Genomic DNA, 72,089 nt, shown 5'->3' with positions numbered 1-72,089 from the left:
GGCTCAGTGGGAATAGGTCAGCAGCCTGCACAAAGGGAGCAGATCACACTGGCCAGGAGAGCTGCTAGCTGGCAGGTTGATTAGAAACAAAGAAATTAATGACCTGTAGGTGTCCAAAGAGTAGCTATAGGAAAAACATAAACATTATTTCCTTAGTTTATGCACTGGCTCTCCTCCATGTTCAGCCAATTCAGTATGAAATAGGAGAATGAAATGGTTGTTAAGCACCCAAGGTTGCCACTTGGGAAGAAGAACTAAACAGGACATTCACATTTGTATGCCAGCTTCCTACTCCAGAAAGATTTACAGGGGTGAATTAGGATTACAGATGGCTAGGAAACTATCCACTACTTAAGATAGACAAGGACTGTATTAGTTTGGTATCTAATAAATCTTTTAATTTCTAACCTCTTGTTTTCAATCTCTATTTCTTAATTAGTAATCTCTAATTTACCCATAAAGGTAAAAATGACCTGTTCTGGATATGCCAAGAAAAGTGATAGGTACAGCTACCAGAGATACTGGGCAAAGGAAAACAGTTCTTGCCATAAAATGTTGTGGTCTGTGATGGGGACTTTACTACCTTGTGCTAAAGTTTGGGGCAGGCAGAAAGAGGTACCTGCCTTGCAAGGTGCAAATGGCAGCATCATCTAGAGCTCTGGACAAAGCCAAAAGACACTTATGAGTACTTTGATGTGTACTGACTGGGGCACATAGTCCCACACAGCCCAGGATGCAGAGACAGGAAGAAACTTGTGGTGCTTGGGGCAGTTTTACGCTTGGATTCTCCCTGCCAAACCTCAGAGAGCCCCGTGCTGCTTCCTGTCACAGCCTCCTTGCTGATTAATTAGTGTCCTGGTCAGGGGGCTGCCTGCTGTGACCGTGCCAGCGAGGACAGCAGCGGTGCCGAACAGCTGGAGCTTGCTTCCTGGGAGGACACCTACTCAAGTGGACAAACCCTCCTTCCCCCTTTGCTCTCTACCTTCACAAATACTGAAAGCATTTGATAATCACGTCAAAGCCTCTCAGATCCAACTGACCATATCTTCTCAAGCCATAGTTCCATGAATCGAGTCAATTAATATTTATCCTCTGAAGGGGACAAGAGAATGTTTAAGAACCCACCTCCGAAAACCAGAGGGGGCAATCAGCTCTGATTTTATATTTATTTTATCTTTTCTTTAAACAAAAGGTTGCTATTCTTTTCTCTCCCCACAACGAAGTTAATAGATTTATTCATCAAGTTTTCTAAATTTAGACATGAAACTGATGTTTTTCTCCCACTGCTAATTTTATTCTTAGCAGCACTTACATAAAGGCAAGTATTGCAATATGACAAAAATACAAACCTCCTCTGACCTGGAATGTACCAGCAGGTAAAGTACAGGGGAAAGTATAGGCAACTTCTTACCCAGGCTCTCCAAAACAGCAAGTCTTAAAATAGTACTGAGTTTTTTCTTAATGCTTAGTGTTTTATCTCAAGACCTACATCTGACCTATATGCCTTTGTAGTCTGGCCCTGGCCTATCAGGTTATGCCCTCACATTACCGCAGTGGTTTGGGATGATGCTGTCTTTTGCAGGAAGGCCAGAGTTCCTGGCCTCAGTTCAGCAAGTAGCATTTTGTGTCTGTATGGGGTATGTGCCTGTTCATGGGAGGCCATGTCCGTGCTTTCAGTTCTTTAGGTGTCACTCTCCTGATTTTCTTCCAACCTGTTTCTCTGCAAGCACAGTCACACTTGGATTGAGGCTGAACTCGCAAGTATGTGCCTGGAGTTTGCATTCTTGTATCTGGCCCAGTTTGGGTGATTTGGGCCCGGCCAAAGCAAAAGAGGCTCCAGCCTTGCACACTCTTCTGGCCTCTCCCAAGTACAGCTGGTGATCCACACTTGCAGGAGGTGGCCAGCAATGCATGGGAGGGAGAGCACCATGGAGCACCTATGACTCCAAGAGGTCTTCTTGCAGGGTGGGCAATCTGCAAGAAGCACTTACTACAGTGTCTCCCCCACCTTTCTCATTCCCCAAGCTGATGAAGTTCAATGTTGGTGAAAAGGATACTGCCTGCCTTAACCACTGGGCTGTCTGCTAAAGAGCCAAAAATGCCCCTGTGCACATGCCCCAGAAAAAGAGCCACAGGGCCAAATTCAGATCCTGAAGCATAGAGAGACATTGAGCAAGAGCCAAGACCAAACCAGTTTTAAACCCTGCTGAGCACACAAGACACTCTCACATGTAATTACCACTCAAAGAGGGCAATTTGGGGTGCTGTCATCAGCAGTGTGAACCCTCTCTGCACTGTTCATGTCTGTGACAGCACCTGTTCCTGTGCACTCCATCCCATGGCATCCTGTGTCTTTGCCTGGCATAACAAAACCCAGCCCCCAGCAAAGCTGCAGGTTTCCATCAGCTTTTGCAATGCCTGAGTCCCACACATTCCCATTGGCCCTGGTGTGCCTCATTAGTTTGGCTTAATCAAGTGACGAGCACCGCTCAAGGCCAGGGAACTGCTGTAGTCAATGGGGTCTATTCTCCGCTGGATAGACACATGTCACACCCATTAGCGTCAATGGGAGTCACAAATGCACAGCGGAGAAAGGCCCCAATGTGTCTAACGTGCATTAGGAAGGAACAGAGGGGCCAGTTCAGCCCTGGGGTAAGAGCCTGCAGCTCGGTCATGCCTTGCAGCAGAGCCAAAATTCGACTCAGCTTCAATCCAGCCCAATGGGATAATCACCAAAACAAAAAAAAAAAAACAAAACAAAAAAACCACAAAACAACCAACCAAAGAAGAAACCAGTATCACCTGGTAGGTGGCTGAGTCCTGTGTATAATGGCCAAGCGAGTGGGCTGAGGGCTGTGGCACGTGCAGCAAACAGGTGTCCAAACCACCAGCGGGCTCTCGCTGTGCCCCCGCGCTGAACAGCGCCGGGGCTCTGGCCTTCCACCATGCAGGAACCTTTCCCCTTTTTCCCCTTCTGCGGTACTTCTGTGGCAGATAAAAAGCTCCCAGTCTTTTAAGGCTGTGGAAATTATATTTGCCAACCAAACTAAAAAGAAAAAAAAAAAAAAGGTGGGGCAGAATGGAGACCCTGAGGACAGGCTGGGGGACAGCCAAAAGGAGCAGGCTGTGTGTCAACAGCGAGTGGGAGAGAGGGGTCACCGCGTCCTCTGTGCGCACGTTCGGGGCCCATCCTTAGTGGACAAAAGAGGGATTCTTCATTGAAATCAGCTTGCCCCTGCCAAGGATCTGGCCTTGTATGAGTAGCATCTGAGCCAGAATAGTCAACTGGATCTTTGAGTTTTCCAGTTTTGGGGAGGGTTTTTACTTTCCTATTTCTTCTTTCTTTTTACATTCAAGTTGCTATTAATTCTCCTTGAGATTTAAAATAAAATTTAAAATTTTGAAAAGCCTGGGATAAAATTTCTTCAAATATTATCTCAACCTGGGAGTTCTCATCTATGTCAAAGTGAGAGAAGAGTGAGCCTGGGGGGTATTTCAGTGGTGTGCATAGCAGAGATGTCAGGTAGTTACACCAAATGGTTTTTAAACATTTGCTTTTCAATTTGTACTTAAATTAATGCAACCCTATAAATATTATCATTGGACACTGGGGTCATATTTATCCCTCATGACACTGTTTCACATGTTGGTGTATTACCTAGACGTGGGGCACGGTCCCCCTTGCATCTGCACCTTTCCCATGGAAATTTCTCCTAAACGTCAGTGATGTTGGGCTTGACTTACCTTTTATGAAAGAAAAATCTAGTCCAAAATATGTAGCTCTATATCAGACTACAGGTACTTCACTGGTACTCCTAGAGTTAATAGCCATAATATATATCCTAACAAACTGTCTTTATCTTTCTCCATATGTTAATTCCCTCTAATCCTGTTATCAGTACAGGTAGTTGGACAAACAGTATGATAATAAAGCAATATTTATAATACATGTCCTTCAGTCCAAGATTAACCACAAGATTTCCCAAGCACCTAGGGATTCAATTTACCTACTGTGTGCAAATCACCAGTAAAAAAAAAAAGTATCCAGGAGAATATATTTGTTCCCACACTGTATTGTTTACCATCCACTTTCCCCTTGATCTGTATGTGTGTCTGATCTATGCAATTTATTTATTCAATCCCTCAATGATAGTTTAAAGGAGGGTCTAAAGACCTGGGACATTATCAACACACTGAAGGAGTTTTCTATGAGCATCAGACGTACTCCTCATTTCCCAAGTGCTGCCCCTTTCATCACAATCAAGAATTAAAAAAGCTAAAAGAAGGAAAAATGAAGAAGCTCTTTTCCTCATGACTGCTACAGGTGCTTACTTAGTTCTGGATAAATGCAGCCTCCTTCCCCCCCAACCCACCACCATTTTTTTTTAATTCCTCTCAACGTGTCGTAGCTTTATATGAGGCTAATGGAGCAAGGAAATGCTCAAACGTCAAATTAAACTGCACAGCTCTGTAATCACTCAGACTGACATGGCATAAAAGGATAATTAGTAGTTCATTACATGGAACATTGTTTGTTCAGCTAAATTGATTTCTCTCAGCTGCCCATGTTTTCTGTTTACTTAGTGAGTGCTCCACTGCACATTCTTATTTGTGAACTAGGAAATCCCTTCCCCTGAACTTTTTTTTCCCCTGTCTAATCAGCACCGAGGTTTTTAAATATAGTTTGCTGGAGGTAGATGAACCTCCAAAATTACAGACAGGTGCATGGCAACAATGGCCTGCGTGGAGCGATCTGAAGTGCAAAACAAGCTGTGGTGGCTACGGAGACATACCCAAGTATCCCAAAAAGGGCTGTGTGTGTCCATCTGCTTTGTACATAGAAATTCCTAGCCTGTTTTTCAACTTACAGTGAACTTGCCTTTCTCTCATAGTATAAGAAAAGAAAAAGGCCAGGGGGTTTATAATCTTTCAGTGCTGGGAGTGGAAATTCTGCAACAAAGTCTTTTTTAAAGCCTCCTTTTTGCTCACTGGGACCTAGAGAAAACAGGAGATTGTTGTTTTAAACATACTTTTCTCTCCTTTTGCAATTAAGGCTGAGGCACAACTACCCATTTTCAAATGTTTCTAAACTAGCTGCCTCATGAAACCTCTCCACTCAAATGAATTTCAAAATCCTGACAGTAGTTACAAGTAAAACTGTTGGAGTTATTGACTCCCACATTTCTAGTGTCAGTCTCAATACATTGTATTTTGCTTAAAGCCCTAACTTCTGTAGTCATTTTCATTACGTTTTAAAAAGAGTTCTTGTTTAGGTAGAAAATCTGATCCCTAATGAGTCAGAACACTGGAGAAAAACAGACAAATTACTTATTTTTTGAAGCCTATTTAAAAACTTTCACTTCAATGCTGCCTACAGCATCCCAGACACCACCAAAAGACAGCCACCACACCCCTTTCCTGTGGGCCTTGCAGCTACTACATTTTTGGTGCTGGTGTGTTTGAATTGGATTGTTTTAACCTGATTTCTGAAAGAAGTTTACACAGTTTCTCACAGTGCCCCTGCAAGAAAAATGGTGCTCACTTTCTCTCAATTTCAGTGACATTTATGGGCAGGCTCCTGCCTTCTATGGCAATATCAAACTAAGATATTCCCACGCCCTGCTGCTTGTTATGGCCTCCAGCCCCCCTTGGATGTGTTGCCACAACACTGCGAAGTTGATCACAGAGCTGATGCAGCTGAAAAAAAATAATTTCCATTTGTGCCAGGTTATTTTCCGGGAAGATCAGATGCCTCAGCCAGCTCACAACATGGACTCGCAGACAACTGTTTCACGAGTCGGGAAGGGGGCAGGGGGAGCAGCCAGGATGAGCCGATGGCTGGGAACTGTTTGGGCTCACGGTATCGTGAGAAAATGAACTTGGATCTGTGGGTGGATCAACCCCTTGCAAAGCTTCCACCCTGGCTTTACTCGTCACTCTGTGGAGCCTAAGGCAGTGCCACGATCCCCAGCACATCCTCGCCAGTCACGTGAAGAAGCAAAGCAATTTTCTCTCTCCAGATTTTTTTCTACTTTACCATCTTCTCTCAGTCACATGGCATGAATCCCTTTACCTATGTCCACAGCAACAAACCATTGTCTTTTTGCTTTGAACACTATCTTTTTCTACCTATTGATAGCTGCCACTAGCATCCTAAACACCACCTAAACACAGATCATCTTTAAACTTAAATTTTTCCTCACTGAGCAAACCATTTCCAACCATATTAGGAAGATATCAGGGTCTCCCCTTTGGGAATCCCTAAGCAGGTCTGGAGGCCGTTTTGGTGACAGCACAGCCTGTACTTCAGCAACAAACTCATGCTTGCATATCTTAACACCCCAGGGCAATAGGAACCCCACCATCTCTTTTGGATACATATATTCCCCTGAGCAACTAGTTCTTTGCTCACTTGGTTAGGACAGGTTTCCAATTAGTCTCCCAAGGAATCAGTCTGCACAGGGTCACACCACTGCCATGTACATGCTCGGGCCTGCCCAGCACCATGGAATGGGAGCACCACACTTGCTCCAGCCCCCCTGCATGTCCATGTGTGGAGAACCATGGGATGGAGACAGGTTTTCTCCTGGCTGCTGAACCAAAACCTGCTTAGAAATGACAAAACAAAACCAGTGTATGCCTCCTTTCTTGACAAAATGGAAAAAAAGTAAAAAAGGAAAAAGTCACTTGAGCTTTATATAGAGGGATATGATTGGTTTGGCTTCTTCTGTTCTGAATTGAAATAAAAACAAAATTCTGTTCAAGTAGTTGTAGGAAAAAAACAAAGTATGAAGGATAAGTCTTGAAATATCTTGTCATGGCCTCTTCCTTCAATTACCAGCTCAGTGACAGAGCTCACACCAAAAAGGCATCAGTGATTTCACTCCAATTCTTTTCTCTGCTGAAACTATTTGAAAAAATGACTTGAAAAATTTGATTTCCACCTGTGATTACCTTCAGTGTGATGGAAACCTCAATTTGTGAAAGAGGAAACTATTTATTAAACGAAAATAGGTCCAGAGTGCATCCTGACTGCAAATACAAGTGTCAGCAACAACGTTCCCTGTGAGTGACACTGACACTGCTCAGGGACCGCTCCCGGTGGCACCTCCTCAGCAGCGACCTAGTTCCTGTAATGGAAATGGAGTTTTTCTGCAGTCAGGTATCACACTTTCAAGGCATTGTATAATATTTGTACTATTATCTTCTCCAGTAGCACTGAGAGACATTTTACTATAGGCTGATTTCTCTGTTTTGGTTTCGAGTCCTGCTGTGCCCCTGCTCCACACTGCCCAGAGCAGACCCAGCAGCTGCTTGTCCACACAGTCACAGCTTGATCTAATTCCCCCTGCTCCCCACCATGGCTTGCTACTTTGTGCCACACTAATGAAGCTTCTGGCCTGGATCGGGCTGGCGCAGAGCATGGGTGAATCACTGCTGGGCTAAGCTGCAGGCTTCCCAAGGTGATTGTGCCACACCCGATCTATGGGTACAGCTCTGCAGATGAACCTTTTGATGGAAGCCCTGGCAAATCACCTCCTCCTCCACCTGTAGTGGTGTTTCCTTGATTCTCAGGTTCACTCGTGCCACTGAGGGGCTCCTCTCTGCTACTGCCTGCTTGTCAGAAATGTGAATTTGGAAAATGGGCAGGTTCTGCTTCTGCTGCAGGTCATCCTGAGCTCACACGGCTAAAATCCCCAATAAAGTGCTCAACCTTTAAACTGGTTTCAGTGTTTTTTTTTTTCCATTCCTGGAAAAGTCCTTATTACACTGTCTGTCCTGGACAATTTGTTCACGGCAATTAATTGCCTGCAAATCATTTGTTTGATCCAAGACACATCTTTAAAGGGAGTTTCCACAGACTATTCCTGGCATTTAATACAAAGTTACCAGTCATAATGAAACACAAACCAATCTCATCTGCTATCTCAGCTATCCAGACTTTTTTTTGCTCCAAAGGTCCAAATTTCCAAGTATTTGGACAACTGCACCATGCTCCATAACTGTCTCCATTCTAGGGCAATTAGGTCATTTGTGTTTGAACACCTCATTGCATGGATTTCTGAGTGCGTCTGGTTTGGTAACAGCTCTGCTGGAGCCAGTATCCACCATCCCCACGCATTTCCCAGATCCTGCTGCCCTTTCAGCAAGCAAACTTTCTCATATGGTTGTTTGATCACTCAAAATGGAAGAAGTAGTTCTGCAAGTTAACAAGCCAATGAAGCCTCGTTTCCTACACATTTACCTCTCATCATTGCCTTTAGTGTCTGAGGATGAAGTTCCTGTAGAAGTATTTGACATAATTGGCCATTTATATGGGCTTTTTTCCCTCTCCTATATTGATTTTCTACAGTGTAGGCCCCTACCTCAAGACTAATTGAAAATCTCTTGAAACCTGTAGGAACTTACTGACCTTTGATACCTTCATGCTTTTGGCAAGTTTAGATGAAATCAGCAAATAAGTTAGAAAGGCTTTATCAGAGGACACACAGATGGACATGGACATCATAGCTTTGTAACCCTTTGGTCCCACAGGGAAACAGAAGTTGAGACCACAGAGGTGAGCACTTCAACTCCCACTGTGCCACCTCACCCTGCCAGAAACCCTCCATCAGACTGGGAGAAGAATACTGACAGATACTGGTGGAAGTCCTCCCTGACCTCTAGCAGTCCTTAATGTGATATCTTTCAGAGTGCTGGTGTGTAAGTGAATTTAAGTAAAATACTCCCACTAGGTATTGCACTACTGCAAATTGTTTTCATTTGACTAAACTAACAAAAAAACTAACAAATTTTCCACCACTGTTTTAAAATACCTGAGAGCAGAGTCGAGTCCCCTGTCCCTTCTTGCACACTCAACACAGTTTCACTTGCTGAGTTCTAGGTTGTTATCTTCCACACTGGTTGATTCCCCTAAACTCTTGTACTGGAGATTGAATGATGCTGAGTAAGAAGCTGTTTGTTGGGTTTGCCTTTCTATTAAGCCACTGGCTAATTTTTGCACCTCAAAGATTGGCATTATTCTTCCCAAATAATTCCTGACCATTAACAGATATATACTAAAAAAAAAAAAAACCAAACAAACCAGCACATGTTTAAAACACATTAGTATGTACCAAGTAGACCAGAGAAAGTTTTAAACATAATTCAGTGCTCTCACAAAAACATTGACTATTCCACAATATTTTCCTTGCAGACATAGGACAAGAACAAAGTGCAAGTTCAAATGTTGGTGAGAAGTTGCCTTTACATCAGCTGAGCCAAGGACCAGAAGATTCACAAGGTGGAGAAAACTCACTATAAGCTATTCTGGCAATAAACAGTTGATTTTAACTAGTGACTTTGAAGAACTTTAGCCATAGCTGAAAAGATCTATAAACCATACATAAAGCTCACTAGCGAGCAGATATTAAACACCACCAACCGCAAAAAGTCCCTTCTCTATATGGTATCCAGCTCCCTCCCTTCTTCTGCACAGAACAGCAATGCTGCAATGAGTAATTTTTCCTCATGGTGATGAATACATAATTAGATAATAAATGCATTTCAATCTTTGAGAGTAGAGTTGCTATCCACTCTGTATAATGAAAGCTGGAAAGAAGCTAATTCACCTGTAAGTGACTACATTCTCAATTACTTAAGTCTGTCATATTAAAATAAAAGAGCAGCCAGAAATCCAACAATCTCTTCAGACAATGTCTGTGCCACTTGCTTCTGCGAGAGGACTGCCTGTCCTGAGCCTCAGAAGCAAGTCCCTGTTTCCCACCCCTCATCTAACTTACTGCTTACTGACGTGAGACAATATAACTTCTGTCATCGCACCAGTAACTAATGAAGTGTTAAAGCTGTGAGCGCTTGTGCGTCTGCTGTGGAGGCTGTACAGGGAGGGAAACCCAGCCCTGTGGCAGAGCCAAAACCACAACCACCGACAGCCTTCCAGAACTGGGTGGCAGAAACTTGAGTCAGGCACTGGGGCTTGTTGGTTCTCCTGGTTTTAGACCCTGATCATACAAAAACTCTCACGCGCCTGAAGTCATGAATACCAATGGTGTCCCTGAAGCCACGGGAGCTTTTCACGTGAATAGATTTTAAAAGAAAATGCAAGGATTTACAGGATTAGGGCCTGAAATTCTTGGCTTTATGTCTTTCAATAGAGTCGTACAGTGCCAGTTACACTCCAGAAATGCTATCACTTTAAGAGACCGAGTGTCGTCAAATGCTGAGAACTTTGCTGGAGATGAGGTTTAGGGTCTTCTTACTTGGCCGACCTGATGAAAGAGGATTAAACTCCAAATGAGCCAAATTGCAAATTGGGGCTATAAAGGTCAGTGATCATTATTTTCTGGTTGCTGAAAATAGGTGCTTGCTCCTCTGACTTTGGTAATTTTTAACCCTTATTGATGTGTTGATCCGAAGCCAATATATAAAAAATGCCTGTTCCTATATTCAGTTTATAGTACAAGACTTTAGATTTTAGAAATAGCTTTTAAGGAGAACAGCAGTGGCTAATTGTTTTTGAGCATACTGTGCTTAGCCATATACTAATTCAAGGCTATATCTCTGGAGACTTGGATAAGATGATTTCAAAAATGCCCCACTAGACACAAAAATCAATAATGGGTTGAACAAATACATCTTGTTTCTCCCCACCAACAGGTCTACTTAGGCAATATCCAAAGGAATAAGGCTTTAAGCCCTCACCCTGATTTCACAATGTCACCTCTCAGTCTTCTCCTCATCAATTACCAACATGTTGCCTGTCAAAGGATTTTGCGTCCAGACCAGGTACATGATTAAGCAAACTGCCGTGGGGTCATCTCCAAACCCCTCTATTTTTTTGCTATGTGAAATAGATTGCAACCATGTCAACAGTAATTAATCTGTTCATCCAGGTTTCTATTAATAAAATTAAAAACCAGTAAAATTTGACTAGAAAAGCCAGCATAAAACAATGTACACTTGCAGAATTGCTTATTTTGGTCAGGAATAGAAAGATTAATGACCTCTCCATTTCTTACACTGTAATAGAAGTGGTTTTTTGGGCCTCCAACTTCTGGCAAGCAGATCCAAGGCGGGGGGAAGAGAGGGGCATATGAGAGTGTAGAAGGCACACAGGGTGCAGACTCCAGGAGTTAGGAAATGGGAGTTAGGGAGCAAGATGGCCTATTTTTTGTACTCTTTAATGTGAGGCCTGTTTTTTTTAAACCTCTCAGCAGGAATAGCAAAGTTTTCCAAGTCATCACCTAGCAACAAAACCCAGAAAAACATTTGCAAAGCAGTTTTGCATCACTGCCATCCCTGGAAGAACTAACTTGTTGAAGGCTGAATTTGCTATGGAGAGGGATTGAATGCTCTGTTCTTATTCAGAGTGCTGAGACGTGCAGTCCTCTTTCACTGAGAACAGAAATTCATTAATGCACACACACACACATTAAGTGTTGCTTTGGAGGTGCTCTCAGAGTTTTTGAACTACAGGGGTGTGGTTTCAACTGAAAACTGTGTAAAAACAAATTGAAATAATTTCTTCTTTTACAGTATATCATTGTGTTACAGATTGCATTTACACACTTTCTGCAGAGTAGATAATAGGATCAATATTTAATATCAAAATCTATTCTTATAACATTTAATTTCAAACTAAAATAATTTTAGTAGCACCTCTGTAGCAGAGGTATCTTTGCTAGAGCTGTTTGAAGTCACAGTGAACAGCCTGGGTTAATACACACTCTCTATATTTTATGAAACTAAATAATTTCCAGCAGCACATTTAAAAAAAAATTGTATTTGCTGAAAGATCATCTTTTTCTTGTAAAATTCTTCCTCAACCCTTCCCACTGAACACAAGGACTTTTCATGATGGTGAGGTCTATAATTGTCATGACCCTACAGAAGCTGCTACAAAGGCTCTGCCCACACAGTGCAAACCTGAGCTTTCTTAGACATCCTCCAGTGTGTTCAGAACACCTTTACAGCCATTTCCTCTCAGTCAGCAGAGACCAGAGTTCAGAGCCCAGAAACAATATGAACATGTCAGTGCAGTGCTGGGTTGTGTGCCTAGGCCCACTCCCTTTGTGAGGCTCACCACTCCAGTGGCACTGCTGTGCTGACTGGTGCTTCTGGTTTTCATTAGTACCACCTCTAAAGTTTCTGTACCCTGTTGCGCAGTGTAAGCAAATAATGAATTCATTTTTCCATATTTAATGGGCAGAAATGGTATAGATATTATTGGGCCAGGAAAAAAAAATTCCAATACTGAAATTACTTAGGGACAATATTGCTTATGTTTACACAGTGATCTTCCCTTACTGCTTAATGGTTGGAATACTGCTAATGGACCAGCTCTATGGCTACTATGGACATGGAGCACAGAGCTGGGCAGAATAGTTACATTAAATTGAGTATGGCATTTAACCTCAAAATCTTCCCATTTCAGATTGTCGATACACTTTTGAGAGGCATTAGATGTTCTCCTTAATCACCTTAGACCAGGGTTTGCAGAAAGAAGAAGAATTTAGTGGATGATATGGATTTCATCCCCCAGTGGTTATACATAATCACTATGCAGCTTTGTATATAGTCTTATTGCAGGATTGCTTACATCCCTTATTGCTGTGGGAGTTTTACACAGCTTCCAAATATTTCCTGGGATATTTTTGGCTATCAACACTTGGCTGCTTTTCCTAGCTTTCACCAGCTAGTGAAAAACATTTGGAATTCCATGGGACTTTCAGTGAACAACAACTCACTCATCAGCATTCCCATTTTATAGGGAAATGTTTGCAAAGAGAGAGCCTGTTCTTTCTTTTCTTTGCAGTTAAATAAAGGGTTAAATGCTGAGCTCTTAAAATCTTCCCAAAGTGTTCCCAGGCCTTGGGGAACAAGGATGTAATCACAGGTTTGTGACCCACCCAGTGGGGGTTAAGTGCTGCTGCACAGTTCACTCAGAGGACTCGCTGCTCCTTTGCTCCCAGCTTTATGCACTGCAGTCACTGGGGGTGTCACACACACAAACCTGGTGCAAGAGTGGGAAGAATCAGCCCCTTGAGCCCTATGTCTGTCATTCTGCTTTGTCAACTGTGGCTCCTTGCACAGCCAATGCCTGAACTTGCAAGCATAAGAGGGAGGACTGACCCTTCGAGTATTCATTTCTCTCATTTGATCTCAGCAAACCTTTCATCCTGTCACCGCTTCCTCTTGTGTTGTGTCTCATCTTTTTAACATCTCTGTGTAACCTTGACTTAGTCACCATTCACAAGGCTAGAGAGGGCAAATGCAATCTATGGAGGGGTTGCTTTCCCCTCCCGAATCATCTTCAGCTTTACCCCTTTCTGTTCCTCTTGCTCTGATTTTTTACCTTCATTTTTTCTTCCAAACTGTCACCAGGTGGACAGTGGTTGTTAGGCTGAGATGGGAAGATGGACCTCTCTCAAAAATCGGCATTTCTGTGGGACACAAACTGCTGTCATGGGCTGCAAATTTGCATCTGAATGAGTTACCCTCCAGGTTGTGGAGAAAACAACAACACATGAAAAATATCACACATACACCTGCACTTTCTGTGCTTTCTACCTGATACCAACTTAAGATCACAAGCCAGCATTCTAATAATGCAGTACATATTATAAGTACAGAACACGTGGCCTTCAGGCATGCATGTGTCTGCAGCAGGATGCTACACTCAGAGAAGCTCATTTTGGAGAGGCCAAAGCTGTCCAGGAATTACAATAAGGGCCTGGGCTTCACATCTTGGCTACTATTGCTTATCTTTAATCTCTTCTTGCAAAATACGGGTAATGTTTTCCTGTGATATTCTTTAGACTATTGTAGAGTAGAATTCTATTCAGAAAGATCATCATAAAGCAGAATTTGATGAGTAGGGGCCATGGTGAAGAGAACTGTACATTCCAGACAAAATTCCTACCTTCAATCTTCATCCAAATCAAAATGAAAAACTCTTACCCTTGTTTCATCAAGTGCATGTGAGCTGTTGCTCTGGGCAAGCTGTTGCCCAGGTCAAATGCAACTCTGGGCCTGTCTGCCTGCTTTAGTCTCTATGCATTGCTCCATATTAATACATTCTCATTTTCTTGTCTATTAATATATTCAGAGTTACAATTGACATAGCTGCCAGCTGCTTCATACTGAGGCAGAACCACAAACAGCAGCATTTTAGTGCCATATTAATGGTTTATTATAATAAAGATGCTATCTTGGAGCCCTCATTAATGTCAGCATTGCAGCTGTACATACTGCAAGTAGATGAGTGATATAAAGTGTGTGTACAGCAGATAGAAACAAGATAAGGTAAAATCAAAGCCGTAAGCTTAAATATCTGATCGACTGCTCAGTGAAGCCAACAGAATTCCTGAAACATCTGTGGTGAAAAGACCTGAATATACACATTTTAAGAAAAGCTTATTAAGAACACACAAACTATAGGTCACACATATGATCATTACTAGTCAGAGACAGAGAAGTGCTAAATAGATATGTAGAAAAAGGCAGGAACTGTCTGCAGTTACATCTGTTCTGTGGAGAACAGGAGGAAGATGCCACTTTCTTAATAGGATGCTGGCGTTGGACTAGAAATAAGGATGGGACACAGTACCTACCAAAACCAGACATTTTGCAGTAAGAGTGTAGTACACTTCAATGTGTATGTAACACACTGCGGTCAGTGTGGATGGAAATAGTTGAGAAGTGCTACTTAGTCCAGCATTAGAAAACAGTGGAGACAAAGAGACAAGCAACACGCTGAGATATTATTCCACTAGTGCCATGACACTTACAGAGCCAGCTTTCCAAAGGTCTTCTCTTAGATGAGGTCCCTGGGATCCAGTAGGCTTCGCTGAACAATGGATATTATGTTGGGCCGCCTTCTTCCACTCTTTTTGTTGGAACTTGTTTCCAAAGCTCACTGCTAAGAAGCATCTCTGGAACATTAGTCTCGCCAGGAAATTTAATTCAATTCAAATTGGCTCATAGCTTCAATTATTGCTGGAAAGAAATGAGTGATGTCCAGGTCTGACTAAATAAAATTTCTTTAGAAAACCAGATTGTACAAAGGTTGGTTCAAGAGAGAACCCAGAAAATAATGCAACACTTTGTTTAGGATATTAATAACAGATAATTAATGCCAAGGACATAACTCATACCAGTGTATGTATTAGTCTATTTTTTGACACAGGTAAAGAATTAGAAAACCTGTCTGGGAGATATTTTTGGGGGTTAGAGGGGAGGGTAGAAAGATTATAGGCAGGCTCATGAAGACAGTTTGTTAATATAGTTATTCTTGAACTTTTTGACTCTAAGTGAAATTTTGAGTTAAAACTTCTGTTAAAAGGAATCACACAGTATATGTTTTCTACATCTTGAAAACATCTTTGTGATAGTGCAATTTTTAAGGCAGAAATACCAATTAGCAGGATATCTGTAGCAAGAGATATCGAAAAAGAAGTGAAAGCATTCCCCTATGGTCTGGAATGGCAGATATTTTTTTTTTAAAGTAGTGATTTAAACATTTTTTACCACGAACCTGGGTGATGATATATAATTCTTGCTGATAAAGTTTCAGCAGACACCACTAAGATTGGTTACTATTACAGAGTGAGCCGAATCCCCTGGTCAAATGATTGTGATTCAGTGTGGCTGCATTTAATACAGCCAAATGCAAGGTGATACATCTGGGAACCCAGAGGGCAGATTACAGCTATAAGATGGAAGATTCTGTCTTGGAAAAAAGTGACCCTGAGCAAGACTGAAAAAGTCAGTGGAGATAACAGCTTCAACATGAGCTCTCAATGCAAAGCTGCAGCTCAAAGGGCAAGTGTGTCTTCTTAGCGTGTGAAAAGGGAGGTGTCAAGTTAGAGGTTGGGAAACGATCCTGCCTCAGTAGGGAGCTACACTGAGATCACGACAGCAAAACTGCGTCGAGTTTGGTGGTCCAGTTGTGTATCTGGAAACAGTGGAAAGACTTCAGATGGGAGTCACACAAATGATGCAGGATCTGGAGAACTAGATCTATGGGGATCTAAGATCTAAGGAGCTTAGTACATTCAGGTATTTGAGGAGGAGCTTGGGAGGAGACTTGGTCATTACAAATGCTGAAGGAAGAGGTTCTCAGAGGAAACAGGCAATTTCTGCTCTCAGAATTCATTTTAGCAATAACTGTTCCCACACGAGCATAGCAGAGCCTTCTGGTTTCCAGGGAAGACAGTGCTACCAGTACCTCCTGGGAACACATTATACCTGATAAAATACACACTGGCACATACTGTCTGTTTTACCTGGGCTCTGTGTAACAGCAGAATTATTTTATTTCGCTACAGAGAAAGACTGTCAAAAGAGAGAGACACTGCCATAGACTACACTGCCATACCCAAACTTTTATCATCTGGCCTTCTATTGACTGCTAAGGAGGCCAGGTATAAAGTGCTATCAGCTGTAAGGAATTAATGATTTTTAGCATTATTATTAATTTTATATTTCATCCAATGCTCTGGTCAGTCTTTAGTTATATATATATATATATATATACATATATATATATATATGTATATAAAACTGTATGTAAATACAGTAACGTATGTCAGCTGAAGAAAATTGTGTCTGGGAAATTATTTTAGTGGTGCAAATCTCTTTGTAACAGTCCTAGACCTATATATATGGATGGTGTGGGGGGATATTCCATTGAATTCCAACATGAAAACAGGCTATGAAGACCATGCTCCTCTCAGATTCCTTCCCCTCTCAGCTATCTCAATGAACAGAAATCCTAAGCTTTGAATTTAGAAATTACCCCTTTTTATAAGAAGATACTGAGTTAACTTGATTTTCTAACTGTTTATGTGAGGATCTACTTTCATTTCTAGAGAAGCCAGCGTGGCTCAGGGGATGTTTGGGGTAGTTCACATGATTACCTTAAAGAAAGTCACAGAAGCCTGTACTGCACATAGCAGTGACTATTTTGAATTTCTGCTAAATGATGCTCCCAGTTTTGCTGAGTGATGTGCAGCTAATCCCCAAATACTTGCACTGGTGTGGATAACCCCACCCACTAATTGCCTGGAAAAAGAGATAACCCATGTCAGGTGTTCCTCCTGCAGTAATACCTGGCAGCAAACATAAACCAGACATTGTTTCCTGACAAGCTATACATGATGCATCATGTTGCAATGTGAGGGAAGAGACATTTTTCCATGTTTACCACCCACTGTTAAACTTGCATAAAGAAATGCTGTCTCCATCTCTCTCGGCAGAGAGAAGCTCTTCAGACCTTTCAGTCCTTAGGCTGTCCAAACATTTTAGGAAGCTGGTGACTGCTCCCTTAGAAAAACAGGTCAGAGGCTTTTAAAATAACCCTCCCACACAAATATGTTTTCCCTCGAGTTCTAGGAGTTAAAGAGATTCCTTCCTGCCCCCTCATTAGGGATTGTTTTCATAGCCTACATGAGGTGCAGCACCGATGGCTCGGAGCAAATCCCCTAATGGCAAGTTTCCCCCGGCTCCCCAGCATACAGGTTTTACTAGTCTAGACATGAGGTCCAAGCCCACTCTCACTCTCAGCTGCCTGACAGAATCCAGCAGACCAGTCTCTACACTTCCATTTCAGAGATTGTGGCATTTTGGACACCTAAAAAATATTTCAATTGGAGGTGCCGAGCTGCATTCAACCCGGTCCCTGTTTGCCTTGCCAATGCCTTGGGAAATTGTTGCAATTTTGCAGGGTAGCTCACTCAGCAAGTTACCCAGCTTTCCATGAAAACACAGCAAGGATGTCACAGAATATGTTCATAAATTGCTGTTCACTTCAGATTAAGGAAAATGAACGCTTGGGTTTGGAAACTTAATTGCTTTTCTCTGTTTTAACTCAGTGGTAAAGGAAGATTTCAGAAGACAGGTGAAATGCCAGAGTTTTGGTGGACATAACCTTAATTTTTGCTGAGCTGAAGTCAGGAACAAAGGCAGAGTAATGTTTGACTGCTCTGAGGAGAGTTGTTGATTGCACATTTCAAGTTCATTGTTGAAGAGTCCCGTTCTGTTATTATGGCATTAACAGAAGGCTCTTGGGATCCCTACACTTACACATATTTGCTTTCCTGGGAAGAGAAGCTGGGGGGCTCGGGGAGGCTTGCGGAAGTAAAGACCCAACAAGAGATTATACATCAGGAAAAGAGAATGTTATGAACGAAATACCTTCAATTTTTTCACTCTGTCTGTTGCCAAGGAGCCTTGGACCAAGCCTACACAGGAACCTTCCTTGGATCTATTTCTTGTAATAATCCTAATTGCAGCACAGTTGGTGTGTGCAAAAATCCTTCTCCCCATTTAGCAAAATGAAAGGTTCCATCAGAGCAAGCACATCTGCATGTGCTAAAAATGGAAATGCAAGAGCGATGCAAAATCTATTAAACAAATATTTTTTGGGGGAGAGGGGCAGGAATCTAAGAATGCCAGGGCTGATCCACATAAAAACTGAAGCAAGATGAAAGCCTGCATCAGAAGTTTTCCTTGCCGAAGAGGTGTGCACAATAGTTGGAAGTACATATTATACTGCATTGTTGTACTGTACTGTACTGTTGTACTGATCGGTCATTATAAAAAGTTTCCTTTAACTATTCGGTCTGAAAGAAGGCACACATGGTTCAGGTTTGCACTAATATGGAAATGTCAAAATACCCACACACATAGTCCAAATCCAATGAGAGACTGTAGGAAGAAAATGAAACAAAAATGAAAGTCATATTTCACTCAATCCCTTTCCTGTCAGTCATCCTGGAAGCTGTCAATCAGTTCCTCCAGCTGCTTATGATTGAAGTGTGCAAGGGGCAGGGCTTTCAGAGCAGTAATTGTGAAAGACCCCCCCCGACCATCCAGCCTTCCAAACATTAAGTAAATTCTGCAAGAGAAAGCCTGGGTACAAGTGAGGTGGCTTGAGCTACACCATGACACCAAGAGCCCTCCCCCCCCAAGCCTGCAGGTTGCTATTTCATGTTCACATGTTTCCAGATACAGGGGAAATCCTCTTGCTGCTGCAGTACTTACAGTTTGTTAGTGGTGCTACTCTCTCCGGGGTAAATAAGACTGATTTTTGCAGTTCTGAACTGATCAGCACCAGAAAATCACTTATCCTTAAAACACACAGAGAGTCCCATTTCTGCAGAGAGAGGAAACCCTTGGAGAAAAAGAGACTGAAAAGTTCAGAATCCAGTATGTGGATTCCTGATGAGTTAAAATATTTAGAAAGGAGAAATAAACACTCTCATCCTCTTAGTCACACGTCTAGCAACGCTCATAATAAAATTCTTATTATTTCTCCTATTGCTTCTTTTCAAGTGGAAACTGCCTGATCCTACTGAAGTCTTTAGGGATCAGCTTTTTTCTCCCACAGTCCTCACCTGCCTGGCCATGCCAAGCACTGTGTCCCATATCAGCAAGAATCAGATTTGTGACTGATACAAATAAGGCTCAAGGTACCATTTAGCCTGAAATGTTTGGAATTGAACTGCTGCAAGCATGTTACTTAGTAAGTGAGAGGCACATCATATAGGTTGCTCTGTCACATATTTTGGATACCTTCATTTACTCTGCAGTTCATTCAAAAATGTGGTTGCCTTAGAAACCACAAAGTGCAGCATAATTCTAAGATAAAACCAACTGATAGAATCACTCAGCAGTGGCTCAGAGGTACACAGACTTTCCATAAATTCAAAAAGAGATATTCCACTAAAAGCAGGGGGAAAAAATCATTTCCTCATTAAAAAATAGGGGTAGGGAGAAGTGGCCGATTACTCTGCAGAAGATGACAGATCACTGTATCGTGTTACATGTTCGGGCAGCCTTAGCCTGGGAAATGCCCATGGCCATCAGGTTAAGCCTGTGGGAAAGGAGGAGGCTGTAAAGGCTGGGGAGAGCTCAGAGTCAGAGCAGGAGTGGTCTTTCAGGCCACAATTTCCCTGCAGCTCTGGGAGGATGGAGAAAAGCAATGTGTGTCTCCATTTCCAGATGTTCCTTACAGAACAGGCTCCCTCTGCCTGCTTCTGCTGGAGGCATTTCCCCATCCATGTGAAGTGCTTCATTTAGGAAGTATAAATCTGCTCCCCTTTCCTTCCCCCCCTTTTCTCAACCCTGAAATGCTGAAACTTGTCTGCACCAAGGTGATGATTTCCTATCTGAAGAGCATAAAGTGAACTCCTGAATGGAATGTGATCTCTTCCAGCTTGTAAAAGTTTTATAACCAAGGACAAAAAAAACCTATAAAAATAAAATAAAATAAAATCAGGCACCTCAGCTGGTGTAAATCAGCACTGCCTAACTCCAGTGGAGCTTGCCTTAGGCAGGGATGGAAATTTTGAGGTATTTCCAGTACATGGATGGCAGGTTTATTGGAAGTCATTAAAACTGAAGTTTTACTCAAAAAAAAAAAAAAAAAAAAAAAAAAAAAAAAAAAAAAAAAAGAGAGAGAGAAAGAGAGAGAGAGAAAAGTAAATATTCCAGACTTCTCCTGGGACCATCCTCCATCAAGACCCCTTCAGTCAATCACTGGAAGCGCTTTGACAGGGACACTGCTAGGAATAAATTTGGGGTTTTTTGAGTACATTAACAAAATAATTTACACCCATTATGACTAATCTCTGGTTTAACATGAATAAATGTGAACTATCCTTCCTGATCCTCTTTCTGTATTGCTCCTTCCCATTTGTCCTACGTGCTTGCTTTCAGCTGCCAGAACTTACTGCTTTCAGGTATGACTGGTATATCATGCTTGGGGCAAGCAATTAAAAAGTATCCCTTGGAGGGGAGTGAAGGTCCTCAGTTTTTCTCAGCTTTATGGCATCATTCTGCTGTGGTGCTTCAAATGCAGCCACACCTTCTGAACAGCTGTCAGAGGCACTGCCATGGGCTGGATCACACCCGTGGCATCTCCAGTAGTTTCAGCAGGGAGCAAAACTCACTAACTTACTGACACACTCAGATGACTTGGAAAAAATTGGTTTTGTTCAGAGCAATGTCTGCCTTGGTCCCTGCATTGCAGCAGATTGATGAACCTGGTACTGAGAGACAGCAGGAGTGGGGGAATATTGGGAACAGGTCACTGTAGCTCCAAGACATGTAAAATCTGATTTATTTCTTTAAACAGTTTCTGCACTTTAGATCCTGCTTTAACCAGCCAGAGAAGAAATCCAGTACCATCTAGGATGGCAAAATGACAGCTCATCCCTGGCTTGAAGGCTGCATATCAAGAAGAGATGCCTGTCCTCAGGGATGTGCTAGCTGGGTTAGGTTTTTTGAGTGCAGCAGCCCCAGCATCCAGTTTTACTGGACACTAGAGCAGAGATCCCTATGATCCCCTCTGAGCTAAACAGCAAAAGAACCTCTGTAGATGCCCAGCTCTATTTGACTACTAATGACAGTAACTTGCTTGCCTATTGTGAACATTAAGCCTTGAATAACTACAGAAAAGTCAAAGCAATATATATAAATGAAGGAGCCACTTGTAAAAAAGGTTAAGAGATTTCAAACAGTGCTTTATTTAATATAAACAAAGGAGCTGATCCTTCTCTTTGATCTCATCCACCCTTCCCTCCCCTAGAAAACAGAGAAGCAGAATACAAAGACCCAAGCACGCCAAATAGAGGAGGGAGAAAAAAAGAAAGCCAGATCACCAAGGTAAATGATTGACTCTGAGCTATTCACTTCACAGGCCGCTAAGTTTTGTGTGGGGATCCTCCCCATTTGAGACAGCCTCTTCAAAGATCCCAAAGCCTCCTGTGCCCATTTCACATCCCCTGACCTGCTGCCAATGCTGAGGAAAGAGCCATGCAGCTTCACGCTTGGACTGAAGGAAAATGAAGTATGACCAGAAACAGAAAGGCTGAAATAACAATCATTAGGAAAGGGCTAGAGAGCAAGAAATATTCCCCATAAGGGAGATGGCTTGGCAGGATAAAAGATGTCATGGATCCACTTATATGTGAAGTCCTTCTGCCAATCAGATAGTGTCTAGAGGTGCAGCTTTCCCCCCTGGGGGAATCTAATTTCAGACACAAGATCACTGGATTTCCTTTTTCCTCAGAGCAGGCTGTATCTGGAGATCAAAGCCCCGCTGGGAGCTGGTATATAGAATATTCTCACTTGGATGGAACTGTAGCTCCTGTGAATGCAAACATGGCAAGAGGAGAATACATCCTTTATGTGACATTTCCCATGTTTTTCTGACCATTCACATTGCTGGCCAGGAGAAACAGATTTAAAGGGCAGATTTAGTCAAATTCTGCTCTTTGTGCTTTTTCTCTGCTATTATGCTGCTTTATTAAGGGTGATGAGGGATCTATTCCTTTGCTACCCCACCCACCCCAGCCGTCCTCCAGACCAGGTAATATATAACTCCATTCATTGTGATGCTAACGAGTTCTATTTAGCTGTATTTAACTGGATATCATGACTCCACACGATGACCTTTCACTCCTGGGAAGTAGTTTTAAATTTGATCCACAGCAAAGGAAAATCCCTCCAATTCATTGGCTGTGAAAGGTCACAAGTGAAATGTGTTTTGATGGTATCTGCCTGTGGTTTAGTTCTCAGTATACCTGAGCATCAAGCTGGTCTGAATCAGCTTTTGTGCTGGCAGTCTGAGTACCAAACACCCTGAAAAAGCACTGTGGAAAAGGCAGCCAAGCCTCTGGCAGTGCCAGTTGGTGTAGGCAGTGCTTGGAGAGGAGATGTCCCATTGAACCCAAGGCATGGGCTTCCCAGGATGAAACACAGAGACCCTACTCAGCTTGATTTGATATTTTGACATTCCAGTTATAGGAAAGATTTTTCTGAAGATGTTAAAAAATGCAATTAAAATTCAACATTAAGTAGAAACACACAAAGATCTCATATAAACATCAGACAGCAATGCCACAGAATACATTTGTAAATATGACTTCCAGGACAGAAAGGGATAGAGAGGAAAAGAAAGAAATAAAATTGTGTTAACACTGTGGTGTTAAAACTTCACTGGCACCTCTTCTCCCCTTGGCTAGCAAGTTCATACAAGCCATTTGATTTGGAATTGCAAGATAAAAGACTGCCAAAATAATTGGTCTTGTCTTTCCTCCCTTCTTTGTGGCCATTCCCATACAGAAGTGTAGGGGCTTGTTTAGGTCTTCTCATAAAAAAACCTCTTGGCACTCTGATATGGTGTACCACATACAGGGTGGAAAGGAGTACTGTTTTACTAATTTCTCATTACTTAATGTTGGCATTATAGCAAAACTATCAGTCAAAAAAAACCCAATCAAACAAACCACCCCATCAAAACAGCAAGAAGATTATCCTTCTAAAAGCTTTCAGTTAAATGGGGAAGGGGAAAGTACTGTCAGTCCACTTTCACAGCAAGATTAAGGGAGACACAGGTGGCTGAAGAGAATTCCTCTCTCACACCAGCTTGTGGCAAAACTCAGATCCCAACTTGGACACTCTCAGCCTGAGTCACTCTTCCAAATTATAACAGGTGTATCAAATGTAACAGAAACCAGAACTTAAAAACAATAAAAGAACAACAAAAATCAACCTTACAAGGGGAAAGCTTAGTTACAAAGTTGTGGCAGAAAAGCAACTGGTTTTGTGGTGGCTCTGGTGGCATTTGTACAGCTGTGAGCCTACTGCTAAAGTATTAAATGAGGTCTTGCTGTATTTAAACAGGAGTTAAAGGAGTACCCTAAAAGTCAGTCTGAAAAGACCTTTCCCTTCCATAAAATCTTAATGCATTTGCAGACCCCTGCTCAGACTAGGGTGTTTGAAGTCGCATTAGCCAACATGAGGAAAAAGAACAATCTTTTACACCTGCTTAGACATACCCTGGCTATACAGCCAAACTAAACCAGGCTCAAAAAGTGAGTATTGTCAGTCACTGAAACCCCCCGCTGATTTCTGACTGTGAAAATACAGAAAAAAACCTGCAAGCAAACGCCAAACCTGTCAGAGACACTGAGCAGCCTCAGGGGTCAGAATTGAAGGTGTTGCTGCCACCAGGGTGTTGTAGTTAAGGTCAGTCTCAGGACAGTGAGCAACCAACCTCCGTTGCCATCAGCAGGTGGAATCTCTCCTTACTAAGAGAGCAATGACAACTATGGGGAGAGGATGTGGAGCTCAAGGCTTTCCCAAAACACACTCAATTCCCAGTGAGCTCTCTGGGCTTGTCCAAGGAAAGAGCACAGCTGAGAGTTATCACAGAAGATAGTCCTACAACGAGATACACCAAAAAGTCCTGTATTTACCACACATAAGAGCTGTATCCAGAGCACTGTGCAGAGGGTGAATCCTTACTTTACTCCTGCTATTAACTGATAGCCAGAGGGTGTCTGGCATCCAGTGCAGGAGAAATGGGACAGGCAAAATAAGGATGCTACATGTGTTCGCAGATCAAAATGCTGGGTGACTCTAACGCATGGTTTGGTACAACACTGGGGAAGGAAGTACAGCCTATATTCCTACCTTGACACCTCCGCTGTGGAAGAAGAAGGAGCTGTGCACAGCAGAACAACTCTAGCTGAGAGCTCTCAATAATCTCAAGTTCAGCCAAGTTTCAGGTTTTAATGCTGTAAAAAAACCCAACCAACAAACAAACCCCCTCCCCCCAAAAAAAACCAACAAGAAAACCCCCCTAAACAAAACAAAAGCACAACAAGGGCTAGTCCAAAGGTGACCCTGCCTTTGTACTACAGTCAGAATAAAGCATAAGTAGACCAGGGACACCCAGCCCTTGAAGGTTCTGACCTAAAATGCAGAAGAAATACACAGGGAGGTGAGTTAATAAAACACACCTGCAATAACTTCTTTTGGAAACATGCCTCAGCTGAGGTACTTGGCTTTACTCCCAACACTTAGCAACAATCCCCAAATGTCACGGACTGCTGTTTAACAGACAGCACCATTTCCAGGGGGTCCTAAGAAAACCTGAACTGACAGATTTCATTTTTTGAAACACTGTAATAACTTATAAAGCTGTCAGAGTGGGGTTTTATTACTATTATTTAAAACATACTCCTATGTAAGTCCTTGTATGACAAATTTTAGCCAGCAGGTAATTTTTAAAGTCAAGTGATAAACTCCAGAAAGCTGAGAATACATAGAAGCTCTGACACAGCTTTAATTAGAGGGTTGTAACCAGGTACAGGTAAATTAGTAAAATGTGTTGTTTAGAGGCACTTCACTGTTGAAAAATCACTAACACCTCTGCTATGTTGTTCCTAAAATGCTTTTATGCAGATAAACAGATAGATCTTCCTAATACAGAGTTCAAAAGTAAAATCATTCTAAAGACTCCTTATCTGCCTTTCGTGCCTCCATTCCCCTTTGCCCTTAAATAGTACTGAAGGTTAATTAAGTGTGGTTAAACTGTAGTTCTTCCTTCCGAGGAGAAAATCAAAACACAAAATACAGTTGTGACTCTCCTCACAAAGCTACTTTTGACCAGTTTAGACATAAATGGCCAATGCCAGAAGGGTCTGCGGATCCAACTAAACCGCAAGTCGCCTTTGCCTTGGGGCCTTTCCCCTCTAAATAAATATAATTATGTACCAGCAATTAGAAGCTGCTGCTGAGGTTTCTATTTCAAATATTCTTGTCATTGCTCTTTTGTACAACTTTTTAATTCCTCACGGCTCCATCTCGGGTATTTCTAGAAATGTGCACAAACCATTCTGATTGATCTCACCTTTCCCTTGGAACATCTTTTCATTTAATTCTTTCCTAGTGAATTCCAAATCTTGTCTCACTTCTGATGTATAACCATCATAAAGAAAGGCTTAGTCTGGCTTGGGTTATAAATTAAGAAATAGTCAGATGTAGGTAAAACTAAAGATTAAAAAAAAAAAGGGCTTTACTAGTTGTTTATCTTTAGGGAAGCTTTCCTAATCCTTAAAGATGTCTTTTGTTTTCACTTCTGTCAAGTACTTTAATTTTTCCATTTAATTTAAAACCTCAAAGTCTAAATAGAATAATGAATGGAGAAAAGAAGTACTGAATTCTTAGGATGTATCTGACCTGTAATGTAGTGCAGAGATATCTGAGTCAGCCTGAATACCAGAAGTGATGTACACACCTGGCCACTGGTACCTGAGCTACCTCTAGGGTCACATACACATCTTTAAATTTTCATCTCCGTGCCTTCACCTTGTCCAAGAACAGCCCCTGGATCTTCAGGTCCAAACTGGGACTGTAGCCATCCTGAGCCTTGGCCTCATTCCTGCAAGGTGCTGAGCACCACAACACTGAGCAACTTCAAGAGGAACTGAAGGGGCTCAGCACCCTGCTGGGTTGAGCTCAGGCTGACAGATGTCGTGGGTGGATGCTTCCTGAAGCGCTGGTAAATTCACTAAGGCTTGGGTTTTCTGCCAAATAAACGCCAGCTGAGGAAGTTATGGCTGCCCGGGGGCTTTCTTCAGTGTACATGTTCTACTTAAAAAAAAAATTTCTACTGTAAGTTTTGCATTCATAAACTGATGTTCTCCTTTTTCTTCCTCTTCTGCCCTCTCTGACTTCTGCCCTCCCTACTCAGCTGCCAAGAAAGTGCCCCTTTGTGTACGGAAATGCCCAGCAGTTCACAGAAGTTAACTAGAAAAGACACATTCAGCCACTTTCTGTCCAAATGCCTTGACACTCTCTTTCTGTCCAAAAGACCCTTTTGCTTTGGAAAGGCGCCCATTGAACACCTCCCCCCTTTCACCTCCCTCTTGAACTTACCCTGCAACAACAATGCAAAATAAATAAGTAAAAGAGTCACCCTTCTCCCCTGCCCCCAGCCTTTGCTGCAGTACTTTTTTGTTGCAATCTTCGCTATAAATTTTATGCGGGACACTCACAGAGTCCAGACCAGTGCAAACTGCTGCCACTCGGAATTATATTCACAGACATTCTATTCCGCTTTCATGACTTTTTGCTTTTGCCTCGATGTTGGTTTTTTCCATGGCTTGTTTCTTTGGCTGTGGGAAGAGATCCTACCGTGCACGAGACCCTGTGTGTCTGTGTGTTAGAGGGAGGGACCGTGTCACACGCGGTACGAGCACAGTCAGGAGCGCTGCTCTCCGGCCACCCCTCGCCCAGAGCACCGAGAGCTCCCGGGGCACAGCCAGCACAGTCCAGAACAGAAACTCAAAGCTGCTCTTTTGGGTTGAAAACAAGCAAGTAGCAGATGAACTATCTCCAAATCGAAACACAGCACTGAAAGTTACAGACTGCATCATTTTGATCAAGGTTTCAAAGTCCTTTGGATGCTCATCTCTACTCAAAGATATTGAGCATCTGGTGTGACTCCTATTAATCTGTGGTACGTTAAGACAAGCACTAATGCTACTGTTTAATTAAACCTTGGTTTTCTTTGCGGTATAAAACTTTCTGAGACAGGCCCGAGAATAGGTCCTGCAATGGGTAAAACGAACATATTGACTCAGATCCAGTGTTAACAGGTGAATTTATTTCTGGATCCACTTTGGTCAGAAATTGAGGGGCTCTGCCCAATGTGTATCATCTGGCTAGAAATTACGGGAGGTTTTACATGAGGATGAGCTCTTTGGAATTTGTAGCTATGTATTTTTAATACTGTCAATAAACTACTTCCTTGAGACACAGAAGGGCAATAATGGGAGCTGTTAACAAAGTGTGAAAAGAAACGGGCAAGCAAAGGTTAATCACATGGCTGTCCACTAATGACCTCTCCAGCCCCGAATTTAAACCCTCCGCTACTTGTAAAGACCAATCACGTGAATAATTTCCTGTCTGAGGTAGTCTTTATGGTTAAGAATAAAAGCTGAGCTTATTGTGAAAAGAAAGTGCTCAGCGGGGGAGAAGGTTATTATTTTTAAGCTGATCTAAACACCTGGGTTTCTCAGTAGACCCTATTAAACTTCCTCCATTATGTCTAAAGATTTCAATCATTCCTACCACAGTAGTAAATTAGTGTATTACTGCTTAAAGCAGATAAGCTTTAGTGATGGGGACATCCTAAGCTGATGCTGCTCACCCACCCTGAAGAGAGACCTATGCAGCCGGTTTCTTCACCATAAATAAGGCAACAAGGACTGATGCCATCCCAGAATATTGTCTCCTTTCAGTGTGCTGAGGTGTGAGAGGAACATTGACTCCTGCTGCTAACAGGGCCACCGCAGACACCGTGGGGCATGGGAAGGTGCCTGTAAGCAAGTTGCTTTTGGAGCAAGGCTGTGCAAAGCTATATGGCACGGGAAAGCAGGTATCTTGCTGTCATCTCTTCTAGGTACCTTCAATAACAGTCAGGGAGAAAGCAGAATATACAGAAACATGAGATATCCTTGCTTGAAGGTTTAGCTTTTGTAGCAAAAGGAGTTCTGTGAGGGAGAAAAATAATGCTGTCCTAGCCAGTGGCTCTCTGCCTTCATTCTCTCTTCCTTCTCCTCTCACTGCCACATTATTCATGAGATTTGTTTTCTTTTTTCTCTTGGAGTTATGATCCTGGAAAATGCCTGGGCATCAGACTATGCACAGAGGGAGTAAGCAGCCTCCCTTCTTCCCAGCACAGGTTGCTGCTATTGAGATCCCCACAGCTCACCAGCACATCCCCACAATGCAGCATTGGCCAGGTGCTGTTCCTGTCCCCCCAGCCCTCCCAGGGCTCTTTCGTGAGGGTAACAGAGCCCAACCCCTGGCCAAGGAGCCCTCCTGAGGCTTCACACAACGTGTGTGCTGTCCTGACTGTGGTTTGTTTACGGGCTCATATATAAAGAATTCCAGATCCTCAGCCAAGTCCAATTTATCTCAGGGTAAACTGCACTTATGCCATTTATTTCAGTCCTGATTTACACACATCAAACAAAATACCTGCAGATCTTTTCCCTTCTCAACTTCCCCAAAACGACTCCTCTGGCACATTTAAACCAAGACAGTCTGCAAGAGTTGTAAAACGAGTGTGAAATTTTAACTCAGGTCAATTTAAAGTGCCCACCTTACAGTCTCTGGAGGGAATGATTTTATACCTTATTAACCTGTTTAAAATGCTGCCTAGAAACTGTTTGATATTGCCTGGGTGGTGGCACTGCTTTTTCTGCTTAATAAATGGAGTCCTTGAGTTTTCCAAGCGAGCGCGAGAGAGAAACTCTTCTGTTCTGTAAACAACTGTGTGTCCAGTTTCCATGCACGGATACCCAATTTGTGCATGCAACTGTAGTTATTGTGCATTCAAATGGGGCACACCACTAGTCACGGGCCTGGGCTTCTTGCCAGTTTAAAAGTCAGCCCTTCTGTATGTAGAAAGAGAAAGCAGTATCCAATAGAAACAGTGCTCTGCATACACTCACAGCTCTTATTCAAGGCTCTCAGAACAATGTCTAACTGTTAATCTTCCCAACACTGCCGTGAGGCAGGGAATATTTTATCTACATTTTACAGTCAGAGGAAACTGAGGTTAAGTGACTTGCCCAAGGTCAAAAGACAGATTTAATGACAGGCTCGGGATCTAGCCATGAGAATATGCTGCCCTGACACTGGCTGCTACACCTTGGGGTGGATGAGGAGTAAATGTGTCCTTCTCACAACATCGGAGCAGTGCCGTTTGCTAAAGGTCTAATCCAAGGAAGCGCAAACAAAAATCTGCAGTGGTGCCAAGATTAGGGAAATATCTCCTCTGTGGTTGGGCTCTTTTTGTGTTGTAAATGCAGAGGCTGAAATTTCCAGAGATGTGGATGCCCAATTTCCGCTAACATTAATAAGCTGATGTGTCCAAATCCTGTAGGCAGCTTTGAAAGCCTGTTTGTGCTTTCCCTCTTCCTACTATTCAAGCATAGAGTAAGGTCAGGGCTTTCCCATACCCTCTCCCTTCTCTGCCGGTGGAAAAATTCTGGCCATACCTTCACTTACTCTGCAGTGAATGGATAATGTCACTGGGGATTGATTGATCTAATACCCACAAAAGGCCAGAGGAGAGATTCCCTTGGTTGCCACAGATACTGGATCAGGACCTTATCTTTTTATGGCACTCATATCTCTCTCACTATTTTAATATCTGAACATCTTGTGGTTTATAATATATTCCGCTTCCTAACTCACCCATGAGATACAGAGGTAGCATTAATCACTTAATCCCATTTTACAGATGATGAACTGAGGCACATCAGACTCCACACTCATTTCAGTTCGAACTACTCTGAGACACTCTTGGCATAGGCAAGCGGACGAGATAAGCACCTGCAGCCAGAGATTTAGACACTGTCTTAGGAGGGGATAGTGCAGCAAGAACCAGCAGCCCTTTGGAAAGTGCCTTTTTTTACGTTTACTGTGAAGGGAGCCCGGATGACGAGGTAGTTAAAATCCCTCCCTTTGAGACAGCTACTGCTAGGTCAGGTGAATACTCTCCTAAATGACTTGCCCAATGCCATGGAGAAAGGCTGTGGCAAAGAAAGAAATCCAGTCCCAAACACAATCACAAGGCTATTTTCCTTGGACTGAGCTTTGATTTCGCGTAGAGGATTTTTTTTCGTTAAGGCAGGAAAAATAGGAGTAAGTTTAAAACTATCAGCTTTGCTTGGATTAGTCACTGGGAATCTCAGCAGCCGAGCTCTTGAGCTCTGGCCTCTTTGACTTTCGTATGTTTAGATGTTCAGGGCCTAATGAGTTGATCTCGTTGATCTTTAGGTACCTATTCATATGCAAATCCTGGCATTCTACTTTTGCTAAATAGTCTTTGTATTAACACATGAAATAAATTTTTAAAAAAGAAAGTCAGGCTGTGGTAAATCCTCATACTTAGGTTTGTTTGCATTTGGATAAATGATCATGGTCCCTCTTTATATGATCTTGCTGTACCCCTGTTAAGAAAAGGGGGGGGCGGTGTGGGTGGGTATTGAGAAATCCAACTTTTAATCTCTTCCACATCATTGTAAAATGTTTTGTCAAAGAAAAAAATTGTCCAAGAACCAAGAGACAAAGATGCACAAATATGTTAATACCTCAGCTTCCTCTTTGGCCAGATTTTTAAAATTAACACAGAAGTGTCCTCATCCCAATGTTCCTAGGTGGTTAGTGTACTAAAAAGACCAGATCTGTCTTCTAAGGCTCCAAAAATCATGGCTTGTCACAGGGAGGATGCCTCTTCACATGACATTTTGCAGGTTCACAGTGCATGTGCGTGTGTGTGAGACATGTACATCAGTGTGCCATGCCAGAGCACACTCGAGAGATTTTGAGCATGAATCCTGACCCCAGTAGTGAATAAAAAGCACTCAATGACTTCAAAGGGTCCTGGATTTCACCCATCGTTTTTCAGGCTCTGAAGCTTGTAATCATTAGTGGTTTGCTCTAAAAGTGTGGGTTGCAGTGCCGTAAAGTCATATGGGAACCTCATTCAACTCTGTCACAAACTTCTACTATCTCTGTTTAAACCCTGTGTATGATACAGTTATGTATATAGTGCCTACAATACTGTTATATATATTTAACTAGGTTAGTCACAGAGAATAATCTGAAATGCAGAAACATAAGAAAACTGTTGCAGGGCCTTGAAACCTACCCTGAGAACTACATATCCGCCTGTATGTATTTACAGATGTGTGTATGCACTTAAAACTTTCCAAAAAAATCTCAGCCTGAATTTGAACAACTTGCCTGGATTTGTAGCTGAGTTTCATTTGCTAAAGAAAAGCTGTTTAGGAGCAAATGCAGGTTGCAACAAAATGTTAGGAACAAACTGTCCAGGATCTTCTTTCACAACAATCCCACGCGCTTACAAATCTCCCTTTAAGAATAAAGTGGTAGTGCAAACACCTAATTAAAAAAACGGCTTGTATTCAGAGTTACTAATTAAAAATCCTCATGTTCCCCCGACTTTTTCCCCCCTCTGTGGAAATCTGCAAGTTATTTAATTTAATAAGTCCCATTTTGTCGGTGCAGATGCACGAAGTGTCTGAATCATCAAACAGATTTAGGGTGTTTTGATTGTTGTGTGTGCCTCATTGCTATTCCCAGAATGTCGAGCTGAGCTTATGCTGATCGGCAGGACTTAGAAGCATGAAACAGTAAAAGAGTCCTTTCTTCTCATCCCAGCCCCATCCCCCTTGCCCCCCTGGATTTACATTGAAACTTTGCCAATCTCAGATCGCACTCTGTCTGCTGCCTCTGCATTAAAATGGAGCCGCTTGCCTGTTCTTTGGCCCCACACTCCATCTTCAGATTCCCCTTGGCTGCCCTAAGACGCCCCTCATGTTGCTTCAGTGAAACTTCTTTAGGAAAACAATTTCATTTTATCTCCCTCTTTTTATTTTTTCCCCCTTTTTTTTCTTTTTTTAAATAAAAATCCTTCTCTATTTTTACGTTTGTGCACTGTGTGAAAAGAAAGGAGACAGAGGAGGAGAGAGAAGCCTGTTTTCGTCTAGAGGTGAAAACAGCCTGGTGAGCAGCAGGTGCAAAGCCCCAAAGCAGCTGCTTACTGCTCTCAAGTTGAAGCGCCTTGGTCCCCCACCCTCCACGCCAAGAGCACTTCATATAATCCTCTCATGCAATTCACACTGTAATTGCAGATATCCAGACTGCTAGGGCTCATTTTATTATTATTTTTACTGATAACAAGATCTGCAAACAGGGGACCAGTCGTAGTAATTAGTTGTGTGTCGCTAGGCAGCTTCTACTGAAGCAACTTGGATTCTTTTCCGTTCTTTTCCATTCTTTTTTGGGAGGGGAGGGCACGACTGCTTTGCCCCCTCCTACCTTCTTTTTACCCCCTTGATGGCCACTCAAAGTAGCACATGGGGAACTTTCCTGCTGGCTCTCTATGTCCTTTTATTATCTCGCCTGCCTCTTTCACTCCTTGAGACACAGGCTGCTGGATGGGTGCTACCAATGAAGATTATTGTCTTGAGGACCAGCTTGTTTTCTCAAGGCTCTGCTTGTTACATTGCTAATTATGGGTCTATGGGATCCTTTTCTGATATTTGACTAAGTGGCATGGATTACTGTGTAATCATTTCCCACTGGGGAGGGGGACTTTTTTTTATTATTATTATTATATACCTCTGGACAACTTTTCAGTTGCTTTTATTTAGGTAATTGCTCTTCCCTGTAATCCAGGAATTCTTATTTTTTTAATCATACTATGGATTTCACCAAACACTAGTTAACGTGTTAATTACTGGTAAATACACACTTCTTTTTCCCTTCTGTTCAGAGTGAATACAGATCCTATGAATGTGTTGTTTGTCATCTGTACCCCTTATGTGTTATCTCTGTCTAATAGGACACTGTTGTTTACAGAATGAAAAGACAGAACATGAACATTTGGCTCTAAACTTTTGTTTTAGATTAGGGCTTAATGAGTTTATGCTTTTTTTTTCTCAGCTTTATTTTTCAAGCCAAAATATAAAGGAATAAAAATCAGTTTGATGACATAATTATTTTTAATAACCTGAACAGATTTTGCAGTGCTGAGACACTATGAAAAAGCCTGGAAAATGGGATCCTTTATTTAGTTAAAGAAAGCTTGATCCATCTGCCATGAAGTCAAGGCAAATTTTCCACTGAGTCAGAGAAACTCACATCAGTGTGGAAAACCAGACGAGTTTCTTCCAGAGTGTCCTGGTAACACACCGGGGTCCAAACAGACAAGTATGGTTCAGGCAGAGGGGAGCAGAAGGAGGAGGAGATTCTGGTATGATTCAATTACTAGAAATGTTTTCAGTTTGCCCTAAAATAGATTATTTTCCTGACTTATGACAACTGTGATTTTTTGCAAAACTGTAAGTTACTGAGATCTTTCTGTTATGCTGCATTTCCAAGTTTTGTTAAACTATTGCTAAACTGATAATTGCAAAAAAAAAAAAAAAAAGGTTGAAAGACTCAAAATTTCCAATAACCTCACTGCAAGAGCGCTGCTAGGAAAATGGTGCTTGGCTATAGTGACTTTAAGAAACCTCAAGACAGGCTGACACAGAACTAGAAAGGTCAAAGAATACTCTATTCTGGGGACTGGATAAGTGAATTCTGAGCGAGGTGTAAATGAGAACCTTCTAAGGCTGATTTAATCTGTGCTGTGCTATCTAGGATGTCAAAAGCTCATTCTGGCAATGAGGAACACCCAAAGCATTGGTGCTCTCTGGGGACACCTGCTTCTCATGGGCCACGGCTCATATGTCAGGATGTTGAGTTTCACACTTTTTGTGGCTTTTTCAATCACTCCAAAATTGGTATGGCAAAAACTTTCAGCTGAAATATGCAGGCCAACTGGAGCATTAGAATGTTGTCAGCCCCCAGTGTCACCATGGACAATAATCCAGCCAAAACACAGCCCAAAGAGCTGCTGGACTTGGAGCAAAGTAAACACAGTCCATTACTGATTCTCAGCAGTCAGTCCTAAAGTGCTTTTCTCTGGGGGGGCCAACAGGGATGTCCACAAGGTTTCAAAATAAACATAATTCAAGGTGACACTGGCACACCAGGATTTGCATTAAGGATATGTCAGAAGAAGTAAATTGCAAACTGGCAGAGTGGGAGAGAGCAGGTCAAGTGATATGGTGAAAAATCCCTTTGTTGGTTCCTATAAAACTTTCAAGCAGTTCAATTGGTTCAGTGTAAATGCTGTTAGTTGCATGACTACTGTGAATTTAATCTATACTGTCAAAAGAGTTTGCATTCTTTCCCATTAGAAATGTTAATATCTTAGAGACCCTCCTGAAGATGAGATTTATTAGGCTAAAAAGTGACAACGCCTGAATATTTCCTTGTGAAACATATTATTCCATCTCAACTAAAATTAAAACAGGTCAAGTAAACAACTCTGAAAGCTGGAAAACTCAATTTCTTGCCCATCCAATTATGCCTAGCTAGACCAGCCTGTACAATTTTCCATTATGACTGTTATGAACTGTGTGTGGTCCCCTGACTGTACCATACGAGCTGGAGCACTGGAGCACAATAAGGCATGTTAGGGGCTGTCAGCGTGTTTTAGGATCTCCTAATTCTTGTTCACTGTAATCATACCGCTGTATACAATATAGCATTTGAGATGACCCTTTGAGCAAAAAATTCTGCTTTACATCCCCAGACTTCGGAAAAGTTCAGTCTGAGAGATAAAAAAATGTTAATTAATTTTTTTTTAATTAGAAAAAGTCAAAACCCTGAGTGCCAATATATGAGCTTTCTCCTTGGTCCTGGGCTGTGGCCATAACTGTGCTTTCAGGTTCCTCTTTTCATCCATGTTTATTTATATATGGATTTTTCATTTTTTTTATACTGGCCCGCTTTGTTTCGTGATCACCTATCCTGCATTCTGGTTGCTTTGCTGTAATTAATTTGTTTGCTGTTTCAGTGCTGCTTGGGTAGAACATCATAAAATCTTCTTACACACCAAAGAACCTCCAGCTCTTGTAGAAGAATCTCTTTTTTGTTTAAATCAAAGCAATAAAACCTAACCAACTTTTCTTGCTCTTCCTCCTCTCAATGCACACATACTTTCCAGCAGTTGCAGAACTCTATAGCCACCCTACAGAAAAGAGCAGATATTTTCACGTCATCACTTACCAGCTTTTTTAATAGTGCAGATGGGCTGCGAGAACAATCCTTCCACAGCAAATCGGGAAGTTACAGCTCTGGCTTGGGAAACCAATGACATGAAGCAGCAGCACAAGCAGGACTTTCAGAAGGTGAGAAATCCCTCGTCACCTGCAGGGGTATGGAAGGTATTTCAGAAAGGCCAGCAATGAAGGAGGAGTAAATGTCTAGTTTTGGCACAGTCTCAACTTGGTGCCGAGGGTCTGTGAGAGGCAGTGTGCTCAGGCTGGGAGCAGGGTGGGATATGCTAAGTACTGAGAGATGTCTGCAGTGGTGGGAAAGGTGTAGAAGCCCCTGGGTGGGCATGCCCTGTCTCATTTTGGGACACCACTGCATGGAAGGATAGGGCTTCATGTTGAGAGTTTGGACTCAGCCAAGGCAGCATGAATCCTGGAAGGCAGGAACAGCATCCACAATCACATTAATTGCAGTCATTGAAATATCATTTGGGAATAAGAAAGGCTGTATATTCCAGTGTGCACACCTCTGTGTTGCCATCAGCCCTTTCCCTGCAGGTTAGCAGCACTGCAGGTTGTGTGTCTAGTGGACTTTATGAAGGAGGACTTGCTCTCTTCTGGCCTTCTTTAATTGTGCCCTGGGGGAGTCAACGTCAGGTACCCAAAGAAGTTTACTCACATGCCAATTGTGACTGAAATGCCTCCTCCGTAACTGGTCCCTTCTCCCCATATCACTCTCTCATTAAGTATTGAATGGCCAACCCAGCTCTGGGTCAACTCTGGTCCTTGTGATGATTTCAAATAAAAATCCCTTTGGGCTATGCCTCTCACATGGGAGGATGCCATCTGCAAAAATTCTCCCACCAAACAACTCAAAAGGGTGGGCAATAACTTGTTTACTGGTGTGCTGCCCCCAGCCTCAGCCTGCTGCTTTCAGGAGAGCTCTGGTGTTCCCACACCTGCCTGCACCTCTCTGCTGTCTCCTGCATCACTACAGCATCAGAGAAAACTGGTGCTTGCACAAGTCCTGCTCTGTGCCTACAGCTGTTAGATTCTATAATATTGCTACAAGATGTAACATAAACCTAAAAAAGGGCAGTATGTGGGCAGGGAGACACTGCCCAGTGATTTGCATGTTCAAATACTTGTACCAAATTTAAAGGCTGCTTGTAAAACTAAGGCTGTAAGTATTGCTGAGGCTTGAAAGCACTAAAAACCAACATTAAAGCAGTCTATTAAAGCACAGTTACATACAACAATAACACACCTAACTGCTGTGGGCCCAATATAGCACAGCCATTCCCAAACTGGTCTGAAGGATTTCATATGGCAGACTTCAGATTTTGTGTAATTGTGCTGTGCCGGTTTTATCTCTGCTTGTATTAGAACAGCATTGGGAAAAAAACCCCAAACAGGTAAAACTAGGGCCCCATCCTGGTAGACAGCCAGACATGCCATAGGAAGAGATAGTTATCTTCATCAAAACAAATTTAAATAGACACATTGGGGCCAAAAAGTGGGAAAGGGAACAAAATTGGGTGAAGAGACTTGCCAGAAATTATAAATGAAGTCAATACCAAGGCTTTAGACTGCATCCACTTTAGACACATCCACTGCACAGCCCTGCCTCACGCTGACCCAAACACTGGGAGTTTAGTTTCCTCCCGTCTACACAATACTTACAACACTTACTAATTTTCTATTCTCACTAGCAATGAGGACAAAGGGCAGATGACTGGATTTTGTTCCTCTGTGTCTGCCAGCTTTTCACAGCCCTTCTACAAGCTTGAATAACACATGTAGCATCTGGAGTGCTGAGGGCCATATTTTAAAGTGCTCAGCACCCGTCAGTGCCTCTAGGAATGCTGGCTGGAATCAACCGCCAGCCAGATGTTCAAAATAGCACAGTACCAACTTGCTGAGATCTTGGGCCATTTATACTGGGGTCTGAGAGAGAACAGGTCAATTTTGAAAGTCTGCAAAATGTGGCCTGCTGGGTATTTTTAATATAAATGTGCTTCAAGGTCTAGAACTTGTAAGCCAAATATTTAAGGAGCGTTGGTATCTGAGCTTTGGGGTATCTGGTTATAAAGCTCACCTATCTACGGGAAAAGCAACTGTTTTTCTTTACTGAGTGCACAAATATGTGCATAAAAAAATGTGCCATAAGAAAAAGTCTTTCTAAGAATTTGCAAATAGTAATAATTTTTAGAGACAAGTAAAAGACCTATTATAAAGCATCATTCCCCCACATTTTTGCAAAGGTATCCCATTCCTTAGAGTCACAGAATTGTGTAGGTGGGAAAAGATCTGTAAAATCATAGAGTCCAACTGTTAACCCAGCACTGACAAGTCTACCTCTAAATCACATCCTTAAGCACCTCCTCTACAAGTCTTTTAAATACCTCCAGGGACAGTGACTCCACCGCTTCCGTGGGCAGCCTGTTTCAGTGCTTGACAACACATTTAGTAAAGAAATGTTTCCTAACATCTAAACTAAACCTACCCTGGTGCCACTTGAGGCCATTTTCTCTTGTTCCATCACTTGTTCCTTAGGAGAAGAGCCCGACCCCCATCTGGCTTCAACCTCCTTTCAGGTAGTTGTAGAGAGCAATAAGGTCCCCCTGAGCCTCCTTTTATCCAGGCTAAACACTCCCAGCTTCCTCAGCCATTCCTCATAAGATCTGTGCTCTGGACCCTTCCCCAGCTCTGTTGCCTTTCTCTGGACATGCTCCTGCACCTCACTGTCTTTCTTGAACTGGGGGGCCCAGAACTGGACACAGCACTCCAGGTCTGGCCTCACCAGTGCTGAGTACAGGGGGCCTTCCCTAATTCTGCTGGCCACGCTATTCCTGGTATAAGCCAGGATGCCATTGGCCACCTTGGCCACCTGGACACACTGCCAGCTGATTCTTAGCCATAAGCACTATGACAACCCTATCGTCACCATCATTAGCTCTAGACAGTTGAACCTCTCCCTAATAAACAGGGCGACCCAAGGCCTCTCCTTCCTCCCCTGTCCTTCTAGAGAGTTTATAGCCATTCATTGCAGCACTCCAGTTGTGTGAGTCATCCCACCATATTTCCCTGATGGCAACTATGTCATAGTTTTCCTGCTGCACCATGGCTTCCAGCTCCTCCTGTTTGTTGCCCATGGTTCCTGCACTGGTGTCCCTGCACTGGTGTGCTTCCTCCAGGCTTATCTCTAGTGAGTCTGGGGGCTTGCACCCATCTCTCGCCTGTATCAAACACAAGGGTGGCTCCCAATGTTAGCAGTGCTTACATTCACTTCCCCCCAGTCAGAGCCAAACTCTGTAGCTTATAAGTGCTCTTATTCATTTTTGTAAGCTGAGAGGGACTTGTTCAATGGAGTTCATCATGGTTCTGTTTCCCCACAACCCCCCCATTTAATTTTAAGAGTGGGCCAGCCCCAATATTTGAAACTCCTGCTCCATTTCTTTTCATTCTCTTTTTCTTCCTTCCTTCCTTCCCCCTCGCCCCCTCCCTCCATCTCCTACTCTGTCCCCTTCAGAAGCCCCCAGGATGACACCGCTCATTGATGCTTCTCCTTCATTAGCATTTCAGCAACTTGGCTCAGTAGTTTCAGAGACAATCCGTCATGAGAAAACTGAAGAATGTGCCCCATTTGCATGATTCTGTGCCAGAATGCAACTTTTTCTCAGCTGTTCATTGTGTAATTTCCCCTTGAGCCTTCAACTTTCCCATGAAGTCCCAGAAATCATATTATAGAATTCCAGACCAGCTGCACTGCTCCAAAGATTAGTTTTATGGACATTTTAACCAAACTCACAGCTCTACAAAGAGAATCACATACATAAGAAACACAGTTTTACTTTCTGTTGTTAGGAAAGGCAATGTGCCTGGTTGAATAAAGTCCTTTAAAACTACAAGAAGGAATTTATGCCCCATGATGAGAATGATCCAATAACTGTTGTGAATTCTTAGGCATATTTTTAACTTCTACTTGTCCTTCCTTAATTATTTTATTCCTCTTACAATTAAATGTTTGTAATCCATTTTGAGAGTCTTTCCGAAATGAATGGATATGCAAACAACTTGATTGAAATGCTCAGTGCATATGACTAAAAGTTACTGGCTCTCACACATCAGCAGAACAAATCAAGCTTTTGGTTAGTTGGTTTTAGAAATCAAAAAGTGGTTTATAAAAAAAGACAGGCAGATAAAACCTGCTTCTAATTACTTTCTAGAGGGCATCTGAGTTTGTGGAAATAAAAGAGTTTATTATATTAAAAGTAAGCAAGAAACTGAAAATTGGTGTGAAGCAATCAAACTACTTTGTCAATTAAAATGTATCCCATTAGGAAAATTAGGCACCTGTTCCACAAAAGTTAGACAATGGAGCATGGGAGGAGAACACTGCATTTTAACAATCTGGTTGCTAATTAAATTCTTTACTTTTTCCTATGTACACCAATAACTATCATTTTTCCCATGTCATTTTTAACCTACTGAAACAGAACTTGCTGTTAATTATTCTGCCTCTTAAACACACCAGATTTCTTCAATGTTTTCAGAGACACAGCATGTAAAATGCAAACATTTAGATAAATATTTTAAATACAGTCTGGATACTTTTTAATACAGATTTTTGCTGTTCCCCCCCTTCCCTCTGCCAGTGGGGTTGGCTGTGTGAAAAGCATCCTTGCTGACTCAGGTAAATATAAGAAACAAACTTATATATAAGAGACGAACTATGTGAGTGTATACTTATATACACACTTGCATTTATATATATAAATATATATATAAATATATCACCATATATATGTATGTATATTTTGCTAAAATCCCGTGGAATTAAAGCTTGCCAAGATTAAGAGTTCATAAACAGATAAATTAGGGTTCTTCCGATGCGAAACATAGGGGTTTTTTTTGGTGAGAAGCTCACACGGTGATTAGAGTGAGGTTGTGGAAGATTTCATTAATTATAGGTGACTAGTTTTCCTCTCAGAGGACAGCTCAGGTCCCCCAGCTCCCCCTTGGCAGCTCATCTTAAATTGTTGTCTAACCTTTCCCTTAATTCAGCTCATCTTGAGCTGATGGGAACTGCTTTCATTCCACCTCTTGTGGAGGTAATGAAACAATCTTCTTATTCACTTGGTTCCTCTGAGCCGGTGACACACAACAAAAAACCCAGGGCCCTGATTAATGGCCGCTAATTAGCAATGTTAATGACCAGGTGTCCAAGAGCATGGCCAGCTTCTCTCAGCATGGAGTGATCCCTCAATGAGGGCCCTGCAAATCCAGCCCCAGTGACCCTTCCCCTCAGCTGCCAGTAATGAAGCTGAGCTCTCTCATTACACCCAGGAGAGGCTCAGGGGGAGGCCCAGACCTTGAGAGCCAAACCTTTTCCTTCGGCTCTAGTGGGCCTTCCATTAATTAAGGTCAGCATTTTTGCTCTCCACCCCCCCCAGCCTCAGCCTTTTCCCCTTAAAAAAAAAAAAAAAAAAAATCCACCAAAAATCCCCAGCCCTCAAAGGTAAAAGATTTGGACGAAGGGAGGCTTAGCTCTTTCAGCTTTCTCTGCTTTCCCAGTGATAAAGATGCTGTTTCCGAGTGTGTTGGGCTGCTTGCAGCCCCTTCTCTTCCCCCTCAGATCCAGTTATTCACTGTGGGAAATCTCGGTTGGCTGCAGAGTCACTCCCTGTCAAACCCAACCTGCTGCCTCCTGGAGCAAAGATACTTGGAAGAACAAGAAGGTGGAGAGATGCTTGTGCCAGCAAATCAACAAAGTCATGTATATCACCTAAAAAGCCAAATGCACATCTCCAAAGGTCGGACTGGCCACACAGAAGTATATTTATATATTATTTCTCATCAATAATTTAGTAATTTAGTTATATTTATTATTCTTAGCGTTAGACACATAAAAAGTCACCTTCAACATAAATATCAAGTAAAATATGCCACTTTGGCAGTTTACTTGGCTGTACTTTGTAACACTTTTCCTCCAGCAGCATGAGGTGGAGGTGTCCTCTGCTTTCTGCCCGTGGATTTGGGAAAGCAGAAAGGGGAGTTGGCCCTGTCCAGCTGTTTTGCCGGTGCAGGCATTGCTTCCTGGGCTGCCAGCTCCTGCCTGAGGAGCTGTCATCATCATGACACAGCCCCTGTCTGTTGGTACGGGCTGTGGGCGATGACAATATTTCATGAGTTTTAGAAATTGATCTTGTTTTTTGTGGGAGGGGGTTTTTAAGGATGGGAGGATGTCATATCAGTGTGCATGTAGCACATGGCTACAAAAAAGAAGTGAATGTTTAAAGAAATAGAGAACTGTTTTATTTTTGCTCTGTTAGCTTAGCAAATGTAGTGATATATGAGTGAGAAAATACTCTGTAGCGCACCTGTCTGCAGCCTGTATGGTAAGGCTGTGTGCTCCTTAATATCTGAAATTTCTGGAAATTTTAAGTTGGCTTTATTAGCTTTAACTCTGACAGTGAAAATGTTTTCTTTTAATTGGAAGAATCTTACTAGAAGTTATAATTTTTTTCCTGTTGTGCACTGTGAAATGAAGGCCCAAAATTAACATGCAATGAAAGGGACTAGTTAAGGGAGCTGATGAGGTGATAGGAAGCCTTTTACTCTAGGTCACATCTTGAGCTGGAAGTGACAGAAAGTTAATACTGAAAGAATGCCATTTGGTGGATGTTCTAAGATAAGGGGGAGCCTAAGTCAAACCTTAATGTGTTAATGCCTTCACAAATGCATTAGCAGTAGCTGGGGAGGTAGCTGGACACCATACTGCACCAATTGTTTTCCTGTAAATCCTTACAGGAGTGATTTCCATCTAACTGTTTAATACTGTCTCCTCCCAAATGACAATTATTCCCTGCTGTCTTGACCGTCTGGGCATTACAGCAGTGACTAACATGACTAACATGGCAAATTAATATCAGGATGATAATGCATTTGGATTTTTCTAGTAAAATTTAATGAATGACAGAAAAGGTGCTGCCTTTTGACATGACTGAGAGTTCAAGCACAGGTGGTGGTGCTTCACTGACAAGGCTGCACTTCAGCTACTGGACTTCTGTGCATAAATAAATTACTAAATTTTCATTTTTGCCTCTTTAGACTATTTTACTGGCACCTAACTTGACTAGAGAAAAATCTTGCAAGATGTACTGGTTCATTCCCAGTCGATTAGTCACTCTCCATGGGATCATTGGACTTTCTAAGGGTATGCAGCCTTGAAATTGTGCTGCTTTCCCCTTGCACACAGCAGGTTATTCAGTAAGGACCTGCTCGGGCTCTGGCTTGCTTCACCTGAAACTGTAATCCTACAGTAGGTCAGCTGTTTTTTAAAAGGTGGTTTTGAACCAGACACGGATTTTGAATGAAGATTTACATCTATTCCTTATCTAGGAAGGTGCATTGATTGACATCACAAATGATTCAGCTCCCAGCTCTCCCAGTGAGATTTTGGGCAGTTACTTACAGCCAATGAGGGCCACAGTGATGGTGAAGCACCAAAAATTAAAATTAATTTAAAAAGCTGACAGAAAAAAGCCCCTGACCCAACCCCCCAAAAAACCCCGGACTAAGAATTAGCCTCCTCCTCTGTGCCTCAGCTCCCTGTGTATAAAGCAGTCATAACAGCATTGCCTTTATTTTCCCCCATCAAGGCAGCCTTCACGTGTATTTCTGTGGCATCAAAATCCTATGGGAAACCAGTGGCAATTGAGGGCTTTAGCTACATCACATAAAGAAGAACAACTCAGTTTTCAAAATATCATTCACTCCTTATAACATAATTTCTAGCACTGTGCTGTTCATACAGACATGAAGAGCAAAGCAACTCCTGAAAACTAGGAGCTTTTGTAACTCCATCCTACACATCTAATTGATCAGCTATGCCAGAAAGAACAAAAGTCTTTCTATAGCTATAGTTATTCTATTACAGGTTATGCAGATAAGGTTACAACTAGAGCCAGACACATTTTTTTTCCAGATAAACCTTTTCCACTGACAAATACACCTTATGATCACAAACTTTTCATGAATGGGTACTGAGTTGAACTCTTTCCTAAGAGTCTGAAACTGTTTTCAGTCTAAATTTACTTGCAGTTCATCAGAAATGTCTAGAAAGCTTCAAACTGTGAAATTCGGAATATTTTTTCAGTGTTCTAGTTCATCAAAATTTTGCACGAAGTTTAACTTCAGGCCCTTACCTCTGTTGTTGCATACACACCCCTGTTACCTGAACAGCTTCTCTAGGCTCCCTTCTGCCTGTTGTAAGCTTCTCCTTTAAGGCGGTGGCTGTAATGCCTTTTAAATGTTTCATCAAAAATATTTTGTCCCCTTCATTAGAGCATTGCTGAAGCCACTGCTTAAACAAAACAACCAGTACTGTGACTGCTCATTACTTATTGGTAATCCATTTATGAAGATCATAGGGATCAAAAGCAAATTTTTGCCTGGTTCCAAACTTTCACAGACATTTGGACACAGCTTCTGTTCTGTGTTCCACAGGGAAGGAAGAAATGAGAAACACATGAGGGTAGTGACCATCACATGGGCCAAATCCCAATCACTGATGCCAAGGAAGTTCTGACACTGGCTTCTGTAACAGCAAGAGCAAGAAGCCTTGGAAGATAAAGAGAGCTGCATGGAGTTGTGAAATCAGTTGACAGTAAAGATGCTCATTCTCCTTAATCCTGTATGATCCCTGTTTTATAAAGTATTCTATTTAGTAAACTCTTCAGCAACAACAAAAATAATTGTGCAAAACTATTGAAATCTTCTTGGCACTGGCAATACTTTGCTTTCATACCACCTAGGTTAATGCCCCTTATAAACTCTCAAGAAGGATAAATCTGAGGACTGCACAGCAAGTGTAGAGTTTGGGATAAATGTTTGATTGCTGGGTTAAATTTCTGATTTATCTGTCAATTTACTTTGCAACTGTATTTTATCAGGATTTAATAGATGATTTTTCAGTTGCTTTTTCTAATCCCTTTCCATTACAATTCTTTGCCTCAGTTTTCCCCATTGAAAAATGGATGTGGCGTTACCTTTTCAACAAGACAAGGTGAAACTTCATTTGTTAATGTTTATGAAGCAATTTGCAATGATTGTTTTGTAGCTCTGCTAAATACAACGTGCAATTAATGAAGTAATTAAATAAAAATAAATAAGGAAGGAATTATGTGGATTCTGATAAAAGGCAACTGGTAACAGGGGAAGAATTTTGCCCATTATTGGACCACATAGCTCCATAGGCAAATTAAAACAAGGGCTCTGTCCTCAGAGTTTTGGGCAATCCAGGCTACATAATTGATTTGAGAAGAGCTACTCCAGGCTACTGTGTAATTACAGAAGTATTCACTCTTCTGGCTCCCACTCTCCTTGTCATGTTCTACCTCATTGCCCTTTATGCTAAAGCCTTTGTTGATGAGGGAACGGAAGCAGTAAGGACAAATAAAGCAATTAGCAGGTAGGGGGAATGCTACCACTGTTTAAGGATAACACACAGCTTTTATTGGGACATTTACTAAGTAGAAGTCTAGAGCCAGCGGGTCAGAAGGAAAATACAGGTAGTCCAGAAAAACAAACAAATTTTTAAAAAGACCCTTTCTCATATGTATGTAGCACTGAAGAAATCTTGGCAGGAGGAAAACTTTTTAAAATAGTTTATATAAAAACAATGATGGTTTTACTTTATATATTTTTAGTGATATTAGCTTCCAAAGTTCTAATTTTTTCTTTTTTTTTTTAAACCAGTCTCAACACTAGAGTGCTCTTCTCTCTTGTTTCAAGTGTGCATTGGCAGTAAGCAAACACTAATTTTTGGAGGGCTAAAATCTCATTTAAAGTTCCTGCAAAGCCAGCCAGGAGAGGGAGCCAAGACCTTGAACAAACCTTTCTTCCTGGCTCTCTGACACTCTGGGAAGGAAGCTGAGCCATTTTGGCCAGGGCTCCACTGTGCTGACAGGACTTGTGTGATTGCATTGCACGAGGAAGGAACAAAAGGTGACTGGGAAACAAAATTACCTGTGGAGTCCTCAAGCGTCAGATGTTGGATGACTCACGGTGTAAGGGAGAGAAGAAGGCAAAAAGATAAATGAGGACTAGTAGAAAAGACAGTATTGTAGTTTCTCACTTTTGATGCCTCCATTATTCATTAAGAGACTATAAGAGTGTTATAATCTGTCGATTTGAGTTCTCTTCATAATTCACTATCGGATGAATTTGAGATAGGTATGAAGAAAAATAATAGATTTTCTGCTGAGTGTGGTAGACTGGAGATCGTGGCAGACCTGATGTTGGATCAGAACTGCAAAATCAGGCACTGCAATGCACAGAAGTGCTGCTGCTCCTCCACTCTTCGGGTGGAGTTTGAGTTCTGATCTCCAGAAATAAGTCTAAGCTGCCCTTTGTCTCTGTAACACACCAATCCAAGGTGCAAGGAAATTGCTAAGATGCAAGGAAATTACTAAGATTATTGTGAAAGAAAAAAAAAAAGAAGAAAACAGTGAGTATGAATAATGTGAGGGAAAAAACCAACCATGTTTTAAATTTTTAAGAGGTGAGATATTAGAAATTAAAGGGACAACTTCATTCAGGGCCATATCTTTCTAGCTGAAAATCTAGAAGAAAGGAAAAGATTCTGAGTCCAATTTTATGTTCTTAATTTTTTCCACTTCCAAGCTTTCAATATTTGTAAAAATCATTTCTCTTCCTTTTCCTCTAGTGGGAAGAAAACAAGTGAAAGGTATTGAGACCAGTGTATAATGGAGAAAGCAATCATCGGGAAAATTTTAATTTTTTTTTTTGCTAACTAAACTGAAAACTGTATTTCAAACTAAACTTAAGAAAAAATGTCTTAATTTTTGCTCTTTTGTCTTGAAACTTCACTCTGAAATAATAAAAAAGTAAAGTGTATACTTTTGGTTTTTTTCTAAAAATCTATATGATTGCTTTTCTTCAAAAATTTTTAGTAACTTTAATTATTATGATCTGTTACAATCGTTTATTTGTAGACTCGGATAATAAATTAGTTACTTACTACCACATTTTTTACTGTATTGTTTTGGATTCTTATTCCCCGTTGTGCAGGTAGCAACTTCTCAGAAGTGCATCCAAAATAAACTAACTATGAAAAGTGACAAACTGAATTGAAAACAAAAAGAACTTTTTGTTATTTCTTAACTATTCTTATCTTACAGATCAAAGTATTTGGATTGGAGGCAAACACATTATACTTTGTTTGCTGAACTCTTTTCTCTTTATAGAAGCCTGGCAGTGTTTCTTCAGGCACTTTACTCAAGCTATGAGACACTGAGTTTATCCAGACTCCTCCAACAGAGAGTGAAGCATCAGCTTGGAGGTATTTCAGAACAGTAGCCCCAAGAATAGCAATCAGTGGAGAAACTTCTCAGGACTCTTTTCATGCAGCTCAGGGGAAGCATCTTAATATCTGTGCCTAAAGTTGGATGCCAGGAGTAGTTTTTACTCCTTTTGGTCTCTGCAGAGCAAGGTCTTCCTCAGGCAACAGATAGCAACCTGCAGAAGAGAAAACTGAGGCACATGGAGAAGCAACTCTGCATGGAAATGGTAGCTGGAGACCTGAACCAAATCTCTGAAATCCCATTCTGGTGCTCTCTCATTGAACCACACTGTGCTGTGGTGCAGGGAAATCTGCCTTGCCACGATTATTGTATTTCCGACAAGTGGGAATAAAGGGCAGAGCTTGCTATTTGAACCTGCCAGTGGCTGTGTGGCAGCATCAGAAGCATTAGCATGAATCCCCAGATTCTTATGTAAATCTTCATTAGAGTCAGGGGGACTTTCAGGTCTGTTATTAAATGTTCAGTTACACTCTGCAAGCAACAACAGAAGCTAAGTGATAAAAATATGGTAGGAGACAACAGCTTTTGAGCAAAGGAGACCACTAAAATATGTTTGTGAAGAGAGCCTGGAATGATATGAATAACGAACAAATTTGTAAAAATCAAAGTCTTTTTGCAGGTGAATAGTAAACAGAGGAAAGGGCAGAATTGGTTGAATGAATTATGCATTATGAATCATTTAACAAGCACTGATATCTATAAAGATAATGGTTCTAATGTAAATAACGAGCCTTTAATATTTATGCAGTCTTAATAGTCTGGAGAGTCTGAAATGATAGGTAAAAATTAAACCATCTCCTCAGTGGTTTTCAGTGGAAAACAAATTTATCACAGCATCACAAACACAAAGCAGTATTGCCTCATGCTAGGTTTGATACACCTTTACTCCACTTGGGACACTTTCTGCCCTAATATTGGAGTATGGACAGAACCAACACCTCTATATGACAGTAATGCCATGGAAGTAAAATCAGTGCCTTCTGATATTACAGAATATTCCTAGATATTACAGAGCACTCAGTGACAAAACTGGAGATTTCACTTTCCTTTCTACTTTGAGATAAGGATCTCTGTATCAACTTAGTGCAATCACAGCAGCCAGAGGAGAAAGGAAATGAAAAACCCCTTCCCCTCCCCTACAAGCACGGAGTTATGTGTGGGAAAAGGAGAGAGGCCATGGAAAGCCCTGTGCAATCACAGCTGGGCTGTTAATTGCTTGGCCCTGTGCACAGTCACACCTTGTCGCTCCTCTACCCTAAGAAAGGGCCACCCAGCCCAGCAGCCTCAAGGCAAAGGCAGGAAGGTTTCTGTATTCACCTGTATTATCCTCATCTCACGGAAATGCCCATGGTTTAGCACAGGCATGACACTGTCTGGGTGCCCATAGATGACAGCAGTACTGAAAGTCAGGGAGTGATCGTGTGACTGAGAAAGGATTGGGTTTCTCAACCCAATCAAGGTTATCAAATTGAGATTACAGCAAAGGAAAAATAATTGGTTCACAGAAGCAAAAGCAGCCAAATGCAGTGCCACACATCCAGCCACTGATCACAGCAGCAGAGGGCCCAGCTGTTAGGGAAAACCAGACTTTCCCAACAAATATGTCTCTTTCAGAGCTAGTATCTTATTCCTAAAGAGTTTTTACATGTACCTTGGGGAGACAAGGTTGCCATGTCCATTTTCCTTCTGTGCGGCCATGGATTTCTGCAAAACCTACTTACTTGGAGGTCTGATCTGGTGCAATTCCCTGGCTTTTAATTCAGATGCAAAACTGGCACATACTAAGTGTGACACTATATTGAATTGCATAGAGCCTGCAAAATATGTTGTGTTTTTTAAAAAAATAAATTAACTTGACCTGCAGGATATTGATATAGTGGCAACTACCCCTGCAGGATATAAAACTGGCACCAACTATAAGAGCTTCCATTAGGGTTGTAGATTTCTAGTCCTAGTAATGGTCATTTCATCTGAACATGTGGAAATAAACCCAAACCATAATAGGACTTAAAAAGCATTCAGTGCATATTTGTCCATAAACACATCATATAAATAAAAGCTCTTTAAAAAAAATGTGTCAAATGAATCAATGTGTATTCTATTACAGAATAATAATATCCCATACCACATGTGTTGCTGAAGCAAATAACTTTAGCTGGCATAATAGTATTTTCCATTTTGTGGTACAGCTTGTATTTTGATCTGTTGATTAAGGACCTGCCCCTGAGGAAGTCCATGACAAGAGTTCCCCAGGCTTAAAAGGAGAAGGAAAAATGTGTAAACGATTTGGCTGCAAATAAGGAAACAAATGTATTTCCCCCCCTTTCTCCTAGCGTGAGTGAACACTGAATACAAAGCCAGTTGAAGACAGTGGAAAGATTTGCTCTTTGCTTCATCAGCTTTGGATCTGAAGAATGTATGTGTGAGATAAATTTTGGCACTACTGGAAACCCCACCTCATACCTCCCACTGTGAATATGTCATCTTTCTATGTGCTCATGCATGCCAAAGCTTTATGTCTTTTGAAATATTACCCAGAATCAAGCTATGTTTACTTAAGTAATAGGGAGATTCACTTATATGCAATAATTTCTTCAATGGAGAGGCTGTCTTTCCGCAGTTCTACTTTGGACTTTGTTCCTAGTTTAGCTTCTGTTTTTCTAACTTGATGGTTTTATCCAGGTTTGACAACAGGGTTGGATTTTTGTTAGGTTTTTTTTTGAAGTTACACACCTGGAATTAGCTATTTCTGCCAAGAATTACAGTGCACCTGGAAGTACTAAATCATTTTAATCTGTTTTTTAGTGGTTTTGCACAATGGAATTGCATCTCTTTAAATCTTTCTTACCTTTTACAAAACTAAATTGCAGCTCTAGACAGAGCATTTTATGAGTATGTAGATACTGATATCATGAGATAGTTGTGCCCTACTGGTGTCTGCCTTTACTCATCCTAGACGTAGTTAGCTGAGAACTTCGTCTCAGGGTTTCTTTCCTCTGCGGTGGCTCTGCTTACCTACATAACATATGGAAATGTGAGCATACACTTACAGCAGATTGTTTGCTATGTTTACACCAGTTCTAACACTAATCCCCATTAATGTTTGATATTGCTCCCAAAGAGTTTAAGTAGATGTCAGGCCTCAGATCCATTGCATATGTATTAGGCATCGTATAAACTTCAGATGGAAAGATAATAAAATGCTGTAGGATGTCTTTTTTTTAACATTACTTTTACTGACTGGATTAACCACATCGAGTGTATGCAAAGCCCTTCCACTTTCATGATTTCTGTCATCACATTTAAGAGTCCTATTTTCAAGAAAAACATAAGCCAGTTTCACATCCAGTGTCTTGCTTCTGCTCTCGGTTTCTTCCATTTATCAAATGTGTCTGTGAGTGCAAAGTGAAAAAACAGCCAGATGCACGCAAACAAACATAAAACTTTCTTCCTCTGTTGAAGAATTTCAGACATAGCCATACTAGCTGTGTTTTCCTGCAGAACAATAACCATTAGGGTCATGGCAAGGTTTGCCCCAGGCTCCGTAGCCCATCCAGCAGCAGCCTGGGTGCCCCAGCTTGTTAGAATATATTTAACTGCTATGCAGAGAGACGTGGTCCCTTCTGCAAGGGAAAATGGGAACAGCCTGAGAAACACAGAAATGACAAGTGCCAGGCATATCCCCAGCTCAAGCTGCTCCTTTGCTCGGTACAAACTATGTGTACTTACTGTGATTTTATGTTTCATTAGAGAGAAGTCTTCATTCATTGCCCACCACTTGGAGCTGGTCAGGCTTCCTCCGTGCCAGGTGTTCCCTTTCCCCAGTCATTTTAATTATTTTACATGAGGCTGTTTCTCAAGCTGATTGTTTTAAGAATTACTGTCTCAGAGGCTCAGCTCTGAGGCTGCAAAGCTTTGCTATCCAACAAACCTCCCCTGTTGGAGGTATTTGGGCTGCAACCACTTTGCATTTGGACTGTTTCTCAATTATAGGATTATATAGTGCCCAGTTAAACAGGATCCTGACCTTAGCTGGAGCCTTTCTGAAACCCTTGTATTGTCATACAGGCAATAACAACAACATTCAGCTACAAAAGTCACCAGCACAAACAAACAACACTGTGTGAGAGCACTTGGGGACAGCAGACAGTCAGGACCAGAAAGTGGTTATTGAGACAGGTTTGTAATTGAACAGAGCTGATCTGCTCCTTTAGGCTACAGACAACCAATTCTCACTTCAGCCAACCATAGAAAAAGTAAATAAAAGCTGTAGACATATCTCTTAAAACACAGTGTTGGCTAGTAACAAAAATAATTGGACTTCACAAGTTAATGTGTTTCACGGCAGGGGATAATTTTATGTTAAACGACTAAGCTGTGTCTCAACCTTTGCTGTGCTCATTATATCCTTTAAGTAGTTCAAGTTTCCAGATAACCAGCAGCAGAAATAGGTAAGCAGGCAAAATTAGTATGGCTGGGAAAATTTGTATCTGTCACACAGGTCTGGTTCCCACACACTCTGGTTACATCATTACTTAGTCTGTTAACTAGGAAACCAATTAGGCCAGAGAGCTACTGTCAGGTGACCAAAACACGAAAATGCACAAGAAACCCTACCCGAAAGATGGGATTTCAGCAGAGGCCCGCAGATAGCTGACTCCTCTTCTGCTGCACTGCAATTTTCGTATTTCGTTTCACCTTTGCTTCCAGGCTGAGCTCTGAGGTCCCACAGATTGATAGCTGCAGAAGCCTTGTTTCTCCCCCCAACAGGTGCACTGAGAAAATTGTTTCCTGCATCAAAAATTACACAAAATTATGTAATAATTTCTCTCATTCACCCTGGAAAATTTCCTTCTCCTTCACACCTTTTAATTTACAAGGTGAGAACAAGGCAATAGGTACAGAACAGAATGCTGCCCGGTGGGTAACAGTACGCTCATCTAAAAGGAAAATGGTGTGTAAGACAGTTAAAATTCAGGGCACAAACACCTTTAGCAACTATTGTTTGCTTTCTGCAAATGTTGAAGACATTTCTTCCCGCACAGAGGAAGCACAAAGGTTGCTGGGGTCACCCTTAGGAGAGATGCATGCACGGGCAGAGGAAGCCAGCATGGGGCACTGGGAGAACAGGTGAAAGAATCACAGAATGGTTTGGGTTGGAAGAGACCTTAAATCTCACCTGGTTCCAACCCCCTGCCATGGGCAGGGACACCTTCCACTAGACCAGGTTGCTCCAAGCCCCATCCAATTCAGCCAAGAAAGAGGTTTATGCCGTTTTTCCAAGTGCACTCACACACATGTGTACACCTCCTCTAGCATTCCTAGCTGCAGAGCTTTATTTAAGGGTAGACAGATCTGAAGCATGGTGTGACACAACACCAAGTTACTCTGCCTGTGCCTCTGAATGACCCTGTTCTCTGTAATTTGCTTTCTGTAATTGTGCAAGCATTAACCTTAGTGCCTTGTCCATAGCCTAATTTGGATGATATATTTTTGCAGTTTCACTGGAATCAGTATTCATCATTACTGCTCTTAAACTGTGAGACAGTTTTGCAGCAAGTTACTCAACAATTGCTAAATTTTATGTAAAATTTCCTAAAATTGCTAAATTTCCTGTAAAGCATGCATAAGAATGGCATGTGTGTACAAATAAATACACCTAATCTCTATGCTACGTCATTGATCTGGCTAAAATACATCTTACATGACTTTAATTTTTTTATACGCACATATTGTGGACACAAACTCATTATATATAAATCTATATGTTTTGCATACTACAAATGATGCAGGTATTCTCTAGGTTGCACATCTTTCCTGGTTCTGGAATCACCTAAAGAGCTCACTGACTTGCTAAGTCCTTCCTCAAATCTACAGAAAACCTGCAAACAACTCCAGTACCATCACTGTGGGCCAAGAGCACTAACAAGCCATATGCTCTTTCTCTATGTTCTTGTTCAGATTTATTTTCTGTTAGGACAATGAGAAAGAGGGAAAGAGTTGATTAAACCTCACCTCTAAAGCCTCAATAAGAGACTTCACGAACAAGGTGAGGGCAGGCTGAGGGCACAGGGGGTCCTCACCCTGAGGAGGATGATGCTCAGGTACCAGCACTGCTGCTGTTTGATGGTAGCACAGTGCCATTGGTTTAAAGGGTTCTCCCTGCAGTGTGGCCCCCTCCATTTCTGGTGGCCTGTCATCTTTGGGGTTTTTTTTGGAAAACAATCATCAGAGGAGGCAAACTAATCAGAAATACTTTCCTTCCCAATGATTTTGTTGAGCAGATGATTTGATCCCTGTGTAGAGAAGAGCAAACCAGTCTCTGCCGGACGCCTGCCAGCTCGGGGAACCAGGCTCTCACATGTTTTCCAGCACAAGCACCTCATTATTAATTCATGCTCCAGGTCCTCTGTACATGCTGTTACTAATATTAGGTTTCGACAGAGTAATGAGCAACAGCAATAGACTGACTATCTTAATATATTTTAAATAATGTTTGAAATACTAAATTTGAGTTTGGGTTTTTAATTAGAGCCTGAGCAGGGTATTGACAATCTTCCTACTGTTTTGCAGCCAGCAAGCAAATAAGATAGGGATTGTTCTGATCGGAACACTGAAAGCCAGTCTGATTTAGGGGATGGATCTGAAATACAACACCAAACTTTAAAGCATGAGGGAAGTTTGGCTCTGACCCATCCCCAAACTGAAAAAGGACTTTTGATATGGGACTGTAGTAAAAGTAAATAGTTGTGGGACCAGGTCTTATGGATATGGTCTGTAACATCCTGTCAGTGAGATGCCCAGGGACAGTTTGACTCTCAATGACACCCCTGTTATTAAATAAAGGGGACATGGTGTAGCTGGGCATAGAGAAAAGGGGTTGTTGTAGTATAAATATAAATATATAGTATAAATTGATATCATAAGGATATATACAGCAGAAAAAAATTAAGGCAGGCTAGCTGTGGGTCCAAAACCATACAGGGCTTCAAAGCCCTTCCCAATGCTGTGCTTCAGACAGGAGCATAGGTCAGCATCTCTTCTTTGGTTGGATTTACACATATTAAAGAACTCACGTAAAATTTGAGCTGGATAAAGAGATAGAGCCACTTTTCTGTGAGTGTGCTGTGCACATTTCTGAGCATGCTCCCTTTGAGAGGGAATTCGGAATGAAGATTTTGCTGTTCTGGAACTCACTCCTCCCACTTGGTCTGTTGGAGTCTGAATACATTGACCTATGGGGCACACTGCAAAGCCTAACTATTTTCCCAGGATTTTTCTGAATGAATGACTTGAGTAGGTAGAGAGAAGAACGTTTCATTTGTACAGTACGTGGAGGCTTTTAATTAATAATGTTCCCATTTGAATGCCTATTGTATTTTTAAATGTGCTTTGTACATAGGCCTAGAGCATTGGATAACTGCAGGGGTTTTTTTCCCAATTAAAACAAAAAGAAATCCCATGACAATGTGACATGGCTGCCACAGGTCTTTCTGTGATATCTTTTTACAGTGTCTAGAACAGTAGCCCCTGATCTGGACCATGACTTCTGGGTGCCAGCACCACCCAAACTACAACAGGTCTCAAGGAGATGAAGTTTCACACCAGTTGGAAAGTTTGACACTGCTAATGATCACTGTAGGGTTGGGGATGTTCTACAGTCCATCAGTGATGTTAGAAGTGCCTAGGCTCCTTGTGGAGGTTTTATCTTCTTCCTTTCTGAGTTTGGAGCTCTTGAGAGATTGGGTCTTTTCTTGGGTACATTGGGCATTTCCTACTTTTATAATGAAAGAATCAGCCTGGTGAGTTGTCTCATAACACAGGGGGTTTGTTTGTTGAAAAGAAAGGTCTTAATAGGAAGTGAAGTTGGTGCTGGTTCCAGTTTGAGTAAGAATTTTTAAGTGTATCTAGTTGTTGTTGTAAAAAACCTTTCTTGGTAAAAAAATACTCAATTTGCAATATTTTTTCTGCTTTGTCCTTCCCCAAACACTCTGACATAGCCTGAAGATAAACATTTTATTTTTTCATTTTAAAATATCTCCAAATTTAAAAATTTCCTATAGCTATATTTATTTTGCTGTTTGGTCCAGCTGGTGGTCTGTGGGTCAAATATGACTCAGGGAAATGCCTGTGTATGGTCAAATTTGTTCTCCCTGTGGGAGATGAAGGTAGCTTTACTGTAGTATGTGCTTTCAAAGCACGAGAGTACATCCTTCTGTGCCAGGTCACCACACCTGCCATGGATATGTTCGTGCAGAAGAGGTCACCTTCCAGTGTGGGTTTGTGTGTGTGGAGCAGGCACAGAGCACTCAGTATCACCCCATCAGCATAACCATATTGACAACGTTTTTCTGATTTCAGTTTGCTCACTATTTTTTTCTTTTTTTTAAAATTTACACCTGGTCCAGTGTCAAATATTTTGTGAAGACAGATGAGGGCGCTGCCACCAAACTGGAGTACTATTGCATAACTTATTGTATTTGAGCTGTTTTCTAGATGAAGAAGCTGTTGTGCAAAGACAAGTACCCCATAAGGCTTTTTCCACACACTGCGTTTTCCCTTGTTGTTTTAGTTCTCTCTCTGTTTTGCTGCTGGTTTTGAATCACAGAAGAAAACCACCACCCTTCCCGAAAGCCTTAAAAAACCTCTCCTGCCACCTCTGCTTTTTCATTCCTTTTCGCTGAGTAGGCTGCCAAAATTGATTTTTGATTATTTACTGCAAGATGCCATGGGACCTTCCCTCCCTGATCAGGCAAGTGCAGGGCAAAGGACCAGGTGAACTCAAACCTGGCTCCAGAATCTTAATGCATGCAGAGCTCCTTTGAGAAACACCATGGACAATCACACTGTTTTCTTCCTCTCTGAAAACGCCGTGAGAATCTTACAATTAAATCAGGTATTGTAAAAGCTTCCCTGTGCAGCTCTGTCAGTGCACCACAGCCCTGACCTGCACCACTCTTGTGTTTCTATTCCCCTCAGGAAAGACAGCATGGTTTGTACTGAACTGTGAGAAGAGCTCAAATTTGTACAAATTCTGCCTTTACATAAGGATACACAAAGGTCAGTTACAAGGTGAGGGCTGGATTTAGCTCTAAGCCAAGCAAAAATATGACTCTACAGAAGAAAAGAGCTGATGAGAGGCTTTATTCCACAGAATAACTATTCTATTGCAGGTACAATGACCAGCATCTTATTCTATTTCTTGATGTTAATTTACATGATGCATGTACTGCAGAATTAAAGAATTAACTTTCCATTGCTTTTGCAGTCTGTGGAATCCTAAAAATATTTTGACTGGGAAGAAGCCATACTCTGCAACATGAGTGATGGGAAGTGCAAACACACATATAAGAGGAATAAACAGTTTCAGATCTAAAAGCCCTTCATATATCTAAAATGAGTTTAAAAAACTGACTCACAACAAACTGCTCTCAGGCAATTAGTATTTACATCCAAAGGAATGAGGTACAATCACATATTTAAAGTACCCAACACTTTATAGTATAGTTGTTCAGCTGGGCTTGCTAATGCTGGCAATGAGATGCCACCAAGGAAAAGAATAGTTTATTGCAATTGTCTTTCCCTGAAGGATTCCTCTTGCAAAACACTTATCTGAATGCATGCTAGGGGAGAGAATGTTATGACTGGATTATTCAATCTATTTTGCAGTTAGAAATTTGTACACAAAGTCCGAGAAATGTGATGGGCAATCCCTGCTCTTCTTTGATTGAGTGTGAGGAGATCTGGGACACAGTCAGGAAAGAACAGAAGGAATTACTGACTCCAGAGTCCACAGCAGATAACACCATGTAGGGTCCCCTCTCCAAAATAAGCCACACAGGTAGTGATAACATGACAGATACCTATCTCCTAACAGTAGAAAAATACAAGTGATAATGTTGGGAAATGGCTTACCATGGGTGTTTGTAACAGCCAAAAGCAGATTGTTATCCTCCAGCTAAGCTGGACTGTAGTTTTAGTATTCTGAGGTCCGTAGTACCCATGGATATTTAGATATCAACTGTGGCTTGCTGTGTCCACTTCCATCTCATCTGGGTGTGAGGTGGCAAGTTCTGTATCATATTGCTATGAGCTGCACAAATGCTGCTTCCAGATTCAGCTGCTGCAAAACATTTTACATGAGTCTGAACAAAGAGATTCCAGCTGGTCCAGGCTGAAGCAACATGTTTGCTTCCTTCTCCCTTTCATCTCTAAGCTCATTCATGCTGAGAGCGGATATAATTGCTCTCTATAAATACATTCAGGTTAGGCACTAATGCGAGAGAAAAGATACTTAAGCAAATGGACAATGATGACACAAGAACAAATGATTACTAATGAGCAATGAATAAATTCCACCCGTAAATGAAAGTTTCTGATTATCAGAAGACTGAAGTTCTGAAACACCTTTCCACTAAAACAAGGTAGAAAAAGAAATAGTTTAGGGGTTTTTTTGTAAAGCTTAGTAAATGTATAGACTATGAGATACCACTGCTTACAGCAGCAGAGGAATGGACTTGGTAATCTAGAAGATCCCTTCCATTCCTATGCAAATAGTGAACACAAAAGCTGCCTGAAGTTTATGTTAGTCTTCTATTTTACTTTTATTCCAGGTCCTTTGGGATTTGACTTCTTTAAAGTTTAACGAAAGTTGCTCTTGCAAAATGTCTTACAGGTTCTTGTTAACACCAACACCAATTTTTCTGTCTGGTTTGCCAGATATCTACTACTTGAACATGAGCAACCTGATGGCTCATCTTCTACAACTTGGGTCACTGTCTATGAAGGACTTTCTTCATGTGCCTCTTTCTGCTCTGGAAATTCTGCAAGTTCTGTTGTGATTCTGTTCTCATGTCTCTTTACACCTGACCTGAAAACGTACCCCTTCACAGATGTATCACAGACACCATTCTATTCCAAACTACCTCCATTTGTCTTCAGGCTTTGCAATGGACAATTAGTTATCATCTAGCATGGTAAATACTACTTGTGGTAAATAAGAGCACTAAAGCCCATTTGGGGAATTAGTTATAGCACAACAACCAGTTTTTCTGAACTACACTGAACCACCCTAACAGAATCTTCTTTCTACATGTCAAGCACTATGAGTTCTATGATAATTTCTGACCTGAGCTTCTCTAGGTCCTCATGCTCCAGCTCTGTTTAAATTTACCTGTTCTCTGACATTCCACAGAGCTAAAGCTCCTGTACTCATTAGATTGTGTGCTGCATGCTGAAATTTCCTTTTTTTCTGGTTTTGATGAGTGCAGTTTTTGCCTATTGTCATCCATCTATCCGTCCATCTGTTCAGAATGTTGCTGCAAGAAACATTTTCTCAGCCAATTGTCTGACCACATCACCCTTTTTAGATGTCTCTCAACTATATTTCCTTTATCATCTGACACAGGATTTTGCCTTTACTCACAAACTCATTTTACTCACCTGCAGCATCATGTTCAGCACCTAGATGTGAGCTCCCCCTTGCAATCCACCCATGCAGTGACCCCTTACTCCCACCTACTTGCTTGATTTTCGGTTCTCTTTATGTTCTGTTCCACCCACTACCTCTGGGAGCAGCTCTCTGGTAACATCAAATGTTCTCATTATCCTGATTCCAAATGCTGATGTAAACTCTTCTTTCACAATACCTACACAAAATTGGACCACAATTTCTAAGTTATGTTTCTATAATTTTTGTTTATTACTGTGATCAATAGGGTTCAACTGTTTCTTTGTACTTCCTCCTACCTTGTCTCATACATACTTTGTAAATGGTCCAGGGCAATGGCTGGTCTCTTAATCTACATTTATACAGGAGTTAGTTCAGTGGTATTCTGGCTCTTGACAAAGACCTATGCTGATGTTCAGCTGTAACAACAGAAAAAAATAACACTGTTATGTCAGAAACACTGTTCTTTCTTTTGTTCAAGCTACTGTCATTCCCCGTCCAACAGTGAATACTGTTCAGGTGCTTCTGGTCTTTATTTTTTTATATTAGACCTCTGGGACTCCTTCTGCCTTACTGACATTCCTGATAATGATTTTTTCTCTGGAAGAACAGAACTATCAATATTTCGGAATAAGAACTAGGATATTTTTAGTGAGAAGATCATGGAGGTAAGTTCAGGTCATCCAAAGAGCAGACTGAGCATCTGACTGTTTGTAGGGAATGTAAAATAGGAAGGAAACCTGTGGAGCTGTGGTCTATTCCCGGGTCTCTTATGGCTAGTTTACTGGTGAGGTTGAAATATTTCACACTTTTGGGAGTCCACTTCCATTTGTGTTTTGATTGACTTCCAGATTTCAACTAAAAGCTTCCAAGGGAAGGGACATAATGTTTTGAACTCCCCAGCAAAACACTTTTAAGTGCTACTGCGACCTCCTGCACCACCATCTTTGTTATAACTCAACTAAAACAATTAGACCCTAAAAAATGGCCACTTGAAAACTCCCTCTTTTCTAAGGGGGAAACTGTGCCTTCATTTTGGAAAGATGGATATATCACAGAGCTAGAAGGAGCAGCTCCCATGGAGAAGGTGGGAAAGGGCAGGCAAAAGTCAGCAAAGCATTAGAGGGGACAGAAAGAAGGATTTTCTGTAGCCTGGACAGAACTAACTGCAACAAAAAGTCCCCAGCTCAACTCTTACCAGGTATGGAAGCAAGGACCTGCCTGCCAGGATTTTGTAGGCAGGGATATTGCTGTATATGACTGATTTTGATTTTAGTTCTCACCTAGTAACTTTGCGTTTCCTCTCCTCAAAGGATTATGCTTCTTGTTTGTGCTCTACATAACCTGGCTTTGTGAGTTTAAAGCCTGAGAGACTTCTCTGGGGAGCTTACTATAGGAAAAGGTCTAGAAGGCAGCTCCATCTCAAAGCTCTGGCCAAACCAGAGTTATATCACACCTCCACCATACAAAATCCTTAATTTAACATTTTTCTTCCTTTCCATATGGTGTAGCAAGAAGGAAGAAGTGGAAAATATATTAAATGTACCAGAGTATTGATCTTGATAATACTGTACCCCATATACCAGAAGCACTTTAGTGCCATAATGACTACATTTACAGAGAATAAGTTCAATGAGAAAAGGCAGGCACGTGCCAACCAATTCAACAGAAGAGGTTTCAAGTCTGCCAACAGGGTGCAGAGACTCCTTCTGAACTCTTTTCCTGCCCCGCGATAGCCCTTAGGTAAATGTTTGCAGGAAATTCAAATACTTGTGAGCTGGTGGAGTTGCTGCTTCGCCAGCCCTAACAAATGTAAACACTTCTGCTTCAGCACATCTGCCATCGCAATACCTACAGCTTTTCCAGAACCAAAGGATTAACTTTATTGTGCATTTGCTCTGCAGATCTGGTAACACAATATTGTACTTCTAAGCGGACAGATTACTCACAAGTCTCTGGATGCTACATCTTTAGAAACTCACTCTACTTAAAGATAAGTGTTGAATCTTGCAATCCCAGAAACATCCAATTGATGTAAAAAACAGTTATACCAATGGCCAGATGGATGCTATTTTTCCTCAGGTTATTTGGATATTCCAAAGTAATGGTTCTATTATTATTTTTTGCACTTTAATATTAAACAGATGCAGCTTGTTTGTAAAGACTGCTATGAGCTATTTTTTCTTTAGATTTATAAAATAAAACAAAAAAAATGTAAGGAATTAGAAGGGTTTTTTGTATTACTTTATCATAAAAGGGAAAGAGAGACATTACATCAATACAGATAATTACATGGGATTTATGCAGTATATGCATTAAAGAGCATTTTATGAACCTGTACAGAGAGCTTCATTCAACATTTCTAGAAACCAGGCATAATGCCACAGACATTAATTAAGTTATTTTATTTTGGATAAGGGTAGACTCAAATCTAGAAAAGTCATATTTTTATATTTGTGTCTGCATGTGCAGCTGAGCACATCAGACACACTTTGGTAAATACCGAGAAACATAAAGAAGAGTTTTCCTGGAAAATAAGGTGCCATATTATCTTCTGGCTTATTTTTCAGGATGGCCATCATCCTGTCCCAGTCTGGGGATTAATCATGAGAAGTGCTGAGATCTCCCAATTTCCACCCTACCCCATGACAGCTGAGAGCTCTGCCCTGCTGTACTTGTACTAATAAGGCCTAAAGAGACTAAAAATAAACATGGATTTATATCAAAGGAATCAAAATGTGACTGACAACCCTCAGAGCAATTTGCCTGCTAATCAGTTGGGAAGTTTCTCCCATAACCCTGGTCTGCCCATTCAGTTGACCTCTTCTGTGGAGTGTTTCACCCTTTGACCTAAAGAGAATCTGAGCCCCCAAGTGACTATATTTAACCAAAATTTGTACTGTATGTGACTGATTCATTTACACAGACGTGAAGCAGTCTAATTGCAAAGGCTTGGAGATAAACTGTCTCCCTAAAGCAGATGCACAGTGAGGATGTCCACTTGGCTGAAGGCATTCCTTTCCTCACAGCCAAAGGAAATTGGCCAAACTGATGAGCTATTTAAGTGTTTTGTGAATAGGTATCCTTGAAATGTGAAATATTTAATAACAAGGAGTATTACTATTGCTGCTACTTATTTCACTTTGTCTCCAGCTACTTTATTTTACTAGAATATGAGGATTTCTTCTCAATCAGATTATAAAGCACCCGGCATTATAAAACCTTAGGTTCAGATAGCAGTAGTTTTTTCAAACATTCATTTTGCCTGATAATTTCTATGGTGAGTTCCCATTCAAAAACAACATTATTATTATTGTTGTGAAAATTCAAACATTAAGATTTCAAACACCTTAGTTTTAACAAGTACTCTGCAGCCAACATGAAATGGATCCTTTCCATTCTAGTGTGGAAATAATCTTAGCTGAGGAATTAGCACTTAGTCTTGCTGTGGAGGAAACTGAGTTTAATTGACCAAGTTCTGCGAGTTTAAAAATCCAGCCTCTGAGCCTGTTAGGTAAACAAATGAAATGGGCTTTAGACTCCATGTTACGAACATGTTGAATATCTTCCCTTCCCAGGGGCTTTAACAGGACTGAGGCTGCTGAGTACTTCTCAGAAGTTTGCTTTGCATTGCAGAATTGTGTCCAAAAGATCAATGGATTGTATGTGTGGGTAAAGCTTACTTTGCCATGCCGTCACTGACTAGTCCTAACAATGGTTGGCCTGAACTTCAAAGTCTTAGAATAAAAGGATGTTCTGAATTCAGGTGATGCCATGTGACTTTTAGAACAGTACCACAGCAAAGTCCCTTGCTGCTTTTACAGAACACTGTCTCTGCCTCCATGTCCCTGACATAAACTGAAATTTGTTTGTCAGTTCTCTCTCCTGCCCTGACAAAATATTTCCCTGAAAACCTAATTTACCATTGAAGCAAAAGATCCACAGTTCTGGATGCAGACACTTCACTGATTCAGTAGGGATTAATAGTCAAACATCCTTTTAAAAGAATTGAAGATACAGTCAAGCTGAGTGGTCCAGATCTGAGCTTTTCTAGACCAATCTCAATATTAACATCTCTATAATGAGCATGTAGACAGTTCATAATCTGCATCTGTGCGACAGATTTTGATTGGACAGGAGTTTGCCTGAAGCAGCATGGAAAAACCCCAGTAGCATATATACAAAATAGAAACTAGTCAAGATGACTCTGAGCTTCATGATTGCCCAATGGCATGGTTTTGGGCAGAGAACAAAAATGGGCTTTGTGGATAGTCAGCACTGTCACCCTGGAATTACTAATACACTGTGTTACTGTCTGAAAAATGATCCTCTCCTGTCCTGCCAGGGGGACACTGAATATACCTGCTTTATTCACTGCAAGGATGAACATGGTAAAGTTTGGCTCGTCTTGTACAATATGGGAGGCTTGGGTTGGGGTACAATTCTTGCCCTATCAAAGACATCAGCTGTGAGCTTGAATAACCATGGGAACAACAGCCCTTCTTCCTACAAGGAGCTGGGAAAGGCAACAACACAAACAGAGGTGACATTTGGGGATGTGTTCATCATGCGAGCATCAACCCCTAAAGTCAAGAGCATGATTGTGTTGCTGCCTGCTGGACCCTTGCTCCCCATGCATTTAGGGGAGAGGATTTATATTTGCTGCATCAGAATGGACCAGTCAACATAGGATAAGTGTACTCTCATCTTCAAAAGGTATTTAAAGTTGAAATCAAGCCAGGCCATCTGCCAGGCACTATAATGAAACCTCTTCATCAGCTGTGAGGGAACCAAGGTTCTGTACATTTCCACAACAGATACTCCAAGAGGTCTCTTTAAGTTAGGTAGGTAATGCAAAAGATGACTGTTACAGACTTTGATGAAGTGGGCATTATGGATATTGAAGAGAGAGAAGTTCTCAGTTCCTCTAAAAGCTGCCAAGCACTTCATTTTACTTCAATGTTCCATTATCTTGCATTTTCCCTGTGGCTATATCTGGCAGAGTTTTTCTACTGACTCTCTGGATTGTCCTCTTCTTTTGGCAAAATTATTATTTAGGACTACAGACCCAGTTCTGCCTTAATATTTTACTTCTGGATATAATGATCACACTAATAAATATCTTCTATTCCAAGAGCATTTATCTACAATCAAGATGGAAACCTAACATGCCCAGCTGAGAGCACAGTGACTTACCACTAGTTTTATAAAAGTACCTGATAGAGACCTGAATCTATTTTGCACAGTTGGGTTTTTTCTTCTGGGAGAAAAAAAAATTTCAAGATCAATTGCTGTGCCAAAAAATATGGACAATGAAAACAGATGTGAGCATTGACTTTTCTGGCCCTGCATTTGGGAAAGTGCTCCAAGAAACAGAGCCCTTCAAGGAAAAATTAAAATTATAATAAACTCCTGTTGAAAAAAAAAACCCAACAACCTGTTCATCTGATTCATAGTTTGGATGATTAAAAACCAATTTTTCCCCACTGTCTTGAACTCCAGATTCGGACTAAGGTATAAGGTTTTCCACAACACAAGAAAATAAGCAAAATCTGTAGTGACAACCAACACCAAAGAGAGCCTCCACAGAGCTCTTACAGAAGCAGAATAAAAATAAAAACTGCTTCAGAGAAATACAAATACTGCAACAGCCAAAGCTTTATGCTGGCTTGAAGACTCAACCTGCTGAAAAGCAGCTGCTTTAGGTACTTCTGTGGCCTCTTTACCATGATATCCTAAAGCCTCACACCTTCTAAATGATCACATTCTCAGAGAGAATTGTCTCAATTTTGCACAAGAGGAGTTGAAGCAAACACAAAGTTTAAAGGTTTTTTCACCAAGATATTTAGGCACTTATAACCTGATTGCTTTCAAAGGAAAGGTAGGAGCCTGAGTACCTTCAGGTTTTCCAGGTCTGTGTGACCCTCTGAAGGCCACAGGGCAATTATGCAGCAGGAGAGGGAAGAATTTCAGCAGAGAATTTTGTCCAAATTTATTTTTAGCTCTCTTCTTCTGGCTACTGGTAATACCCACTCAACTAGATCATCTTCCTTGTGTTTCACATCCTCCTTATTTCCTAACCCTGTCCTACCTCTCTGTGCAGGTACAAATACTCAGTGGAGCCACAGCAAAAAATCTCTTTACACCTCTTTGCAAGTTACAGACACTTGTCACATCAACTCTGCCACACACACCGGGGCTCTATGAAAGAGTTCAACAAAAATTGCTGAGACTGTTCATATTAACCAAAGGACTTGCTGACACAGCAATTGGTAAGGACACAGGGCACAGTGAATTGTATCAGAGAAAGGAGTTGCCACCTATAACACTTTAAAGGGTTTAACTTGAGACACAAATTTGCACTAATTTCTGTGTCATGGTATCACTTGGGACAAAAGCCCACAGAGTACTTTTCCATCGTCTCCAATTCAGTGTTGAATCTATTTGTATTCCACAGTGTTTTCTGCTTTCATTCTGTATAACATGCAAAATAAAGAGATTTATACAGCCAACATTTAAGTTATTGTATTAACTACTATAACAGTAAAACTAGTATGTGTAATAATGGCAAGTTGAATGAATGTACAGTTTGCATACAGTGTTTTAATTCCATAATCTCACATGCTTTAGCTTTTGGATGGACAAGGAGACAGATTACTTATATAAACAGTCCGTAACCCTTTCTTATATGCTGTTCTTCTAAGTTATCAGCAGAATACCGAATTTAAAAGGCTTATTCTTCTTTCTTATTTCTGTTGGTCCTCCTAGGAGGAGACCATAAATTTCCAGACTCCAGGATAAAAGCTATTAATTTACATGCTTAAAATTAAGCAGCGTTTTTGTTGAATGAGCAAATACAGGCTTACATTAGTTATTTGATGTAATTAATATTAATTTTTTTAATAATTTCTTTGATGAGCATAAATTGGTTGTAATTGTAAACTTGGCTCTATTTCACTTCAGTACTTTTTGCTTGGGCAATGTGTGCTTTGAGATTATTTTCGTTTTACCACCCTCGTAATGTGCACTAAGCAGTTATAAGTCCTGGAGTGCCCTGCTTGGACAAGACATGCTGTCCACCACAGTATTGTCCACTCCAATGATTTGGATGGGTCCTCTAGAAATCCAGAATTACACTCCTGAAACTCATTCAGTAACATGTCTGATGCATCTCCCACCTTGACTTGGATACAGACCTCCTTAAAACTGAGGTCACGTTTTTAAAGAACTCAGTCCCTAGTTAAGTCCATAAAGATATGTTTCAGACCAAAATCCTCACCACAGAAGTTAAAGGAATTTAATCTATTGATTTATGTGGGACAGGATTTTATATTCCATAATTTATTGCAGAGAAACTCTTTCAAAACCTGTGGCATTTGACCTGCCCACTGGAGTTTACTTCGCAAATCTTGTCCACTACTGACAGCAAAGAGTGAAATTTTTGCTAGTCACAGTAAAAACCACATATTTCATACCAATTATATTAGAAATGTTAGTGAAGAACTAACAGGAACATTAGATAATTGATAATCACAGATTGTACTTGCATAGTACAAAGCTTTTCATCCACCCAAAGAAGCTTTGAGAAAGATATAGACCATAATCAAAGAAGTTGGTCAAAAGAAATATGTCCATCAAAAAGGATTAAAAAAATTATATTCCCTTGCAAAAGCAATTTATTTTAATTCTCTTTCCTACTTACCAAATTTGAAATATTTCACAACAGGTCAGGGAAAGGTATTCAACTTCTATTGTATTTCCATTTCTGAAAATAAAAAAAGAGAAAAAAGAGAGGAAAACAGGTTTAAAAGAATAGCAGCCTTCCCATAAAACAGGATTTGGTTCACATTTCAACATGTAAGTTCAGCCTTTCAGTAATTACTTCTTCTGTATATAAAATACATATAAAATGCTCTTTTAAGATGAAGTTCACTGCTGCACAGTGAACATATATAATAAGCATGTGCATTGGGATAAATCTGAATCTGAATCATTAAGTGGTTTGTAGTACCGTTGATTGTATTTATTATTAAAAATTCATTGTATAGTTTGCAATTGGAATACCCCAGTCCTGTCAGCCTAAACCTGATCTCACCTGTATTAATCTCACACACTTTAAAGGAGCAGAGTTAAAAAAATATTCTACTTTAATGACTTATAAAAAGGCTATGCCCTCTTAATTTCCAGATGATTTAAAAAAGATATCAAACCATGCAACTGATTACAAAGAGTTTCTCTTTCAGAACTGAAGGACAATAGTTTCAAGCTCTTGAAAACATTTTTCATTAATTGATCCAGCTCCTAGGTTATGTACAAGCCACATTTTCACAACAAACACTACTGTAAAAATTGTATCACTAAATATAGTTTCACTGCAGTTTGGAATTTACCTACATGAAGCTGTCTAGAAAGGTCAATTTACATCCATGAAACTGGATGATATCTACACCCTGTATTGCAGTGAGGTTGTTGCTGAACAGCATTCCTCATCTGCTTTTCCAGAGAAACACCCAAGTTACTGATCAGATTTCTCAAATTTTAAAGTACACCTTCCTCAGTTTTATTTTTATTTTCAATTCAGTTCAACTGAACATAACATGTTTTCTGTTTGATGATGCACTGAGTGGACAGCAACATACACCTTCTTTTCAATGATGTTAGAAATAGTGCTATTTTCTGAGTTTGATTAATTTTAGTAGAACTATTTATGAATTTAAGTAGAATCTTTTGAATAAATTTAGTTTTAAAAATATTTTCTTTCTGTTTAATCAAGACACATATATAATGAAGTGAACCAAACAAGAACCAAATTATTTTCTCAGGTGTGTGTGCAGCATCACAGTGATTTCACATTATCTGTGAAAATCTTCCATGAGCTCGATCCAGATGTTCAGCATCCATACAATGGATGATTTTGTGGGAGCTGATGAGTGAAATCCTGTCTATTGACCTCAACAGCAAAGAATTTTGCTCAGTACTACTAAATGAGTAGGCCAAATACTAAAATCTAGTTTACTGCTAGGTTATTAAAACTTTCAAAATAAATGAATACATGACACCTCTGTTTAAATAGTTATTAAAACTTTCAAAATAAATGAATACATGACACCTCTGTTTAAATACCTGATCAATGTTGACTGCAATCATTAAATAAATATCATGCATTGATGGATGTTATTAAAGCCATGTCTGCCTGCAAAGCCATTGAATTGCCCACATACCCCAGACAAATTAGATTAGTTTGTTTAAACATAATTTTAAATTATTTATATTTATTTTAATAAACATTGTCATATTTTGAGATAGACATTCAAAATAGCAGAAAATAAATGTAGAGTTTTTCTACTTTATTGATAACTAGCTGCTTGTTTCCTGGTATATCCTATTCCTCCCACAGCCTGGGCCAATCCAGAATTGTTATATGCATTAGTTTCTTCTATGCAGATGATGCTGTTTTTCAACAAACTAAATGAAAACTCCTTTATGTGCATTGACATAGGAAGCAATTGCTAAGAGAATGGCTTTCTTGTTTTGGCTCACACTGCCCTGGGACTGGGGAGACAACACTTGTGATCTTTTTCCTTTACTGATTATAAAACCTGATAAGAGAAAAACCTTTTAATGAGATGAAATCACAATCCCTCTTGAGCTACTGGGTAATCAAACTCACATTGCTAATGCAGTTAGATATAAATGTTTCTTTCCTTTAGAATAGGAATTAAAAATAAAATTGCAAGGTGATTACAAGATTTGAAAATAATTCCTAAGTAGTATTTACAGGATATCCTTGCTGAGTAACAAACATTCATTCAGAAGACAAAGTGCCATAGGGAATATACTGACATGCAGGTTAGGAACAGACAGATTAGAGATAATAATTAAGTTTGTGAAAAATATCACTGAGGAAACGAGTATCAAATGAAGAGATCAGTATAAACAAAAATGGTAAAAAAACAAACAAAAAAGACTCACAATATGAGAGACAAAATTTGTCCAGGGAGATGTTTTTGGACAATGAGGTAGCAAAGGAGTGAAGAGAGAAGATCCAAGAAGGCACTGGAAGAGAGGAACTCTGCTGATGACAGCAGAGGACACATTTGAGGACTTTGAAGGGAAAACAGAGATCTTGCAGTGCTGGAGATAAATAAAACTAAGGGACAATTCTTGGAGGACAGATGAGACCAAAAATATCTGCCTTTTTAGGAGAAAGAGCCAGAAAAGGAGGCTAATTAAAATGGTCATTAGATGAAAACAGAAGCAAGAAAACAGAGACATCAAAGAACAGTAAATACTTCAAATATGTCTGAGTTAGCTCTCAAATGAAAAAAGTCAGAAAGCTGCAATGATGGTCACGAAGAAGGACAGTCATCAAGAGGGAATCAGAAAAGATGGACATTAGTAGATATTTTCTTTGAAGAGGATGTCAAAATCCTCCTTGGAGATCAAAGGAAGTGAAAAGATTTATAGACTGAGTGTCATCCTTAGCTCACATACACACTTGTCAAACTAGAAAATAAGTGAAATTCTTGGTCTTACATAATTTCAGATAAGTACAAGCAGAATGTTAGCTTAGAGAAGATCCACAAGAATATCTAACAATATGTTTCTTAAAACTCCTACAAAACAACAAAAGAAACTTCCTTAGGATGCCAAAGAAGGTCATTTTACACATACTATGGGAAATAATTACATAAAGTGTTATTTGAGAAGGACTTTAACACTGAAGCAAAGTTGAAAAGGAAAAAGATTAACTTTTTATATGGGTAACTTTGAACCCTTCTGTGCTAACTTTACTGATAATTGAGATCGCTTTTGTAACAGTTCTGTCTGGAATTTTAGTGAAGCCACAATCCTGCCTTACTCATTTCCACACAATTTATCATAATATTGTAAATGCACAACTTTAGCTAACTGACAAACTACACCTGAAAAGAGTCTTCTCTGCATTTGAAAGGTCTCTAGTATATTCAGATATCTCCTTACCTGAGAAATCATTACCATGATATCCTATATTGCAACAACAACATGAATGTGTTTTCTTCATTAGAACTTTTCTACATGGCAATACAATATAAGGATCATAGGGAATGTGTTGCTATACCAGATCTAGGCACCAGTGGGCTTTCTGCAAGAGTTATGTCTGTAACAGCATTATCTGTGCTATACTTACATCCAGCCCCAGTAAGAGTGAGGATTTATTAAGCTAAACATCATAGACATAAAATGCCAAGGTGGAGTTTTTGCCCCAGAGGGCTCAGTCAGTAGGAAACTCAACAAAGAAAAGATACAGAAAATAGGGATGAAATGAAGTTTTTAAGGTCCTGCAGTGAATCAGATTTTCTAGGAAGACAGTGTGGATACGGCAACTTTGGTGCCATTTTCTAGTAGGGTACCATCATCCAGGCTGATGGAATTAAAGGAGGATCCCCCAGAGTTTGCCACACCAGCATTCGTTCTTCAAAGTGCTTTCCTTCAGTCAAATCTCTCATCTGTTTCCCTCTTTCTCTTGCTCAAGTCTCTCTCTTTCCTTGTCTTCTCTTCATCATTGCTTTATATCCTCTCTTGTGCCCTTCACCACTGAGGCAGGGAAGCAGGAGAGAGAGAGATTCCCTTCTTGGTAAAAGCTTATCCCTAGTGAGACAGTATCTCCAGGGCAAAGAAAAGTACCAAGCTCCTGTTCACAAAAATATCTCCCTGGACAATTGCACATCTTGCACAGGCAACTTGTTCCCTCATAACCAGGAAAATTATTTATGTGAAGTAGGTGCTCTTTTATGGGGATGGAAATCAGCACTGCAGTGATTTGTTTATTTAGTTTTCCGTAAGAAAAATTGTGTCAGCTTTCATATACATTCCCGACACTTCTCTTACATTGCCAGCCATCAGTAAAGTTAGTGATTGTCATTAGCAAAAGAATCAAACACTGACTGACAGTAAAAGCCAGTAAAATATTCACTTGTCAGTAAAAATGGCAAGATAATTTAGAACTTTTCATTGCTTTGGCATAAGTTTCTGGACTATTTGAGTACTTTTAATATCAAAGGCCTTTATTTGTCATAGTTGAAATGATTGGTTCTATAAAAATCGACACATATGACCATAAACAGAAGTAGTAAGAATCCCAGATTGCCTTGAAAAATGTACTCCAAATTTCACGAGTTAAATCAAAATTCAAGCTCTGGATATGTGTGGAAAGACAAAATGCAAATGGAACAGGTTGCCCAGAGAATTTATGGATGCCCCATCCCTGGAAATGTTCAAGGCCAGGTTGGATGGGCTCTGAGCAACCTGATGCAGTGGATGGTATCCCTGCCCACAGCCGGGGGGTTGGAACTGGATGAGCTTTAAGGTCCGTTCCAACCCAAACCATTCTATGATTTTATGTGTTTGAAAAATATCATTGTTTAAATTCAGTCAATATTTTGATGAGTGTATTTTTCTCCTCCCCACTGAGGATCATTTTCAAAATCAAAAAATTTAGGAACGTCTGTCCTAAATCCTTTGAGAATGTACTCCCTAATGTTAAAGCCTGTTGCACAGGCTTAAACACAGTGGTGATTGCTTCTAGGCATCAGTACTTGTATTCCCTGTGACCACCACATGAATTAACAAGGCAAAGTTCACTTTCAGCACCACTGTTTGACTCATTACTGTAGCCCTCCTAGTAAGTGAGGTGCTTCACCAGGGACCTGTAAAACAGCTGCCCTCTGGGTGTCTTGTTTTGGCGGCCTTTCCCATCTGTTTTACCTGTCTCCTCTTCTGAATAATTTATTTCACCGTCTCCCTAAGCAGAACACCTGGCCTAAGGCTAACTCTTTCACCTAAATTATTCAGAGCTGAAAACTCTTTGGTTTATACTCAGATAATGTAATGGCTTAACAGGACAAAACCCTTAACTTTGGAGCAACTGTGAGGGTTTCTAGGCTCTGGACTCTGTTAGCAATTTGAAAGATTGGCTGTGTAAACTATGTACAAAAGCACCACAGAAATCCTTCATCCTCAAACATCCCCAAAGCTCCTTTCAGCACTTGAAACTTTCCAAAGCAGAGTTGTTTTGCCTTGATGCCTCTCTGCCACATCTCAGTCCTGTGAGAAGCCATAGGATGCCTTCGTGTGTGTGCACTGCAGCTGGCTTGTCCCTCGTCTTTATGCAGGAAAAGACACTGAAAATTGGCTTCAGGGATCGACTTTTTATCCTCATATACAGGTTTTTCTTCAGAAGCACCAAAAGCCTCCGCTGTGCAGAGCTCCCATCCATGTTCCCTACTCCACTAGCTTTATCTCATGAACTGCAGTTAAAATAATTCCTCCCTGCCTCTGCTCATAATAGCACGGAGAGCTGCCACACTCCAGCAGAATGGGGCTGTACAAGGTCCTTGGTTTGGATGCCACAAAATCTCTGCTCTCAGAATGAAAACTCAATGGTAATTTTGGGTGCAACTTTGACGGCCCCTGCCTGTATTGATGTGACTGAGGCAAAGTTTCAGCTTGTTTTTAGGCACTTGTTCCATTTATTTTCCTGCAACAGCATCACTGTTTTTACCCTTTTCATTATGCTCAAAAAGTCTAGACTAGCAGTTTTCCCATTATTTTTGAAAATCTTCTGAAGCTGTTTAGAAGACAATCAATAGAAGATGATCTCCTGTCTTATAAGATGCTAGCTTCAGCAGAAGTCTTTATCACTTGAAGAAGTATTGCTCTAAAAAGTCATGGTATCAAGGGCATAATTTGAGATTCCAG

Source organism: Chiroxiphia lanceolata, chromosome 10, assembly GCF_009829145.1.
Source record: "Chiroxiphia lanceolata isolate bChiLan1 chromosome 10, bChiLan1.pri, whole genome shotgun sequence".
Classification (NCBI taxonomy): Eukaryota; Metazoa; Chordata; class Aves; order Passeriformes; family Pipridae; genus Chiroxiphia; species Chiroxiphia lanceolata.
This window is presented reverse-complemented; position numbering follows the sequence as displayed.